This window comes from Oncorhynchus masou, unplaced genomic scaffold (assembly GCF_036934945.1).
Source record: "Oncorhynchus masou masou isolate Uvic2021 unplaced genomic scaffold, UVic_Omas_1.1 unplaced_scaffold_2354, whole genome shotgun sequence".
Taxonomy (NCBI): Eukaryota; Metazoa; Chordata; class Actinopteri; order Salmoniformes; family Salmonidae; genus Oncorhynchus; species Oncorhynchus masou.
This window is the reverse complement of record NW_027008814.1, coordinates 518-70958: the sequence shown is the minus strand read 5'-3', so window position 1 is coordinate 70958 and position 70441 is coordinate 518. Positions and strand designations below refer to the sequence as shown.

Here is a 70441-nt window from a genome sequence, read left to right as displayed (position 1 = left end):
TATATTAATGTACTCTGTGAGGTAGAGAGGTAGAGACAGCAGGGTGACTCTGAGAGGTAGAGAGGTAGAGACAGCAGGGTTACCACCACACAGTCCTGTATATATTAATGTACTCTGTGAGGTAGAGAGGTAGAGGGTTACCACCACACAGTCCTGTATATATTAAGTAGGAGGTGACTACAGGGTTACCACCACACAGTCCTGTATATATTAATGTACTCTGTGAGGTAGAGAGGTAGAGACAGCAGGGTGACTACAGGGTTACCACCACACAGTCCTGTATATATTAATGTACTCTGTGAGGTAGAGAGGTAGAGACAGCAGGGTGACTACAGGGTGACTACAGGGTTACCACCACACAGTCCTGTATATATTAATGTACTCTGTGAGGTAGAGAGGTAGAGACAGCAGGGTGACTACAGGGTTACCACCACACAGTCCTGTATATATTAATGTACTCTGTGAGGTAGAGAGGTAGAGACAGCAGGGTGACTACAGGGTTACCACCACACAGTCCTGTATATATTAATGTACTCTGTGAGGTAGAGAGGTAGAGACAGCAGGGTGACTACAGGGTTACCACCACACAGTCCTGTATATATTAATGTACTCTGTGAGGTAGAGAGGTAGAGACAGCAGGGTGACTACAGGGTTACCACCACACAGTCCTGTATATATTAATGTACTCTGTGAGGTAGAGAGGTAGAGACAGCAGGGTGACTACAGGGTTACCACCACACAGTCCTGTATATATTATGTACTCTGTGAGGTAGAGGTAGAGACACAGGGTGACTACAGGTTACCACCACACAGTTACTAATGCTAGACAGGGGAGACATACAGGTAGTGGGTTAGTGATCCTAGACAGAGGAGACATACAGGTAGTGGGTTAATGATCCTAGACAGGGAGACATACAGGTAGTGGGTTAGTGATCCTAGACAGAGGAGACATACAGGTAGTGGGTTAGTGATCCTAGACAGAGGAGACATACAGGTAGTGGGTTAGTGATCCTAGACAGGGGAGACATACAGGTAGTGGGTTAGTGATCCTAGACAGGGGAGACATACAGGTAGTGGGTTAGTGATCCTAGACAGAGGAGACATACAGGTAGTGGGTTAGTGTGGGTTAGTGATCCTAGACAGAGGAGACATACAGGTAGTGGGTTAGTGTGGGTTAGTGATCCTAGACAGAGGAGACATACAGGTAGTGGGTTAGTGATCCTAGACAGAGGAGACATACAGGTAGTGGGTTAGTGATCCTAGACAGAGGAGACATACAGGTAGTGGGTTAGTGATCCTAGACAGAGGAGACATACAGGTAGTGGGTTAGTGATCCTAGACAGAGGAGACATACAGGTAGTGGGTTAGTGATCCTAGACAGAGGAGACATACAGGTAGTGGGTTAGTGATCCTAGACAGGGGGAGACATACAGGTAGTGGGTTAGTGATCCTAGAGAGGAGACATACAGGTAGTGGGTTAGTGATCCTAGACAGAGGAGACATACAGGTAGTGGGTTAGTGATCCTAGACAGAGGAGACATACAGGTAGCGGGTTAGTGATCCTAGACAGAGGAGACATACAGGTAGTGGGTTAGTGATCCTAGACAGGGGAGACATACAGGTAGTGGGTTAATGTGGGTTAGTGATCCTAGACAGAGGAGACATACAGGTAGTGGGTTAGTGATCCTAGACAGGGGAGACATACAGGTAGTGGGTTAATGTGGGTTAGTGATCCTAGACAGAGGAGACATACAGGTAGTGGGTTAGTGATCCTAGACAGGGGAGACATACAGGTAGTGGGTTAGTGATCCTAGACAGAGGAGACATACAGGTAGTGGGTTAATGTGGGTTAGTGATCCTAGACAGAGGAGACATACAGGTAGTGGGTTAGTGATCCTAGACAGAGGAGACATACAGGTAGTTGGTTAATGTGTGTGTTTGTGGTGTGAGTGTGAGTTGACTACAGGAATAATCCTAGGTGTCTGTTGCCTGGGTCATAGATTTGTGTTTTTGACAACTCTCATTACATTTGGCATCACCATGAGTGACAAGGATTTGGCATGATTACACAAATAGACTGGGACTCAGGCTAAGGTCTGCAGCAGTGAGGAATGTGTGTGAGAATTTTTTTTTTTTAATTTTACCTTTATTTAACCAGGCAAGTCAGTTAAGAAGTTGTGTTCCTTGTTGGCAGTGGAAGCTGGAACACACATCACCACCCAGAACATTCTGCTGTTTGTAAATCAACTTCCTCTGATCTAGGTTATGTGTTCCGTGTAACAGAGGTAGTATCACGTTGACGTCACTGGAGAAGAATCTGTACTTACCTGATCTGTGGCCTCGCCTGGCTCCTCCCACAAGGAGGTGGAACAACATGGGGGATAATGGGGGAGGGGTGATACCAGCCGCTCAACAACAGACCGACAGGCAGTTCTGGGAAACAGAAGGACATTTCTGAGAAGTCACACCCCTACCTTTGTCTTGACATATCAATTATTGTTTGGTTATGTGCAAGCTGTGGCATATAAATGCAGCATTCAGTGGGGTGAATAAACTCTGAGCTTTTCTCTGCATTCTTTTGAGGTCATCTGTTTACAACCTAACACCTTGCTTCGATGTATTTACTTTAATGCCTAAATGTTTTGATTCATCTTCAGAATTAGAATGAAATGAACCTTGTTTTCACATTAAACATAAAGAAAATGTACATGTTCTAATCTTCCCGTCACATGATGACAAACACAAGCAGTATCTGTAACAGCACTGTTTCTAGACAGACAACAGAGGTTCATGATGATAAACACAAGCAGTATCTGTAACAGCACCGTTTCTAGACAGACAAACAGAGGAGGTTCATGATGATAAACAGTCTATTACAATTAGAATATAGGTTAACATAAACTATACCTCTTCAGTTAACTTTCATAAAAAATGCTCAAAATTAGTTGAAAAGATTCTTCACCTCCACAAATGAAGTATTAAAAACGTGATAAAATGTGTAAACAGATTCAAGTTGTGAAATCCACTCATTTGGGATCTGGTGTTACACTAAAAGGGCGTTATCCTCAACGGGATCGGTCTCCCCCTGTGAGACGGTTGAGCTAACGTAGGCTAATGTGATTAGCATGAGGTTGAGCTAATGTAGGCTAATGTGATTAGCATGAGGTTGAGCTAACGTAGGCTAATGTGATTAGCATGAGGTTGAGCTAACGTAGGCTAATGTGATTAGCATGAGGTTGTAAGTAACAAGAACATTTCCCAGGACATAGACATATCTGACATTGGCAGAAAGCTTCAATTCTTGTTCATCTAACTGCCCTCTCCAATTTACAGTAGCTATTACAGTGGAATAATACCATTAGGAGGTCTCAATACAACATTTTGAACAGAATGGTTCATTGAATCAGTCTTCAACTTTGCAAATACACTGCTGACATTTAATGGCCAAAGTCTAAATTGTCTCAAACCTGACATATTACATTATGGCCCAACTCTTGTATTTCAACGATGGGAAGAATTAAACATGTTTTTGTTTGCATTCATCTTTTACCAGATCTAATGTGTTATATTCTCCTACATTCATGTCACATTTCCACAAACCTCAAAACGTCATTTTAAATGGTATCAAGGAAATGCGTATCCCTACTTCAGGTCCTGAGCGACCCGCAGTTACATTTGGAAATGTCCTTACAGAGGGTATCATCTGTCTACAGACATGTCGATAAATGTAGTCTTGTCATCTTTGATTGTTTACTAATACTCTACTGTACTCACTCTGTTTACTAATACTCTACTGTACTCACTCTGTTTACTACACTACTGTACTCACTCTGTTTACCAATACTCTACTGTACTCTCTCTGTTTACTAATACTCTACTGTACTCACTCTGTTTACTAATACTCTACTGTACTCTCTCTGTTTACTAATACTCTACTGTACTCTCTCTGTTTACTAATACTCTACTGTACTCACTCTGTTTACTAATACTCTACTGTACTCACTCTGTTTAATACACTACTGTACTCACTCTGTTTACTAATACTCTACTGTACTCACTCTGTTTACTACACTACTGTACTCACTCTGTTTACTACACTACTGTACTCACTCTGTTACCTACACTACTGTACTCACTCTGTTTACTACACTACTGCCTCCTAGCTTCAAGAGTGTTAATAACTTCTTGGAACTACTCCTCCCGGATCCGGGAGAATTGTCATCAACTGACACTCATTAGCATAACGCAACGGACAATTAATATTCATGAAATCACAAGTGAAATACATTGAAACACAGCTTAGCCTTTTGTTAATCACCCTGTCATCTCAGATTTTGAAATTATGCTTTACAGCCAAAGCAAGACAAGGATTTGTGTAAGTTTATCGATAGTCCTTCCGGTTCCGGTTGGAGCGAGCGGTCGCATCTACACTTCGGTCCGCAGGTAGTATAACTTTTCATTACATTTCGTTATAGTACAACGGTTTGATTTGTCTTATCTTAGCAATTTCTTCTTAGCTAGCTACATAGCCGTCTTTGTATCAACGACAATTGCATATTATCGTATTTCGTCGTCCTAACGTAGCCGTCTTTGTATCTAAGACAATTGTGTAGCCTAGAGCGATTTTCTAGGTTAGCTGGCCAGCTATTGTCGTTCTCTTAACGTAGCTAGCCAGCTAGCCCCCGAATAGCAGCACTGTAGTAACTATTACAGTACAACGGTTTGTTTTGTTTGATCGTAGCTAGCTAGCTACATAGCCGTCTTTGTATCTAAGTCAATTGTTTAGCCTAGAGCGATTTTCTAGGTTAGCTACATCGCAGCCACTACCAGCTAGCCTACTCCAGCAGTACTGTATCATTTCAATCATTTTAGTCTATAAGATTCTTGCTACGTAAGCTTAACTTTCTGAACATTCGAGACGTGTAGTCCACTTGTCATTCCAATCTCCTTTGCATTAGCGTAGCCTCTTCTGTACCCTGTCAACTATGTGTCTATCTATCCCTGTTCTCTCCTCTCTGCACAGACCATACAAACGCTCCACACCGCGTGGCCGCGGCCACCCTAATCTGGTGGTCCCAGCGCGCACGACCCACGTGGAGTTCCTGGTCTCCGGTAGCCTCTGGAACTGCCGATCTGCGGCCAACAAGGCAGAGTTCATCTCAGCCTATGCCTCCTCCAGTCCCTCGACTTCCTGGCACTGACGGAAACATGGATCACCACAGATAACACTGCTACTCCTACTGCTCTCTTCGTCCGCCCACGTGTTCTCGCACACCCCGAGAGCTTCTGGTCAGCGGGGTGGTGGCACCGGGATCCTCATCTCTCCCAAGTGGTCATTCTCTCTCTCTCCCCTTACCCATCTATCTATCGCCTCCTTTGAATTCCATGCTGTCACAGTTACCAGCCCTTTCAAGCTTAACATCCTTATCATTTATCGCCCTCCAGGTTCCCTCGGAGAGTTCATCAATGAGCTTGATGCCTTGATAAGCTCCTTTCCTGAGGACGGCTCACCTCTCACAGTCCTGGGCGACTTTAACCTCCCCACGTCTACCTTTGACTCATTCCTCTCTGCCTCCTTCTTTCCACTCCTCTCCTCTTTTGACCTCACCCTCTCACCTTCCCCCCTACTCACAAGGCAGGCAATACGCTCGACCTCATCTTTACTAGATGCTGTTCTTCCACTAACCTCATTGCAACTCCCCTCCAAGTCTCCGACCACTACCTTGTATCCTTTTCCTCTCGCTCTCATCCAACACTTCCCACACTGCCCCTACTCGGATGGTATCGCGCCGTCCCAACCTTCGCTCTCTCTCCCCGCTACTCTCTCCTCTTCCATCCTATCATCTCTTCCCTCTGCTCATACCTTCTCCAACCTTTCTCCTGAGTCTGCCTCCTCAACCCTCCTCTCTTCCCTTTCTGCATCCTTTGACTCTCTATGTCCCCTATCCTCCAGGCCGGCTCGGTCCTCCCCTCCCGCTCCGTGGCTCGATGACTCATTGCGAGCTCACAGAACAGAGCTCCGGGCAGCCGGCGGAAATGGAGGAAAACTCGCCTCCCTGCGGACCTGGCATCCTTTCACTCCCTCCTCTCTACATTTTCCTCCTCTGTCTCTGCTGCTAAAGCCACTTTCTACCACTCTAAATTCCAAGCATCTGCCTCTAACCCTAGGAAGCTCTTTGCCACCTTCTCCTCCCTCCTGAATCCTCCTCCCCCCTCCCCCCTCCTCCCTCTCTGCAGATGACTTCGTCAACCATTTTGAAAAGAAGGTCGACGACATCCGATCCTCGTTTGCTAAGTCAAACGACACCGCTGGTTCTGCTCACACTGCCCTACCCTGTGCTCTGACCTCTTTCTCCCCTCTCTCTCCAGATGAAATCTCGCTTCTTGTGACGGCCGGCCGCCCAACAACCTGCCCGCTTGACCCTATCCCCTCCTCTCTTCTCCAGACCATTTCCGGGGACCTTCTCCCTTACCTCACCTCGCTCATCAACTCATCCCTGACCGCTGGCTACGTCCCTTCCGTCTTCAAGAGAGCGAGAGTTGCACCCCTTCTGAAAAAACCTACACTCGATCCCTCCGATGTCAACAACTACAGACCAGTATCCCTTCTTTCTTTTCTCTCCAAAACTCTTGAACGTGCCGTCCTTGGCCAGCTCTCCCACTATCTCTCTCAGAATGACCTTCTTGATCCAAATCAGTCAGGTTTCAAGACTAGTCATTCAACTGAGACTGCTCTTCTCTGTATCACGGAGGCGCTCCGCACTGCTAAAGCTAACTCTCTCTCCTCTGCTCTCATCCTTCTAGACCTATCGGCTGCCTTCGATACTGTGAACCATCAGATCCTCCTCTCCACCCTCTCCGAGTTGGGCATCTCCGGCGCGGCCCACGCTTGGATTGCGTCCTACCTGACAGGTCGCTCCTACCAGGTGGCGTGGCGAGAATCTGTCTCCCGCCACGCGCTCTCACCACTGGTGTCCCCAGGGCTCTGTTCTAGGCCCTCTCCTATTCTCGCTATACACCAAGTCACTTGGTTCTGTCATAACCTCACATGGTCTCTCTTATCATTGCTATGCAGACGACACACAATTAATCTTCTCCTTTCCCCCTTCTGATGACCAGGTGGCGATCGCATCTCTGCATGTCTGGCAGACATATCAGTGTGGATGACGGATCACCACCTCAAGCTGAACCTCGGCAAGACGGAGCTGCTCTTCCTCCCGGGGAAGGACTGCCCGTTCCATGATCTCGCCATCACGGTTGACAACTCCATTGTGTCCTCCTCCCAGAGCGCTAAGAACCTTGGCGTGATCCTGGACAACACCCTGTCGTTCTCAACCAACATCATGGCGGTGGCCCGTTCCTGTAGGTTCATGCTCTACAACATCCGCAGAGTACGACCCTGCCTCACACAGGAAGCGGCGCAGGTCCTAATCCAGGCACTTGTCATCTCCCGTCTGGATTACTGCAACTCGCTGTTGGCTGGGCTCCCTGCCTGTGCCATTAAACCCCTACAACTCATCCAGAACGCCGCAGCCCGTCTGGTGTTCAACCTTCCCAAGTTCTCTCCGTCACCCCGCTCCTCCGCTCTCTCCACTGGCTTCCAGTTGAAGCTCGCATCCGCTACAAGACCATGGTGCTTGCCTACGGAGCTGTGAGGGGAACGGCACCGCAGTACCTCCAGGCTCTGATCAGGCCCTACACCCAAGCAAGGGCACTGCGTTCATCCACCTCTGGCCTGCTCGCCTCCCTACCATTGAGGAAGTACAGTTCCCGCTCAGCCCAGTCAAAACTGTTCGCTGCTCTGGCCCCCAATGGTGGAACAAACTCCCTCACGACGCCAGGACAGCGGAGTCAATCACCACCTTCCGGAGACACCTGAAACCCCACCTCTTCAAGGAATACCTAGGATAAGATAAGTAATCCTTCTCACCACCCCCCCCCTTAATGATTTAGATGCACTATTGTAAAGTGGCTGTAACACTGGATGTCAGAAGGTGAATTCACCAATTTGTAAGTCGCTCTGGATAAGAGCGTCTGCTAAATGACTTAAATGTAAATCTAATGTAAATGCCTAGCATAGCATTATGCCCAGCTAGCAGTAGGCAGCTTGGTAACGAAAATCAGAAAAGCAATCAAATTAAATCATTTACCTTTGATGAGCTTCGGATGTTTTCACTCACGAGACTCCCAGTTAGATAGCAAATGTTCCTTTTGTGGCATAAATATTATTTTTGTAGCCGATATAGCTCCGTTATTTCTTCACGTTTGGCTGAGAAATTGACCGTAAATTGCGGTCACGACAACGCCGAAAAATATTCCAAATTAGATCCATAATAATGGCAAACTTTTTTATAATCAATCCTCAAGGTGTTTTTCAAAATATCTGTTTGATGATATATCAACCAGGTCAGTTAGTAGAAACAATGGCCACACAAATCACTCTGAGAGACACCATCTGACCACTAACACAATGTTGTCGCTCATGCTCAGTTTTCAAAATAAAAGCCTGGAACTGTCTTGTGACACTAGAAACATTAGGGAAGCTATAGAAAAAGGAATCTGGTTGATATCCCTTTCACTGCTCAATAGGAACGCAGAGGTTTCTAAATAAGAGTCACTTCCTGATTGGCTTTTTCTCAAGCTTTCTCCTGCAATATCAGTTCTGTTGTACTCACAGACAATATTTTTACAGTTTTGGAAACTTTAGAGTGTTTTCTATCAAAAGCTGTCAATTATATGCATATTCTATTATCTGGTCCTGAAAAATAGCCCATTTACTTTGGGAACGTTATTTTTCCAAAAATGAAAATAGTGCCCCTAGTTTCAAGAGGTTTTTAAGCATGTCCCAATTTAGGTTACCAAGCAGCACGAGCTCTGAAGATAGATGGGGGGCAATCAGTTCACATATGGTGTCCAGGGCACATCTGGGGGCAGAGGCTGGTTTAAATGATGTTTCTAGAGACAATATTTCTCTCATCGTCACTCAATGCCTATGTTTACCTCCACTGTATTCACATATTGAGCAGGACTGGAGGCTCTACAGTGAAATAAGACAATAAATACCAACCAGAACAGCAATAGACAAGGCATATTGAGCAGGACTATTGACATTGAGGAGAGGCATGCTTAGCCAAGTGATCATAAGGGTTCAGTGAGTTCAGTGGTTGGGGTCACGATTCAGACAGCTAGCTAGGCCGTTTGTAGCAGGCTAGCAGATGGCTAGTGAGCCGGCTACCAGGAAGAGGCTAACAAGCTAGCAGATGATGGAGGAAGTCTGTTTTTAGCCTCCTCGTGCGTTTCCGTTGGTAGACCAGTAGTGATAGATTAGTGGGGTTCCGTGTGGTAAAGGGGACCAGTCCAATTGGCAAAATAAGTATAGTGGCCCAAGATATTGTCCGATGGACCTATATCAGTCGATATGCTCTAGACAGCTAACATTAGCGGGCCGCATTTAGCAGATGGGCGTTCAGGTGACGTCGCGACAAAGGGGCCTGTCGAATAAGCCCCTCGGGCAGATAACGTGGTCCTAGCATGGGCTAGCTCCAGGCTAATTGGTGCTAGCTTCGGGACAGAGATGTTAGCCAGGAGTAGACACACGGACTGCAGCTAGCTAGCTGCAATGATCCAGGCGAAAAGGTACAGAGCTTGCGGTGGGAATCCGGGGATATGGAGAGAAGACAGGTCCGGTATGCTTTGGCTAGAATTGCGTTGTGAAGGCTGGCGAGAGATTTCAGAGCTAAAGGTTAGCTGATGACCACTAGCACTGGTTAGCTGACCTCTAGCAAATAGCTAGGACAGAGACATGCATTATATCATTATATATTTCTACAGCGCTTTTTAACCCACACAGGGTTTATAACCCACACAGGGTTTATAACCCACACAAAGGTTTTTGACCCACACAGGGTTTATGCTTAAAAGTTTTAACTTGTCCACACAGGTCTAGACCCATCCGGTCCACAAATATGTCTCACATGCACCACTAATCATGGACTGGAATGTGGCTGTTTGGTTTTTATCAGCAAGCCATCTCTTAAACAGTTGCCAGCCAAAGCTTCAAAAGTCTTGTCCCAGTTAACTCAGAAAGGAAGAGAGAGAGATTTTCCTACATTTGAATATAAACATTTATTTTATCAAACAAAACTATGCAACATTTTATCTCTGGGACCCTCAGGATGACAAATCAGAGCAGATGACTGAATGTAAGTACATTATTTACCTACAGAGGTGTCACGGCTGTCGGTGGTGGAAGGAGAGGAGGACCAAAGTGCAGCGTATTCATAATGAGTTTAATGAAGATGAATACTTGAACAAAAAAACAACAAACCGACACAACGAACAGTTCTGCAAGGTGCAACAAAACACTAAACAGAAAATAATCACTCACAACTCAAGTGGGAAAAACAGGCTGCCTAAGTATGGTCCTCAATCAGGGACAACGATTGACAGCTACCTCTGATTGAGAGCCATACCAGGCCAAACATAGAATGCCCACCCCAACTCACGCCCTGACCAACCTAAAATATGCCCTGACCAACCTAAAATAGAGACAAAAACAAGGAACCAAGGTCAGGACATGACAAGAGGTGAATGTATCAAACCAGTTGCTGCTATAACATGTTTTTCTACTCTCACCAAACAATAGTATTATTCCACTGTAATAGCTACTGTAAATTGGACAGTGCAGTTAGATTAACCTCACTAGGTTAGGGGGCACTATTTTCACCACCGGATGAAAAGCCCAAGGTAAACTGCCTGCTATTCAGCCCAGAAACTAGGATATGCATAGAGTGGGGCAAAAAAGTATTTAGTCAGCCACCAATTGTGCAAGTTCTCCCACTTAAAAATATGAGAGAGGCCTGTAATTTTCATCATAGGTACACTTCAACGCTGACACAAAATGAGGAGAAGAAATCCAGAAAATCACATCGTAGGATTTTTAATGAATTGTTAGCGTCCAACACCTCGTATAAAGGTTAACAAGAATGTTTTCTGTCCATACAAGACATGTCCTGTAAAGTTTACTGTTACTTACAACGTCATGTTGTCACATTAGCAACAACCATCCCGGTACACCGATCCTGAAGAGATCCTTAAGAGTTATTAATGTACTCTGTGAGGTAGAGAGGTAGAGACAGCAGGGTGACTACAGGGTTACCACCACACAGTCCTGTATATATTAATGTACTCTGTGAGGGAAGAGAGGTAGAGACAGCAGGGTGACTACAGGGTTACCACCACACAGTCCTGTATATATTAATGTACTCTGTGAGGTAGAGAGGTAGAGACAGCAGAGAGTCCTGTAGAGACAGCAGGGTGACTACAGGGTTACCACCACACAGTCCTGTATATATTAATGTACTCTGTGAGGTAGAGAGGTAGAGACAGCAGGGTGACTACAGGGTTACCACCACACAGTCCTGTATATATTAATGTACTCTGTGAGGTAGAGAGGTAGAGACAGCAGGGTGACTACAGGGTTACCACCACACAGTCCTGTATATATTAATGTACTCTGTGAGGTAGAGAGGTAGAGACAGCAGGGTGACTACAGGGTTACCACCACACAGTCCTGTATATATTAATGTACTCTGTGAGGTAGAGAGGTAGAGACAGCAGGGTGACTACAGGGTTACCACCACACAGTCCTGTATATATTAATGTACTCTGTGTCCTGTATATATTAATGTACTCTGTAGAGAGGTAGAGACAGCAGGGTGACTACAGGGTTACCACCACACAGTCCTGTATATATTAATGTACTCTGTGAGGTAGAGAGGTAGAGACAGCAGGGTGACTACAGGGTTACCACCACACAGTCCTGTATATATTAATGTACTCTGTGAGGTAGAGAGGTAGAGACAGCAGGGTGACTACAGGGTTACCACCACACAGTCCTGTATATATTAATGTACTCTGTGAGGTAGAGAGGTAGAGACAGCAGGGTGACTACAGGGTTACCACCACACAGTCCTGTATATATTAATGTACTCTGTGAGGTAGAGAGGTAGAGACAGAGGGTGAGAGGGTTACCACCACACAGTCCTGTATATATTAGAGAGGTAGAGACAGCAGGGTGACTACAGGGTTACCACCACACAGTCCTGTGGGTTAGTGATCCTAATGAGACAGCAGGGTGACTCAGGGGAGACAGGTTACAGGTGAGTGGGTTAGTGATCCTAGACAGTCCTGTATATATTAGTGGGTTGTATCCTAGACAGAGGAGACATACAGGTAGTGGGTTAGTGTGTTAGGTAGACAGAGGAGAGGTAGAGACTAGACAGGGAGACATACAGGTAGTGGGTTAGTGACCACCACACAGAGGAGTTACAGGTAGTGGGTTAGTGATCCTAGACAGGGGAGACATACAGGTAGTGGGTTAGTGATCCTAGACAGAGGAGACATACAGGTAGTGGGTTAATGTGGGTTAGTGATCCTAGACAGAGGAGACATACAGGTAGTGGGTGGGTTAGTGATCCTAGACAGAGGAGACATACAGGTAGTGGGTTAATGTGTGTGTTTGTGGTGTGAGTGTGAGTTGACTACAGGAATAATCCTAGGTGTCTGTTGCCTGGGTCATAGATTTGTGTTTTTGACAACTCTCATTACATTTGGCATCACCATGAGTGACAAGGATTTGGCATGATTACACAAATAGACTGGGACTCAGGCTAAGGTCTGCAGCAGTGAGGAATGTGTGTGAGAATTTTTTTTTTTTAAGTTTACCTTTATTTAACCAGGCAAGTCAGTTAAGAAGTTGTGTTCCTTGTTGGCAGTGGAAGCTGGAACACACATCACCACCCAGAACATTCTGCTGTTTGTAAATCAACTTCCTCTGATCTAGGATATGTGTTCCGTGTAACAGAGGTAGTATCACGTTGACGTCACTGGAGAAGAATCTGTACTTACCTGATCTGTGGCCTCGCCTGGCTCCTCCCACAAGGAGGTGGAACAACATGGGGGATAATGGGGGAGGGGTGATACCAGCCGCTCAACAACAGACCGACAGGCAGTTCTGGGAAACAGAAGGACATTTCTGAGAAGTCACACCCCTACCTTTGTCTTGACATATCAATTATTGTTTGGTTATGTGCAAGCTGTGGCATATAAATGCAGCATTCAGTGGGGTGAATAAACTCTGAGCTTTTCTCTGCATTCTTTTGAGGTCATCTGTTTACAACCTAACACCTTGCTTCGATGTATTTACTTTAATGCCTAAATGTTTTGATTCATCTTCAGAATTAGAATGAAATGAACCTTGTTTTCACATTAAACATAAAGAAAAGGTACATGTTCTAATCTTCCCGTCACATGATGACAAACACAAGCAGTATCTGTAACAGCACTGTTTCTAGACGGACAACAGAGGTTCATGATGATAAACACAAGCAGCATCTGTAACAGCACCGTTTCTAGACAGACAAACAGAGGAGGTTCATGATGATAAACAGTCTATTACAATTAGAATATAGGTTAACATAAACTATACCTCTTCAGTTAACTTTCATAAAAAATGCTCAAAATTAGTTGAAAAGATTCTTCACCTCCACAAATGAAGTATTAAAAACATGTGATAAAATGTGTAAACAGATTCAAGTTGTGAAATCCACTCATTTGGGATCTGGTGTTACACTAAAAGGGCGTTATCCTCAACGGGATCGGTCTCCCCCTGTGAGACGGTTGAGCTAATGTAGGCTAATGTGATTAGCATGAGGTTGAGCTAATGTAGGCTAATGTGATTAGCATGAGGTTGAGCTAACGTAGGCTAATGTGATTAGCATGAGGTTGAGCTAACGTAGGCTAATGTGATTAGCATGAGGTTGTAAGTAACAAGAACATTTCCCAGGACATAGACATATCTGACATTGGCAGAAAGCTTCAATTCTTGTTCATCTAACTGCCCTCTCCAATTTACAGTAGCTATTACAGTGGAATAATACCATTAGGAGGTCTCAATACAACATTTTGAACAGAATGGTTCATTGAATCAGTCTTCAACTTTGCAAATACACTGCTGACATTTAATGGCCAAAGTCTAAATTGTCTCAAACCTGACATATTACATTATGGCCCAACTCTTGTATTTCAACGATGGGAAGAATTAAACATGTTTTTGTTTGCATTCATCTTTTACCAGATCTAATGTGTTATATTCTCCAACATTCATGTCACATTTCCACAAACCTCAAAAGGTCATTTTAAATGGTATCAAGGAAATGCGTATCCCTACTTCAGGTCCTGAGCGACCCGCAGTTACATTTGGAAATGTCCTTAAGAGGGTATCACTGTCTACAGACATGTCGATAAATGTAGTCTTGTCATCTTTGATTGTTTACTAATACTCTACTGTACTCACTCTGTTTACTAATACTCTACTGTACTTACTCTGTTTACTAATACTCTACTGTACTCACTACTCTGTTTACTAATACTCTACTGTACTCACTCTGTTTACTAATACTCTACTGTACTCACTCTGTTTACTAATACTCTACTGTACTCACTCTGTTTACTAATACTACTGTACTCACTCTGTTTACTAATACTCTACTGTACTCTGTTTACTCTGTTTACTAATACTCTACTGTACTCACTCTGTTTACTAATACTCTACTTTACTCTCTCTGTTTACACTACTGTACTCACTCTGTTTACTAATACTCTACTGTACTCACTGTTTACTACACTACTGTACTCACTCTGTTTACTAATACTCTACTGTACTCACTCTGTTTACTACACTACTGTACTCACTCTGTTTACTAATACTCTACTGTACTCACTCTGTTTACTACACTACTGTACTCACTCTGTTTACTACACTACTGTACTCACTCTGTTTACTACACTACTGTACTCACTCTGTTTACTACACTAAGCTTCAAGAGTGTTAATAACTTCTTGGAACTACTCCTCCCGGATCCGGGAGAATTGTCATCAACTGACACTCATTAGCATAACGCAACGGACAAAAAAATCCATCTAGAAAATATTAATATTCATGAAATCACAAGTGAAATACATTGAAACACAGCTTAGCCTTTTGTTAATCACCCTGTCATCTCAGATTTTGAAATTATGCTTTACAGCCAAAGCAAGACAAGGATTTGTGTAAGTTTATCGATAGCCTAGCACAGCATTATGCCCAGCTAGCAGTAGGCAGCTTGGTAACGAAAATCAGAAAAGAAATCAAATTAAATCATTTACCTTTGATGAGCTTCGGATGTTTTCACTCACGAGACTCCCAGTTAGATAGCAAATGTTCCTTTTGTGGCATAAATATTATTTTTGTAGCCGATATAGCTCCGTTATTTCTTCACGTTTGGCTGAGAAATTGACCGTAAATTGCGGTCACGACAACGCCGAAAAATATTCCAAATTAGATCCATAATAATGGCAAACTTTTTTATAATCAATCCTCAAGGTGTTTTTCAAAATATCTGTTTGATGATATATCAACCAGGTCAGTTAGTAGAAACAATGGCCACACAAATCACTCTGAGAGACACCATCTGACCACTAACACAATGTTGTCGCTCATGCTCAGTTTTCAAAATAAAAGCCTGGAACTGTCTTGTGACACTAGAAACATTAGGGAAGCTATAGAAAAAGGAATCTGGTTGATATCCCTTTCACTGCTCAATAGGAACGCAGAGGTTTCTAAATAAGAGTCACTTCCTGATTGGCTTTTTCTCAGGCTTTCTCCTGCAATATCAGTTCTGTTGTACTCACAGACAATATTTTTACAGTTTTGGAAACTTTAGAGTGTTTTCTATCAAAAGCTGTCAATTATATGCATATTCTATTATCTGGTCCTGAAAAATAGCCCATTTACTTTGGGAACGTTATTTTTCCAAAAATGAAAATAGTGCCCCTAGTTTCAAGAGGTTTTTAAGCATGTCCCAATTTAGGTTACCAAGCAGCACGAGCTCTGAAGATAGATGGGGGCAATCAGTTCACATATGGTGTCCAGGGCACATCTGGGGGCAGAGGCTGGTTTAAATGATGTTTCTAGAGACAATATTTCTCTCATCGTCACTCAATGCCTATGTTTACCTCCACTGTATTCACATATTGAGCAGGACTGGAGGCTCTACAGTGAAATAAGACAATAAATACCAACCAGAACAGCAATAGACAAGGCATATTGAGCAGGACTATTGACATTGAGGAGAGGCATGCTTAGCCAAGTGATCATAAGGGTTCAGTGAGTTCAGTGGTTGGGGTCACGATTCAGACAGCTAGCTAGGCCGTTTGTAGCAGGCTAGCAGATGGCTAGCGAGCCGGCTACCAGGAAGAGGCTAACAAGCTAGCAGATGATGGAGGAAGTCTGTTTTTAGCCTCCTCGTGCGTTTCCGTTGGTAGACCAGTAGTGATAGATTAGTGGGGTTCCGTGTGGTAAAGGGGACCAGTCCAATTGGCAAAATAAGTATAGTGGCCCAAGATATTGTCCGATGGACCTATATCAGTCGATATGCTCTAGACAGCTAACATTAGCGGGCCGCATTTAGCAGATGGGCGTTCAGGTGACGTCGCGACAAAGGGGCCTGTCGAATAAGCCCCTCGGGCAGATAACGTGGTCCTAGCATGGGCTAGCTCCAGGCTAATTGGTGCTAGCTTCGGGACAGAGATGTTAGCCAGGAGTAGACACACGGACTGCAGCTAGCTAGCTGCAATGATCCAGGCGAAAAGGTACAGAGCTTGCGGTGGGAATCCGGGGATATGGAGAGAAGACAGGTCCGGTATGCTTTGGCTAGAATTGCGTTGTGAAGGCTGGCGAGAGATTTCAGAGCTAAAGGTTAGCTGATGACCACTAGCACTGGTTAGCTGACCTCTAGCAAATAGCTAGGACAGAGACATGCATTATATCATTATATATTTCTACAGCGCAGGGTTTTTAACCCACACAGGGTTTATAACCCACACAGGGTTTATAACCCACACAAAGGTTTTTGACCCACACAGGGTTTATGCTTAAAAGTTTTAACTTGTCCACACAGGTCTAGACCCATCCGGTCCACAAATATGTCTCACATGCACCACTAATCATGGACTGGAATGTGGCTGTTTGGTTTTTATCAGCAAGCCATCTCTTAAACAGTTGCCAGCCAAAGCTTCAAAAGTCTTGTCCCAGTTAACTCAGAAAGGAAAGAGAGAGATTTTCCTACATTTGAATATAAACATTTATTTTATCAAACAAAACTATGCTACATTTTATCTCTGGGACCCTCGGGATGACAAATCAGAGCAGATGACTGAATGTAAGTACATTATTTACCTACAGAGGTGTCACGGCTGTCGTTGGTGGAAGGAGAGGAGGACCAAAGTGCAGCGTATTCATAATGAGTTTAATGAAGATGAATACTTGAACAAAAAAACAACAAACCGACACAACGAACAGTTCTGCAAGGTGCAACAAAACACTAAACAGAAAATAATCACTCACAACTCAAGTGGGAAAAACAGGCTGCCTAAGTATGGTCCTCAATCAGGGACAACGATTGACAGCTACCTCTGATTGAGAGCCATACCAGGCCAAACATAGAATGCCCACCCCAACTCACGCCCTGACCAACCTAAAATATGCCCTGACCAACCTAAAATAGAGACAAAAACAAGGAACCAAGGTCAGGACATGACAAGAGGTGAATGTATCAAACCAGTTGCTGCTATAACATGTTTTTCTACTCTCACCAAACAATAGTATTATTCCACTGTAATAGCTACTGTAAATTGGACAGTGCAGTTAGATTAACCTCACTAGGTTAGGGGGCACTATTTTCACCACCGGATGAAAAGCCCAAGGTAAACTGCCTGCTATTCAGCCCAGAAACTAGGATATGCATAGAGTGGGGCAAAAAGTATTTAGTCAGCCACCAATTGTGCAAGTTCTCCCACTTAAAAAGATGAGAGAGGCCTGTAATTTTCATCATAGGTACACTTCAACGCTGACACAAAATGAGGAGAAGAAATCCAGAAAATCACATCGTAGGATTTTTAATGAATTGTTAGCGTCCAACACCTCGTATAAAGGTTAACAAGAATGTTTTCTGTCCATACAAGACATGTCCTGTAAAGTTTACTGTTACTTACAACGTCATGTAGTCACATTAGCAACAACCATCCCGGTACACCGATCCTGAAGAGATCCTTAAGAGGTATTAATATACTCTGTGAGGTAGAGAGGTAGAGACAGCAGGGGTGACCACACACAGGGTTACCACCACACAGTCCTGTATATATTAATGTACTCTGTGAGGTAGAGAGGTAGAGACAGCAGGGTGACTACAGGGTTACCACCACACAGTCCTGTATATATTAATGTACTCAGGGTTACCACCACACAGTCCTGTATATATTAATGAGAGGTAGAGACAGCAGGGTGACTACAGGGTTACCACCACACAGTCCTGTATATATTAATGTACTCTGTGAGGTAGAGAGGTAGAGACAGCAGGGTGACTACAGGGTTACCACCACACAGTCCTGTATATATTAATGTACTCTGTGAGGTAGAGAGGTAGAGACAGCAGGGTGACTACAGGGTTACCACCACACAGTCCTGTATATATTAATGTACTCTGTGAGGTAGAGAGGTAGAGACAGCAGGGTGACTACAGGGTTACCACCACACAGTCCTGTATATATTAATGTACTCTGTGAGGTAGAGAGGTAGAGACAGCAGGGTGACTACAGGGTTACCACCACACAGTCCTGTATATATTAATGTACTCTGTGAGGTAGAGAGGTAGAGACAGCAGGGTGACTACAGGGTTACCACCACACAGTCCTGTATATATTAATGTACTCTGTGAGGTAGAGAGGTAGAGACAGCAGGGTGACTACAGGGTTACCACCACACAGTCCTGTATATATTAATGTACTCTGTGAGGTAGAGAGGTAGAGACAGCAGGGTGACTACAGGGTTACCACCACACAGTCCTGTATATATTAATGTACTCTGTGAGGTAGAGAGGTAGAGACAGCAGGGTGACTACAGGGTTACCACCACACAGTCCTGTATATATTAATGTACTCTGTGAGGTAGAGAGGTAGAGACAGCAGGGTGACTACAGGGTTACCACCACACAGTCCTGTATATATTAATGTACTCTGTGAGGTAGAGAGGTAGAGACAGCAGGGTGACACAGGGTTACCACCACACAGTCCTGTATATATTAATGTACTCTGTGAGGTAGTGAGGTAGAGACAGCAGGGTGACTACAGGGTTACCACCACACAGTCCTGTATATATTAATGTACTCTGTGAGGTAGAGAGGTAGAGACAGCAGGGTGACTACAGGGTTACCACCACACAGTGGGTTAGTGATCCTAGACAGAGGAGACATACAGGTAGTGGGTTTCCTGTATATATTAATGTACTCTGTGAGGTAGAGAGGTAGAGACAGCAGTTACCACCACACAGTCCTGTATATATTAAGAGGTAGAGAGGTAGAGACAGCAGGGTGACTACAGGGTTACCACCACACAGTCCTGTATATATTAATGTACCTGTGAGGTAGAGAGGTAGAGACAGCAGGGTGACTACAGGGTTACCACCACACAGTCCTGTATATATTAATGATCCTAGGACAGAGGGAGACATACAGGTACCACCACACAGTGGGTTAGTGATCCTAGACAGAGGAGACATACAGGGTAGTGGGTTAGTGATCCTAGACAGAGGAGACACAGGTACAGGTGAGTGGGTTAGTGATCCTAGACAGGGAGACATACAGGTAGTGGGTTAGTGATCCTAGACAGAGGAGACATACAGGTAGTGGGTTAAGTCCTGTATGGGTTAGTGATCCTAGACAGAGGAGACATACAGGTAGTGGGTTAGTGATCCTAGACAGAGGAGACATACAGGTAGTGGGTTAATGTGTGTCCTGGTGTGAGTGACAGAGTTGACTACAGGAATAATCCTAGGTGTCTGTTGCCTGGGTCATAGAGCAGGGTGTTTTTACAACTCTCATTACATTTGGACATCACCATGGGTTAGTAGACAAGGGACATTTGGCATGATTACACAGACTGGGACATCAGGCTAGTGGGTTAGGTCTGACATACAGCAGTTAGTGATCCTAGACAGAGGAGACATACAGGAGGAATGTGATCCTAGACAGAGGAGACATACAGGGTTTTTTTTTTTAGGGGAGACATACAGGTAGTGGGTTAGTGATCCCAGAGACATAAGTGGGTCAGTGGGTTTGATCCTAGACAGGGGTTACAGGTAGTTCCTTGTTGGCAGTGATCCTAGACAGGGGAGACACAGGTAGTGGGTTATGATCCTAGACAGAACATTCTGGTAGTGGGTTGTGAAGACAAGGAGACATACAGGTAGTGGGTTATGTGTTCCTAGACAGAGGAGACATCAGGTAGTGGGTTAGTGATCCTAGACAGAGGAGACATACTAGTGGGTTACCTGGTTAGTGATCCTAGACAGAGGAGACATCCCACAGTGGGTTAGTGGGTTAGTGATCCTAGACAGAGGAGACATACAGGTAGTGGGTTAGTGATCCTAGACAGAGGAGACATACAGGTAGTGGGTTAATGTGTGTGTTTGTGGTGTGAGTGTGAGTTGACTACAGGAATAATCCTAGGTGTCTGTTGCCTGGGTCATAGATTTGTGTTTTTGACAACTCTCATTACATTTGGCATCACCATGAGTGACAAGGATTTGGCATGATTACACAAATAGACTGGGACTCAGGCTAAGGTCTGCATGAGCAATGTGTGTGAGAATTTTTTTTTTTTTTAAATTTTAGCTTTATTTAACCAGGCAAGTCAGTTAAGAACAAACTTATTTTCAATGACAGGCCTGGGAACAGTAGGTTAACTGCCTGTTCAGGGGCAGAACGACAGATTTGTACCATGTCAGCTCGGGGGTTTGAACTCCCGCAATCTTCCAGTTACTAGTCCAACACTCTAACCACTAGGCTACACTAGGCTACCCTGCCAAGTGGTTAGAGTGAAGAGCATGTTGTGGTGAGAACAGAACAGTGGAAGACACACTACAGATTATTCATAAGTATTCAGGAACTATTCAGAAACTATTCAGGAACTATTCAGAAGTTTCTGTGCTAGTTTCTGTTCTCTGGCATGTCTCCACCCAGCTGGGTCCTTTGCAGATACCAACAAACAGGACATGTCACTTACAGTGGTCACACCCAACCAGAACCGGCCGCATTCCTGAGTTAAACAAAGACAGTTTGTATCAGCAGAAAAATACTAGCTCAAAACAATAGACAATTATCTGTGTAGAAAACAGCATAGCATGTCTAATTGGTAATTTTCCACAACACTATAAGGGTTACCACCACACAGTCCTGTATATATTAATGTACTGTGTGTGATGATGGAATGAGGTGAGGACCAAAGCGCAGTGTTAATCATATATATATTTCACCGAGAACACTAAAAAAAAAAAATAGCGAAGGAGAAACAAAACGAAACAGTTCTGAAAGGTGACATACAAATAACAGAAAACAATCACCCACGAAACACAGGTGGGAAAAGGCTATCTAAGTGTGATTCTCAATCAGAGACAACTAACGACACCTGCCTCTGATTGAGAACCATACCAGGCCAAACACAAAACACAACATAGAAAAAGGAACATAGACAACCCACCCAACTCACGCCCTGACCATACTAAAACAAAGACATAACAGAGGAACTAAGGTCAGAACGTGACAGTACCCCCTCCCCCAAAGGTGCGGACTTCGGCCGCAAAACCTGAACCTATAGGGGAGGGTCTGGGTGGGTGTCTGTCCACAGTGGCGGCTCTGGCGCGGGACGTGGACCCCACTCCACCATACTCATACTCTTTGTCCCACTCGCCTCCGTGGCCTCTTTCGAGCGGCGACCCTCGCTGCCGACCTCGGACTGGGGAGCCTAGCAATGGGTGCCGAATGGACCGGAGATTCCGGCAGCTCTGACGCGAAGGGCGACTCCGACAGCGCCGGAGTGACGGGCGATTCTTGCAGCTCCTGGATGACGGGCAGCTCTGGCAGCTCCAGACTGTAGGGAGGAGATGGAGAGACAGCCTGGTGCGGGGGGCTGCCACCAGAAGGCTGGTGCGTGGAGGCGGCACCGGATAGACCGGCCAGTGGAAGCGCACTTGAGGTCTCGAGCACCGAGCCTGCACAACCCTACCTGGTTGGACACTCCGTCGGAGCCAGGCCAGTGCGGCGAGGTGGAAAAGACCACACTGGGCTGTGTTGGCGAACCGGGAATACCGTGCGCAGAGCTGGTGCCACCCCTTTGCTATGAAGCCCCTACATAAGATCTGGTGCAAACAATTACCTTCAGAAGTCACATAATGAATTAAATAAAGTCCACCTGTAGGCAATCTAAGTATCACATGATATATCACATGATCTCAGTATAAATACACCTGTTCTGAAAGACCCCAGAGTCTGCAACACCACTAAGCATGGGGCACCACTAACAAGGCGCACCACTAAGCAAGGGGCACCACTAAGCAAGGGCACCATGAAGACCAAGGAGCACCACTAAGCAAGGGCACCATGAAGACCAAGGAGCACCACTAAGCAAGGGGCACCACCAAGCAAGGGGCACCACCAAGCAAGGGCACCACTAAGCAATGGGCACCACTAAGCATGGGGCACCACTAAGCAAGGGGCACCACTAAGCATGGGGCACCACTAAGCAAGGAGCACCATGAAGACCAAGGAGCACCACTAAGCAAGGGGCACCACCAAGCAAGGGGCACCACCAAGCAAGGGCACCACTAAGCAATGGGCACCACTAAGCATGGGGCACCACTAAGCAAGGGGCACCACTAAGCATGGGGCACCACTAAGCAAGGGGCACGATGAAGACCAAGGAGCACCACTAAGCAAGGGGCACCACTAAGCAAGGGGCACCACTAAGCAAGGGGCACCATGAAGACCAAGGAGCACCACTAAGCATGGGGCACCACTAAGCAAGGGGCACCACTAAGCAAGGGGCACCATGAAGACCAAGGAGCTCTCCATACAGGTTAGGGAAGTAGTGGAGAAGTACAGACCAGGGTTGAGTTATAAAAACATATCAGAAACTTTAAACACCCCACAGAGCCCCATTAAATACATTATTCAAAAATGGAAAGAATATGGCACCACAACAAACCTGCCAAGAGAGGGCCGTCCACCAAAACTCATGGACCAGGCAAGGAGGGCATTAGTCAGAGAGGCAACAAAGAGACCAAAGATAACCCTGAAGGATCTGCAAAACTCCACAGTGAGATTGGAGTATCTGTCCATAGGACCACTTTAAGCCGAACACTCCACAGAGCTGGGCTTTACGGAAGAGTGGCCAGAAAAATGCCATTGCTTAGAAATAAAACAAGCAAACACGTTTGGTGTTCGCAAAAAGGCATGTGGGAGACTCCCCAAACATATGGAAGAATGTACTCTGGCCATCAAGGAAAACGCTATGTCTGGCACAAACCCAACACCTATAATTACCCCGAGAGCACCATCCCCACAGTGAAGCATGGTGGTGGCAGCATCATGCTTTGGGGATGCTTTTTTTTTAGGAGGGACTGGAAACTGGTCAAAATTGAAGGAATGATGGATGGTGCTAAATACAGGGAAATTCTTGAGGCAAACCTGTTTCAGTCTTCTAGAGATTTGAGACTGGGACGGAGGTTCACCTTCCAGCAGGACAATGACCCAAAGCATACTGCTAAAGCAACACTCGAGTGGCTTAAGAGGACACATTTAAATGTCTTGGAATGGCCAAGTCAAAGCCCAGACCTCAATCCAATTGTGGTATGACTTAAAGATTGCTGTACACCAGCAGGAACCCATCCAACTTGAAGGAGCTGGAGAAGTTTAGCATTGAAACGTGGGAAAGAATCCCAGTGGCTCGATGTGCCAAGCTCATAGAGACATATCCCAAGGGACTTGCAGCTGTAATTGCAGCAAAAGGTGGATCTACAAAGTATTGACGTTGGGGAGTTGAATAGTTTTGCACGCTCCAGTTTTCTTTTCTTTTTTTCTCTTATTTCTTGTTTGTTTCACAATAAAGTGGTAGACATGTAGGCATTCAAAGTGGTAGACATGTAGGCATTCAAAGTGGTAGGCATGTTGTGTAAATCAAATGTTACCAACTCTCCAAAAATCTTTTTTCATTTCAGGTTGTAAGGCAACAAAATAGGAAAAATGCCAAGGGGGGTGAATAATTTCGCAAGGCACTATAGATGGCATTACAGGGCATTCAGAAGTTATTCAGAGACCTTTGGACACCTTTGGTTACATTAGTCTTTTTCTAAAATGGATTAAATAAAATCTAATCAGGAACTATAATTTAACCTAGGAACCAAAATCTTTGTCTCCTTCTCGACGTTGCATGCATTTCTTTCTCTCTCCCTCCCTCTAACCCCTCCCTCCCTCTCTCTAACCCCTCCCTCTCTATAACCCCTCCCCCTCTAACCTCTCCCTCCCTCTCTCTAACCCCTCCCTCTCTCTAACCCCTCCCCCCTCTAACCCCTCCCTCTCTCCTTCCCTCTAAACTCACCAATCTGGCAGAACCAGAAAGTCCACACCTCCCCAAAACTAACTTCTGTGAAAACAAAACTGATCTGAGTCTCTGTGTCATCTGTCTGTGTGAGAGTGAACAACCGTCCAAATGGCTCAACAGGGAGATCTGCTGGACCAGGACCAGTTCTGTTGTTCTGTCTGTCTGGATCTACTGAAGGAGCCGGTCACTATTCCCTGTGGACACAGTTACTGTAGGAGCTGTATTGAGGGCTGCTGGGATCAGGATGTTCTGAAAGGGGTCTATAGCTGTCCTCAGTGCAGAGAGACCTTCACTCCAAGGCCTAATCTGAGGAAAAATAACATGTTGGCTGAGCTGGTGGAGAAACTGAGGAAGACAGGACTCCAGGCTGCTCCCCCTCCTGCTCTGTGCTATGCTGGACCTGGAGATGTGGCGTGTGATGTCTGCACTGGGACCAGAAAGCAGAAAGCCCTCATGTCCTGTCTGGCGTGTCTGGCCTCTTACTGTGAGACTCACCTCCAATCTCACTATGAATCTCCTGCTTTCAAGAAGCACAAGCTGGTCAAAGCCACCGCACAACTACAGGAGAAGATCTGCTCTCATCATGACAAACTGCTGGAGGTTTACTGTCGTACCGATCAGCAGTGTATCTGTTATCTGTGTACAATGGATGAACATAAAGGCCATGATACAGTGTCAGCTGCAGCAGAGAGGACTGAGAAACAGGTAAGACCAGAACAACTTGTTGGTGGCTGTCTGATAAACAAAGAATTAAAAATACAGTAGGAACTAAATCTGTTTGAATATGAGATCATTCAAATGAAATGGATCCACAGCAGAACAAATATGAACACAAACCTTGTGTATATAGATATGTTAACCCAGATTCTCAAAATGTATCACCATTTTCTAAAGTCAAACACTATTATCATTCTGAATAGCGTTTTTTGAGTCCAAAGTTCAGCCTCAACACCTTGATACATGAAATCCTGCCATAAAAACTATAATCATTCACATAGCAACATAATATAATATTGTAAAGGGACTTCCTCAGGATTGTAGACCTTCCTCTCTATGGGTCCTATGTCACATTACTATACTATTGATCTACTGGACTAATAAAGCTTGATAGCTCATTGAAGAGTGATTCTCCACAGAGGCAGCTGGGAATGAGTCAGCAGAAGGTCCAGCAGAGATTCCAGGAGAGAGAGAAGGAGCTGAAGGAGCTCCAACAGGCTGTGGAGTCTTTCAAGGTGAGTATTGTTGACCAGAGGAGACACACCATTTCACTTCTCTCCTCCAGTCAGAGAGAGAGAGGGGCCCCTATTCAATCCCACTGACCCCACTGTTGGGAACAGGCTGTCTGGACCCCTTTCAGAGAATAGACTGGTTCATGTAACCAACTGGGCTGCCTCATCACATAACCATGAGTAACCATGACGACTCATGTCCCCTATACATTAAAATGGAACTGTCTCTCTCTCAATTGAATTAAATTCATAGGGCTTTATTGGCATGGAAATATATGTTTACATTGCCAAAGCAAGTGAAATAGACAATAAACAAAAGTGAAATAAACAATCAGAAATGAACAGTAAACATTACACTTGGAAGTGATTTGGGGGATGGGGAGGGTCTATTAGAAGTTAGTAGGACTCTTTTATTTTCTCAGAAGTACTGAGTTTGGTTGGAGGATTTAGAGGTGTAAACCGTGATTGAACACACTCCAGAACAGTAGGTGGCGCCATGCACCTTTAACGTTGGTTTGAGGATCTCCATTATATCATAGAAGAAGTTGGTCTGTGAGGGTTTTAATGTTGGTTTGTGGACCACACCTCTTAAAGGATAGGGTGCAGCATTTCTACTTTTTGATAAAAAGCATGTGGGTTTTGTTGTTCAACTTCCTGCTACTCATGCCAGGACTATAGTATATGCATATGATTAGTATGTGTGGATAGAAAACACTCTGAAGTTTCTAAAACTGGTTCAATCATGTCTGTGACTATAACAGAACTTATGTAGCAGGCAAAAGCCCAAGGAAAAACTGTTCAGAAAAACAAAAATCCCTCTGGCAGTTCCCTGAATTGTCTTTGTCAAGGGAAATTAGATAGCGCCCAGTTTACAGTTCCTACAACTTCCACAGGATGTCACCAGTCTTTGGGTTGAAGTTAATCATTGGTGAAACGAAGAAGAGGCAGAGGTGACACTGTGGATTATGTTATGGAAGAGAGAAAACCGTGCATGTATTGTTGACTTGCTGTTATTGAATACAGATCGCCCCGTCAACAATTTGATCGATTATTAACGTTTAAAAATACCTAAAGTTGGATTACAAAAGTAGTTTGAAATATTTTGGCATAGTTTTAAGCAACTTTTGAAATGTTTTGTCATGACGTTGCGTTTTGGAAAGCTGTTTTTTTTCTGGATCAAAACGGGCTTTATAAATGGACATTTTGGGTAAACATGGACGGAATTAATCGAAAAAAAGGACCAATTGTGATGTTTATGGGACATATTGGAGTGCCAACAAAGAAGCTCGTCAAAGGTAATGCATGTTTTATATTTTATTTCAGCGTTTTGTGTAGCGCCGGCGACGCTAATTCATTTGTTTACATCTCGTTCAGGTGGTTCAGGGGGTGCATGCTATCAGATAATAGCTTCTCATGCTTTCGCCGAAAAGCATTTTTAAAATCTGACATAATGGCTGGATTCATAACGAGTGTAGCTTTAATTGAGTACCCTGCATGTGTGATTTAATGAAAGTTTGAGTTTTATCGCGTATTATTTGAATTTGGCGCTATGCATTTCCCCAGGCTATTGGCCACACGAGACGCCTCCATATCCCCAAAATAAGATTTGAGGACCTCCATTATAGATAATAAACAATCATGAATGAACATTAAACAACATTTATTTTCAAAAGAATAGAGACATTTCAAATGTTATAATTCAAGTGCAAACAGAGTGAGGTTTCAGACTGAGTCCTGGAGGTGAAATGGAAATGAATGAGGGATTTGGAGAAGTGTTCAGAACCAGAGAAGTTTATTTGAAGTGTATTTATTTATTTATTATTTATTGTATTATTGTTATAAGGATGTTGAAGAGAGGGAAAGATTGAAGTGTCATTGGGGTTGGACAGGGTTGGGAGAGTTTGGAAGGGATTTGGGGGATGGGGAGGGTATATTAGAAGTTAGTAGGACTCTTTTATTTTCTCAGAAGTTCTGAGTTAAGTTAGGAGTATTTGAGGTGTAAAGTGATTGAACACACTCCACCACAGTAGGTGGCGCCATGCACCTTTAACGTTGGTTTGAGGACCTCCATTATATCATAGAAGAAGAAGTTGGTCTGTGAGGGTTTTGTTGTTCCTGAGGAGGGCTACTATTATTTTTATTTTCAAGTATTTTCAGAATGTATTAAAGCCAAAGCTAAAGCTTCCCTAAACAATTCAATATATCAGTCAATATATTTTCTCTGTGATTTATTTTCTCTCCGTCAACCGTTCCATCGCATCTTAACCGTCTTACCGGGCGGGCACTAGGACCCGGGGAGGCTGCTGCTGCAGAGGCTGCTGCACCGCTCGTGACTGTCAGTCCTCCTTGTAGCTCATTGGTTAAGCTGTGGCTCGAGACTGTTAACAGTTAACGGACAGGAAACGGCTCTGACAGGACACATTCATGTCGAGGCAGTGATGTGAATGTGTGGTAAGTTAGAATAGAGAGAGAGAGTTTTCACTACTATAGACTTTGGTCATAATCAAAGCTTTGTTAACCAATAGGTTTTTATGTGAGGCTGCCTGTAAGTTACAGTGTAACAGACGTTACTAACGGTAACGGTGTCTTTTAAATTCGACATAAGTTATGTGGCGATGATATCTAGTTAACGTTGTATTTAATGTAGTGTAATGACCTGACTCGATCATAAAGGAACAATTGTCCAGACAGAGGATTGAGTTACGAATTGACGGTTTATTAGCAACTTTACACAGGCTACTGTTTGGCCTGAGCTCACGCCAAATAAATGAAAGATACCCCACAAGCCAATCGGGACCTTCTCTTGTGAAGCCCAGACGTCAGAGAGAGAACAAAGGCTGAAGCTTAACTTCCAATGCCCCGCCCCCTCCACGCCACTCCGCCAACCACCAGGATGCCCGGCATCAGAACATCCCAGGCATTCCTGTGATTGGCAGATAGCAGGTTGATTGGCATGTCGGACCCCGCGAACACTGGGAACTGGTAAGTACAACACAACCAGCTACTAGCCGAACACATAACACACAGCTGTCTGTGCGGGTCGCTACAGTAGTTTTACTATCTGTGCCAGGCTATAAATGACACAGATAATATCTAGTTAACGTTGTATTTAATGTAGTTTTACTATCTGTGCCAGGCTATAAATGACACAGATAATATCTAGTTAATGTTGTATTTAATGTAGTTTTATTATCTGTGCCAGGCTATAAATGACACAGATAATATCTAGTTAATGTTGTATTTAATGTAGTTTTACTATCTGTGCCAGGCTATAAATGACACAGATAATATCTAGTTAATGTTGTATTTAATGTAGTTTTACTATCTGTGCCAGGCTATAAATGACACATTAATATTACATTTAAGTCATTTAACGCTCTTATCCAGAGATACTTACAAATTGGTGAATTCACCTTTGATACAATATGCATCTAAACAGGATTACATTATCCTATCCTAGGTATTCCTTGAAGAGGTGGGGTTTCAGGTGTCTCCGGAAGGTGTGATTGACTCCGCTGTCCTGTCCAGGAGGGAGTTTGTTCCACCATTGGGGGGCCAGAGCAGATAGAACAGTTTTGACTGGGCTGAGCGGGAACTGTACTTCCTCAGTGGTAGGGAGGCGAGCAGGCCAGAGGTGGATGAACGCAGTGCCCTTGTTTGGGTGTAGGGCCTTAGAGCCTTTGTCAGCAGGCAAGCACCATGGTCTTGTTGTTTTTCAACTGGAAGCCAGTGGAGAGAGCATTGACATTTGTTTATCTTTGTCAGGATGACAGGGGTTTAATGGCACAGGCAGGGAGCCCAGCCAAAGATATGCGGGAGATGACAAGTGCCTGGATTAGGACCTGCGACACAGATAATATCTAGACGTTGTATTTAATGTTGTTTTACTATCTGAGCCAGGCTATAAGAGGAGGAGAGTAGTAGTAAATATATATATATATATATATACCAAGAGGTGTTCTGTACCTGTCTGTCCAGGAGGGAGGAGAGTAGAGCAGGACCAAGAGGTGTTCTGTACCTGTCTGTCCAGGAGGGAGGAGAGTAGAGCAGGACCAAGAGGTGTTCTGTACCTGTCTGTCCAGGAGGGAGGAGAGTAGAGCAGGACCAAGAGGTGTTCTGTACCTGTCTGTCCAGGAGGGAGGAGAGTAGAGCAGGACCAAGAGGTGTTCTGTACCTGTCTGTCCAGGAGGGAGGAGAGTAGAGCAGGACCAAGAGGTGTTCTGTACCTGTCTGTCCAGGAGGGAGGAGAGTAGAGCAGGACCAAGAGGTGTTCTGTACCTGTCTGTCCAGGAGGGAGGAGAGTAGAGCAGGACCAAGAGGTGTTCTGTACCTGTCTGTCCAGGAGGGAGGAGAGTAGAGCAGGACCAAGAGGTGTTCTGTACCTGTCTGTCCAGGAGGGAAGAGGTGTTCTGTACCTGTCTGTCCAGGAGGGAGGAGAGTAGAGCAGGACCAAGAGGTGTTCTGTACCTGTCTGTCCAGGAGGGAGGAGAGTAGAGCAGGACCAAGAGGTGTTCTGTACCTGTCTGTCCAGGAGGGAGGACAAGGCCTGGTGGACCTGGAGAGCAGGGTGGCAGAGTTCTGACTCTACTAAACCTATTGTCTCTCTCTGTCTCTCTCTGTCTCTCTGTCTCTCTCTCTGTCTCTCTCTCTGTCTCTCTCTGTCTCTCTCTCTGTCTCTCTGTCTGTCTCTCTCTCTGTCTCTCTCTCTGTCTCTCTCTCTGTCTCTCTCTCTGTCTCTCTCTCTGTCTCTCTCTCTGTCTCTCTCTCTCTCTCTCTCTCTGTCTCTCTCTCTGTCTCTCTCTCTGTCTCTCTCTGTCTCTCTCTCTCTGTCTGTCTGTCTCTCTCTCTGTCTCTCTGTCTGTCTCTCTCTCTCTCTGTCTCTCTCTCTCTGTCTCCAGCTCTGTCTCTCTCTCTGCTCTCCAGCGCTCTGCACAGTCAGCAGTGGAGGACAGTGATCAGATCTTTACTGAGCTGATCCGCTCCATTGAGAGAAGGAGCTCTGAGGTGAAGGAGCTGATCAGAGCCCAAGAGAAGGCTCAAGTGAGTCAAGCTGAAGGACTCCTGGAGCAACTGAAGCAGGAGATCGCTGAGCTGAGGAAGAGAAGCACTGAGCTGGAGCAGCTCTCACACACAGAGGATCACATCCATTTCCTCCAGGTAACTAAACTGTCTTGTTACATGTGATATGAAATTAACTTCATGTGAAACTATTCATCTCAATCATTATGTTGTCCTGTCTGTCTGTCTGTCTTCATGGGAAATGTCTCTCTGTCCGTCTGTCTCTCGCTCTGTCTGTCTGTCCGTCCCTCTCTGTCTGTCCGCCCCCTCTCTCTCTCTCTGTCCGCCCCCCTCTCTCTCTCTGTCCGCCCTCTCTCTGTCCTGTCCCCCTCTCTCTCTCTCTGTCCGCCCCCTCTCTCTCTCTCTCTGTCCGTCCCCCTCTCTCTCTCTCTGTCCGCCCCCTCTCTCTCTCTCTCTGTCCGCCCCTCTCTCTCTCTCTCTGTCCGCCCCCCTCTCTCTCTCTCTGTCCGCCCCCTCTCTCTCTCTCTCTGTCCGCCCCCCTCTCTCTCTCTGTCTGTCTCTCTCTGTCTCTCTCTCTGTCTGTCTGTCCCCTCTCTCTCTCTCTCTGTCCGCCCCCTCTCTCTCTCTCTCTGTCCGCCCCCTCTCTCTCTCTCTCTCTGTCCGCCCCTCTCTCTCTCTCTCTGTCCGCCCCTCTCTCTCTCTCTGTCCGTCCCCCTCTCTCTCTCTCTGTCCGTCTCCTCTCTCTCTCTCTGTCCGCCCCCCTCTCTCTCTCTCTCTGTCCGCCCCCCTCTCTCTCTCTGTCCTCTCTGTCCTCTCTCTGTCTCTCTCTCTCTCTCTGTCCGCCCCCTCTCTCTCTCTCTCTGTCCGCCCCCTCTCTCTCGCTCTCTGTCCGCCCCCTCTCTCTCTCTCTCTGTCCGCCCCCCTCTCTCTCTCTCTCTGTCCGCCCCTCTCTCTCTCTCTCTCTCTCTGTCCGTCTCCTCTCTCTGTCCGCCCCCTCTCTCTCTCTCTCTGTCCCCCTCTCTCTCTCTCTCTCTGTCCCCCCCCTCTCTCTCTCTCTCTGCCCTCTCTCTCTCTCTCTGTCCGCCCCTCTCTCTCTCTCTCTCTGTCCGCCCCTCTCTCTCTCTCTCTCTGTCCGCCCCCCCTCTCTCCTCTCTCTCTGTCTGTCCCTCTCTCTCTCTCTCTCGTCTCTCTCTCTCTGTCCGCCCCCTCTCTCGCTCTCTCTCTGTCCGCCCCCTCTCTCGCTCTCTCTCTGTCCGCCCCCTCTCTCGTCTCTCTCTGTCCCCCCTCTCTCTCTCTCTCTGTCCGTCCCCTCTCTCTCTCTCTGTCCGCCCCCCTCTCTCGCTCTCTCTCTGTCCGCCCCCCTCTCTCTCTCTCTGTCCGCCCCCCCTCTCTCTCTCTCTCTCTGTCCGTCCCCCTCTCTCTCTCTCTGTCCGCCCCCTCTCTCTCTCTGTCCGCCCCCTCTCTCTCTCTCTCTCTGTCCGTCCCCCCGCTCTCTCTCTCTCTGTCCGCCCCTCCTCTCTCTCTCTGTCTCTCTCTCTCTCTCTGTCCGCCCCCCTCTCTCTCTCTCTGTCCCCCCCTCTCTCTCTCTCTCTGTCCTCTCTCTCTCTCTCTGTCCCCCTCTCTCTCTCTCTCTGTCCGCCCCCTCTCTCTCTCTCTCTGTCCCCCCTCTCTCTCTCTCTCTCTGTCCGCCCCTCTCTCTCTCTCTCTCTGTCCCCCCTCTCTCTCTCTCTCTGTCCGCCCCCTCTCTCTCTCTGTCCGTCCGCCCCCCTCTCTCTCTCTCTCTGTCCCCCCTCTCTCTCTCTCTCTGTCCCCCCTCTCTCTCTCTCTGTCCCCCCTCTCTCTCTCTCTCTGTCCGCCCCCTCTCTCTCTCTCTCTCTGTCCGCCCCCTCTCTCTCTCTCTCTCTGTCCTCCCCCTCTCTCGCTCTCTCTCTGTCCGCCCCCCTCTCCGCTCTCTCTCTGTCCGCCCCTCTCTCTCGCTCTCTCTCTGTCCGCCCCCTCTCTCGCTCTCTCTCTGTCCGTCCCCCGCTCTCTCTCTCTCTCTCTCTCCAGAGGTATCAGTCTCTCTCTCCAGAGTTATCAGTCTCTCTCTCTCTCTCTCTCTCTCTCTCTCTCTCTCTAGAGATATCAGTCTCTCTCTCTCTCTCTCTCTCTCTCTCCAGAGTTATCAGTCTCTCTCTCTCTCTCTCTCCAGAGTTATCAGTCTCTCTCTCTCTCTCTCTCTCTCTCTCTCTCTCTCTCTAGAGTTATCAGTCTCTCTCTCTCTCTCTCTCTCTCTCCAGAGTTATCTGTCTCTCTCTCTCTCTCTCTCTCTCTCCAGAGGTATCAGTCTCTCTCCAGTATCAGTGTATCTTCAGACTTACCCAGCATCGTTGTCCGTCCTCTTCAGTCCTTTGAGATGTGAGTCAGACTGTGTCTGAACTGAGAGAGAAACTAGAAGACTTCCTTAAAGGAGAATGGACCAAGATCTCCACTACAGGTGTGTTGAAAACAATAAGAACATCAACTTTAGACCATTGAAAGTTCCCTACTAGTCATATACATGTGGAATATGGTCTGATGATAACATTCCCTCTCTCTGTCAATGTGTTTGTGTGTCTGTAGTGAATATAGTGGATGTTGTACTGCCTCCAGAGCCCAAGACCAGAGAACAGTTGTTACAATGTGAGTCTCTTTATTGTGAAGTAACTAACAGTCTCTTTTTACTGACACTCCTAACAATCCCTCTAGAAATATATAGCAATAGTAGATCTAATCAAAGACTGGGTCTCTATCTGACTCCTCATATTTCTCTGATTTGATCTCTGCTGTGCTCTAATCAAAGACAGGGGAGATACAGTATCTGACTTAACTTATTGTTCTGACTCCCCTCGTTGGTCTCTGCTCTTCTCCCAGATTCCTGTCAGCTCACACTGGACCCAAACACAGCATACACACTCCTCTCTCTGTCTGAAGGGAACAGAAAGGTGACCTGTACAGACCAAGTCCAACCATATCCTGACCATCCAGACAGATTCACCAACTGGTGTCAGGTTCTGTGTAGAGAGGGTCTGTCTGGACGCTGTTACTGGGAGGTGGAGAGGACTGGTGATGTTGTTACAGCAGTCTCATATAAAGACATCAGCAGAACAGGGAGAGATGGTGGATTTGGATACAATAACAAGTCCTGGAGTTTATTGTGCTCTAGAGGTGGTTATTGTTTCAGACACAATAATGTTGAGACTAAAGTATCAGGCCCTCAGTCCTCCAGAGTAGGAGTGTACCTGGATCACAAGGCAGGTACTCTGTCCTTCTACAGTGTCTCTGACACAATGACCCTCCTCCACAGAGTCCAGACCACATTCACTCAGCCCCTCTATCCTGGGTTTGGTCTCTATGATTATAATGGTTCTGCTGAGCTGGTTAAACTGTAAACTAATTTGTTACTAATTAAAATTCAATACAATGTTTTAATCTGGTACATTTCCATGAATCATGATGTCTGGTGTTGATGTATATTGGTTGTCATTCAGAACCATTGATATGTTTTCTCAGTTGGTTCTCTGTCTCTATGTAATTCTCCTCAGTATCATTGATCAGCTTGTTGGCTCGGTCCTAATTGATGTGTTCTCTGTCACCTGGAGCTGCATGGAAAATGGTCCAGGAACTAAAGGACAATTCAGGACTAGTCAGCCCACTACAAGCTGGTATCACTTCCTTTCTACTAAACTATATGGTCTGGTTTCCCAGACACAGATGAATCCTAGTCCTGGACTAAACAGTATGTTCAATGTAGATGTCCAGGAAACCGGCCCTAAATGTGTCATCTTTCATCCTCCCATACTGCTCAGTCCAGCAACATTAAACCTGTCCAGCAGGTGGTGCTGTTGACCAAACAATAAAACCAGCAGATATCTTGACTTGCCACTCAGTATATCAGTAATGTTCAGAATAGTACTTTAATATCATTGGAGATTGATGGTCTTTTTAATCCACTATCCAGAGTCAGGAACAGATGAAGTTAGGTCTGCTACTGTTCAGTGATTAAATATGATTTATGGTGATGGGAAATAATAAAAAACACTCAAATTCATCTAGTAATAGTTTTCCTTTATTTATTCCAAGGTGTGTCTTTAACTTGTAAATGTATTGTCTGGAGGAGAGCTAGTGGTGTGGCTGATAGAATAGAATGAGGAGGGGAGGAAGAGGGGAGGAGTGTAGGGCTGTTCAAGAAACCAGATGAGGAAGAGGAAGATGTTCAGGGGAATTACTGTCTCTGTTCCAAATGGTTCCCTATTCCCTACGTAGTGCACTAAACCTCTATGGACCTGAAAGGGACTGCAGTGTGCTCCAGTCTCCAGCAGGGGGCAGTAAAACCCTTTGGACCTGAAAGGGACTGCAGTGTGCTCCAGTCTCCAGCAGGGGGCACTAAACCTCTATGGACCTGGAAGTGAAAGTGATGAGTAAAAATCAAAGGTGAATTTACATTGATGTTTCCACGGAGACCTGAATCATATCCACGAGGCGCCAAACTGAAGAAAATGAACTGAAACACGGAGGGACTAACTGAACTAAAATAATTCTGTTGCTAAATGTTTTGCTACAGTGTTCTCTAACGAATAACACCCTGGATTCAAATACTTTTTGAAATCTTTCCAACACTTTGAGCATTTCCATTGTCCTCCAGGTGGGCGGGGTTTGTTTGTGCTTTTAGGACTTTTCTATTCGCTAAAGCTCCCTCCATCCTATAAGAATCATTGATGTGTTGGATGAGCAGGGGGCAGTATAACCCTATGGACCTGAAAGGGACTTCAGTGTGATCCAGTCTCCAGCAGGGGGCAGTAAAACCCTATGGACCTGAAAGGGACTGCAGTGTGCTCCAGTCTCCAGCAGGGGGCAGTAATCCCTATGGACCTGAAAGGGACTGCAGTGTGCTCCAGTCTCCAGCAGGGGGCAGTAAAACCCTATGGACCTGAAAGGGACTGCAGTGTGCTCCAGTCTCCAGCAGGGGGCAGTAAAACCCTATGGACCTGAAAGGGACTGCAGTGTGCTCCAGTCTCCAGCAGGGGGCAGTAAAACCCTATGGACCTGAAAGGGACTGCAGTGTGCTCCAGTCTCCAGCAGGGGTCAGTAATCCCTATTGACCTGAAAGGGGCTGCAGTGTGCTCCAGTCTCCAGCAGGGGGCAGTAAAACCCTATGGACCATTGCTCATGAACTATTCAATATTATTTTAAATAGTATTTGAACACATCTGTTACCACATGCAATAAGCCTGTAACGTCTTGTATGATCTTTGTTTGTACTTTTAGGACTTTTCTATTGGTTCCATTACAACTAACTCATTCAACCACTGCTTATTAAGTTTTCAAAATTATTTTGAAACATGTCTGTTTCCACGTGCAATAAGCCTGTAACGTCTTGTATGATCTCATCAGGTAAAGGTGTGTCAAATGGAAGGGCAAGTCTCACCACTGAGAGGAAAACATCACTGGTCCACCTCTGCATCAGGTCAGCTATGTTGATCAGTACTGTCCCAGGGATGCTGGGAGCAGAGATGAACTCCCCTGACCTGGTATCATCTATGGAGTTGTCATTTTAATATCAGTTTAAGCCCATTACTGCTATAACACATAAACCATGTTAATAGAATGAAATGGATCCAGGTTCCATTTATTCTACATCAGATTTACTGCCTGTGGAACACTTCTCCATAGTGTCTGAAATCAAGATGACTGCAGGTCTGAATCCCAAACTAATGGGGGGAAATGGATCCATCTAATAACATGGTTTTTAGAGATATGGAGAAAAACATCACAAACTGTACTATTGGGGTGAACAAATACCATTAACATACATACAAGGCATTCAGAAACATTTAGTTACGTTACAACCTCATTCTACAATGGATTAAATAAATCATGTTCCTATTCAATCCACACACCATACCCCATAATGACATCACAATACTCCATAATGACTCACAATACTCCATAATGACATCACAATACTCCATAATGACATCACAATACTTCATAATGACAAAGCGAAAAGATGTTTATTTTTTATTTTTTGCAAATTATTAACCGAAGTACCTTATAAGTATTCAGACCCTTTGAGACGTGAGATTGAGCTCCGGTGCATCCTGTTTCCATTGATCATCCTTGAGATGTTTCTACAACGGGGTTGGAGTCCACCTGTGGTAAATTCCATTGATAGGACATGATTTGGAAAAGCACACACCTGTCTGTATAAGGTCCCACAGTTGACAGGTCATGTCAGAGCAAAATACCTCCAGGACCAAGGCCCTTCTCCCCCCATTGCTCAGTTTGGCCAGACGCCCAGCTCTTGGAAGGCCCTTCTCCCCCCATTCAGAAACATGAAGGAAATGGATCCATCTAATAAGATGGTGTTTAGAGGTATGAACCTTTCTATTGGGGTGAATCATCCCCTTAACATACAGTACTAGTCAAAAGTTTGGACACACCTACTCATTCAAGGGTTTTTCTTTATTTTTACTATTTTCTACATTGTAGAATAATAGTGAAGACATCAAAACTATGAAATAACACACATGGAATCATGTAGTAACCAACAACGTGTTCAACAAATCAAGTGGAGGCCCGGTCATCTGATGCAGCCCTGCATCACTCTTCTTGGTCAAATAGCCCTTGCACAGCCTGGAGGTGTGTTGGGTCATTGTCCTGCTGAAAAACAAATGATAGTCCCACTAAGCACAAACCAGATGGGATGGCGTATCACTGCAGAATGCTGTGGTAGCCATGCTGGTTTAGACTATCATGGTGGTGCCCCGGCCAAGCACCATCACACCTCCTCCTCCATGCTTCACGGTGGAAAATAAACATGCAGAGATCATCTGTTCACCTACTCTGCTTCTCACAAAGACACAGCGGTTAGAACCAGAAGTCTTAAATCTGGACTCTAAGGACATTTCCACCGGTCTAATGGCCATTAGTCGTGTTTCTCTGCCCAAGCAAGTCAGGGGGCAGTGATCCCTATGGACCTGAAAGGGGCTGCAGTGTGCTCCAGTCTCCAGCAGGGGGCAGTAAACCCCTATGGACCTGAAAGGGACTGCAGTGTGCTCCAGTCTCCAGCAGGGGGCAGTAAAACCCTATGGACCTGAAAGGGACTGCAGTGTGCTCCAGTCTCCAGCAGGGGGCAGTAAAACCCTATGGACCTGGAAGGGGAAGTGAGGCGTTAAGTGTGATGCTATTGAACATTGCGTCACTTAACCAGCATTCTGCAGCGATACGCCATCCCATCTGGTTTGGGTTTAGTGGGACTATCATTTGTTCTCACCTGATTGTCTATGAGGTGTACCAGGTGTGTCCCAACTTTTGACTGGTCCTGTAGTTTCTGTAGTGCAGAAAGTATGATGCTGTCCTAGTTCTGCTCTGTGTTCTGCTCCAAGGAAAGACTCATCTCTGGACACTCTCACATACCCTGTTACCTGCTGCACTGCTCCCCGCCTGCTCTGGTCTGTCTCTTCCAGTCTGGTACAGGTGTCCTCTCCTGCTCTGGTCTGTCCCTCCCAGTCTGGTACAGGTGTCCTCTCCTGCTCTGGTCTGTCTCTCCCAGTCTGGTACAGGTGTCCTCTCCTGCTCTGGTCTGTCCCTCCCAGTCTGGTACAGGTGTCCTCTCCTGCTCTGGTCTGTCTCTCCCAGTCTGGTACAGGTGTCCTCTCCTGCTCTGGTCTGTCTCTCCCAGTCTGGTACAGGTGTCCTCTCCTGCTCTGGTCTGTCTCTCCCAGTCTGGTACAGGTGTCCTCTCCTGCTCTGGTCTGTCTCTCCCAGTCTGGTACAGGTGTCCTCTCCTGCTCTGGTCTGTCTCTTCCAGTCTGGTACAGGTGTCCTCTCCTGCTCTGGTCTGTCTCTCCCAGTCTGGTACAGGTGCCCTCGCCACTCTCTCTCTCCCCGTAGCTTTGCTCTCCTACATCACACATTTATGACTTGTTGACCAATCTGCTGTTGGACTATTTGATTAGTGATTGTTACTATGTTTGTATTATTATTTAGGATTGTTTTTAGCTCATTTAATGAGGGTTCAACGTTGTGTTGGCTACATGTCTTAGATTGCTTAGTGCTGTGTTTCTCTCAGATCAAAGATGAGGTAATAAATGATCATGTTGCTGTTGTTCAAAGGAGAAACTACACGCCTGCTCTGTGATTGAGGAAATATATTGATGTTTCTCCCTTGAGTTTTGGGAGAAACTACACGCTTGCTCTGTGAATGAGGAAATATATTAATGTTTCTCCCTCGAGTTTTGGGAGAAACCACACGCTTGCTCCATAAATGCACGTGAGATCGATGCACATTTCTCCCAAACAACATGGGAGAAATGGGACTGTTGCTCTGACATGTCAGGACTGTTTTCTTGGTACTGAACCGTGTCCCTGGACTTTCCTCATCTCCTGAATGTTGTGGCGTTAAAGATTCTGGTGACGATGGATTGCCCTTCAAGTGCTGCCTATAAATCCACATGTTGGAACCCTCCATCTAGACCGGCCATTATCTAGCTGCTTCTACTGTCTGGAAATGTGCAGTCTGACCCAGGTCCTGACATCCTGTCCAATGAAGTAGTCAGAGCGGCCTGAAGTTTCTGCATGTGAATGTAATAAGTCTGCTGATGTAGTATGATTATGTGGATATATGGATAAAACCTGCCCACCCTGATGTATTTATGCTTTCTGAAACCTGGCTACAAAAATATATTAAAGACAAAAATATTGGCATAAATGGTTATAATGTTTTAGGTGCAGATGGTCAATCTAAGGGTGGTGGTGTTGCTGTTTACGCAAAACACAAGATCTCAGCGGTCTGACTTCTACTCAACCTCAGCAAGTTGAATATCTGGGGTTGAACCTTAACCTTGGTTCCTGTTTAAATATGGTTGTATCTTGTTGTTATAGACCATCTGCTCCTGTTTAAATATGGTTGTATCTTGTTGTTACAGACCATCTGCTCCTGTTTAAATATGGTTGTATCTTGTTGTTACAGACCATCTGCTCCTGTTTAAATATGGTTGTATCTTGTTGTTACAGACCATCTGCTCCTGTTTAAATATGGTTGTACCTTGTTGTTACAGACCATCTGCTCCTGTTTAAATATGGTTGTATCTTGTTGTTACAGACCATCTGCTCCTGTTGGCTCTCTGGATTTTATTTTCATATTATCACAGCATGTAAACTCTGAGTTTGATCTGATAGGTGATCTGAATCAGGACTGGTTAACATCTAGCTCTGATCAACTCTCAATTCTATCCAATACCCAGAATCTCACTCAGATTGTCAACAGTGTAACGAGGTTGAATATAAAGTTTCCTCTGAAATCCTCTTTGATTGATTTGATCTGAACCAAAACTGCTCATCGTTTTAATGCTTCTGGTATTTGATCACTGTGCTATTGCCTGTGTGAGAGATGGTCAAATTCCTAAACATCCTCCACATGTCATTACGAAAAGAAACCAGAAGCTGTTTGATACTCCAGGTTTTTTACATGATGTATCCAGAATTAAATGGAATAGAATGGAATTAATCCCTGATGTTGAATTAGCCTTTTCTTACTTCCACAATGCTTTCCAGGATGTACGCAATAAGCCCCTTTAAATAAATTCAGGATGAAGGGCAGAGAGAATCCCTGGTTTACTGAGGAACGTACTAAAATCACAAGGGAACTAAATGCTATGTGGGATAAAGCAAGAGGGTCTGGTTCAGCAGATGATTGGACGTCTGAAATATGGGTGTGGCTTTGATCTGAAAAGTGAAAGCAGACCACTACCTGAAATCTACTTCAGATCATTTAAATAATCCCTCCACATTCTGACAAGTAGTGAAAGGTTTGGAGTGAAAAGAAGATTCACAGCTTCCCAAACTATTGTTGGTCGACACTCAGGAAGTAACTGAGAGAACCTCCATTATGAAGGCCTTGAATCAGCATTTTATAGATGCAGGCAGTTCATTTAAAAAGGTCAAAAGGTCTAAAATGAATGTACCTTCTCTCCCTGACACCCCTGTGCTCTCCTTCACCAGGTTCTCCTTCACCAGGTCCTCCTTCTCTCCCTGACACCCCTGTGCTCTCCTTCACCAGGTTCTCCTTCTCTCCCTGACACCCCTGTGCTCTCCTTCACCAGGCTCTCCTTCACCAGGTTCTCCTTCTCTCCCTGACACCCCTGTGCTCTCCTTCACCAGGTTCTCCTTCACCAGGTTCTCCTTCTCATCCCTGACACCCCTGTGCTCTCTTTCACCAGGTTCTCCTTCACCAGGTTCTCCTTCTCATCCCTGACACCCCTGTGCTCTCCTTCACCAGGTTCTCCTTCACCAGGTTCTCCTTCTCATCCCTGACACCCCTGTGCTCTCCTTCACCAGGTTCTCCTTCACCAGGTTCTCCTTCTCATCCCTGACACCCCTGTGCTCTCCTTCACCAGGTTCTCCTTCACCAGGTTCTCCTTCTCTCCCTGACACCCCTGTGCTCTCCTTCACCAGGTTCTCCTTCTCATCCCTGACACCCCTGTGCTCTCCTTCACCAGGCTCTCCTTCACCAGGCTCTCCTTCACCAGGTTCTCCTTCTCATCCCTGACACCCCTGTGCTCTCCTTCACCAGGTTCTCCTTCACCAGGTTCTCCTTCTCATCCCTGACACCCCTGTGCTCTCTTTCACCAGGTTCTCCTTCACCAGGTTCTCCTTCTCATCCCTGACACCCCTGTGCTCTCCTTCACCAGGTTCTCCTTCACCAGGTTCTCCTTCTCATCCCTGACACCCCTGTGCTCTCCTTCACCAGGTTCTCCTTCACCAGGTTCTCCTTCTCATCCCTGACACCCCTGTGCTCTCCTTCACCAGGTTCTCCTTCTCATCCCTGACACCCCTGTGCTCTCCTTCACCAGGTTCTCCTTCACCAGGTTCTCCTTCTCATCCCCTCCACCCCTGTGCTCTCCTTCACCAGGTTCTCCTTCACCAGGTTCTCCTTCCCATCCTTCTCTGTTTCAGAAGTGTGTAAAGCCCTGAAATAAATTGATAGAACAGAATCCCCTGTCCCTGATGAACTAGACCCCTGCTTCCTACACCTGCTGCTGACATCATTGCTCCCCCATATATTTCTAACCTCACGCTTGACGTTCAGGAAATCCCCAATTTATGGAAATCTGCTTTTGTACTGCCTCTCCTGAAAGGTGGAGATCCTTCGCTACTTGACAACTATCGACCCATATCAACGCTGTCTGTACTGTCAAAGATCCTGGAGTCCTTAGTTAGAAGGTCCTGGAGTCCTTAGTAGGTCCTGGAGTCCTGAGTTAGAAGGTCCTGGAGTCCTTAGTTAGAAGGTCCTGGAGTCCTTAGTTAGAAGGTCCTGGAGTCCTTAGTTAGAAGGTCCTGGAGTCCTTAGTTAGAAGGTCCTGGAGTCCTTAGTTAGTAGGTCCTGGAGTCCTTAGTTAGTAGGTCCTGGAGTCCTTAGTTAGAAGGTCCTGGAGTCCTTAGTTAGAAGGTCCTGGAGTCCTTAGTTAGAAGGTCCTGGAGTCCTTAGTTAGTAGGTCCTGGAGTCCTTAGTTAGAAGGTCCTGGAGTCCTTAGTTAGTAGGTCCTGGAGTCCTTAGTTAGTAGGTCCTGGAGTCCTTAGTTAGTAGGTCCTGGAGTCCTTAGTTAGTAGGTCCTGGAGTCCTGGAGTCCTTAGTTAGTAGGACCTGGAGTCCTTAGTTAGTAGGTCCTGGAGTCCTGGAGTCCTCAGTTAGTAGGTCCTGGAGTCCTTAGTTAGTAGGTCCTGGAGTCCTTAGTTAGTAGGTCCTGGAGTCCTTAGTTCGTAGGTCCTGGAGTCCTTAGTTAGTAGGTCCTGGAGTCCTTAGAAGGTCCTGGAGTCCTTAGTTAGTAGGTCCTGGAGTCCTTAGTTAGTAGGTCCTGGAGTCCTTAGTTAGTAGGTCCTGGAGTCCTTAGTTAGTAGGTCCTGGAGTCCTTAGTTAGTAGGTCCTGGAGTCCTTAGTTAGTAGGTCCTGGAGTCCTGGAGTCCTTAGTTAGTAGGTCCTGGAGTCCTTAGTTAGTAGGTCCTGGAGTCCTGGAGTCCTTAGTTAGTAGGTCCTGGAGTCCTGGAATCCTTAGTTAGTAGGTCCTGGAGTCCTGGAGTCCTTAGTTAGTAGGTCATGGAGTCCTTAGTTAGTAGGTCCTGGAGTCCTTAGTTAGTAGGTCCTGGAGTCCTCAGTTAGTAGGTCCTGGAGTCCTTAGTTAGTAGGTCCTGGAGTCCTTAGTTAGTAGGTCCTGGAGTCCTGGAGTCCTTAGTTAGTAGGTCCTGGAGTCCTTAGTTAGTAGGTCCTGGAGTCCTGGAGTCCTTAGTTAGTAGGTCCTGGAGTCCTGGAGTCCTTAGTTAGTAGGTCCTGGAGTCCTGGAGTCCTTAGTTAGTAGGTCCTGGAGTCCTTAGTTGGTAGGTTCTGGAGTCCTGGAGTCCTTAGTTAGTAGGTCCTGGAGTCCTTAGTTAGTAGGTCCTGGAGTCCTTAGTTAGTAGGTCCTGGAGTCCTTAGTTAGTAGGTCCTGGATTCCTTAGTTAGTAGGTCCTGGAGTCCTGAGGTCCTTAGTTAGTAAGTCCTGGAGTCCTTAGTTAGTAGGTCCTGGAGTCCTGAGGTCCTTAGTTAGTAGGTCCTGGAGTCCTTAGTTAGTAGGTCCTGGAGTCCTTAGTTAGTAGGCAGCTAAACTTATTTAATGCAGTCAGGCTTTAGGTCTGGACACAGCACTGTTTCAGCAACATGGACGGCAGGTATGATGTACAGTACTGGCATCAGGCTTGTTTTTCTCTGGAGGCCAGGAAGGAGCTGGTATGATGTACATTACTGGCATCAGGCTTGTTGTTCTCTGGAGGCCAGGAAGGAGCTGGTATGATGTACAGTACTGGCATCAGGCCTGTTGTTCTCTGGAGGCCAGGAAGGAGCTGGTATGATGTACAGTACTGGCATCAGGCTTGTTTTTCTCTGGAGGCCAGGAAGGAGCTGGTATGATGTACAGTACTGGCATCAGGCTTGTTGTTCTCTGGAGGCCAGGAAGGAGCTGGTAGGATGTACAGTACTGGCATCAGGCCTGTTGTTCTCTGGAGGCCAGGAAGGAGCTGGTATGATGTACAGTACTGGCATCAGGCTTGTTGTTCTCTGGAGGCCAGGAAGGAGCAGGTATGATGTACAGTACTGGCATCAGGCCTGTTGTTCTCTGGAGGCCAGGAAGGAGCTGGTATGATGTACAGTACTGGCATCAGGCTTGTTGTTCTCTGGAGGCCAGGAAGGATCTGGTAGGATGTACATTACCGGCATCAGGCTTGTTGTTCTCTGGAGGCCAGGAAGGAGCAGGTATGATGTACAGTACTGGCATCAGGCCTGTTGTTCTCTGGAGGCCAGGAAGGAGCTGGTATGATGTACAGTACTGGCATCAGGCTTGTTGTTCTCTGGAGGCCAGGAAGGAGCTGGTAGGATGTACAGTACTGGCATCAGGCTTGTTTTTCTCTGGAGGCCAGGAAGGAGCTGGTATGATGTACAGTACTGGCATCAGGCTTGTTGTTCTCTGGAGGCCAGGAAGGAGCTGGTATGATGTACAGTACTGGCATCAGGCTTGTTGTTCTCTGGAGGCCAGGAAGGAGCTGGTAGGATGTACAGTACTGGCATCAGGCTTGTTTTTCTCTGGAGGCCAGGAAGGAGCTGGTATGATGTACATTACTGGCATCAGGCTTGTTGTTCTCTGGAGGCCAGGAAGGAGCTGGTAGGATGTACAGTACTGGCATCAGGCTTGTTGTTCTCTGGAGGCCAGGAAGGAGCTGGTAGGATGTACAGTACTGGCATCAGGCTTGTTGTTCTCTGGAGGCCAGGAAGGAGCTGGTAGGATGTACAGTACTGGCATCAGGCTTGTTGTTCTCTGGAGGCCAGGAAGGAGCTGGTAGGATGTACAGTACTGGCATCAGGCTTGTTGTTCTCTGGAGGCCAGGAAGGAGCTGGTAGGATGTACAGTACTGGCATCAGGCTTGTTGTTCTCTGGAGGCCAGGAAGGAGCTGGTAGGATGTACAGTACTGGCATCAGGCTTGTTGTTCTCTGGAGGCCAGGAAGGAGCTGGTATGATGTACAGTACTGGCATCAGGCTTGTTGTTCTCTGGAGGCCAGGAAGGAGCTGGTAGGATGTACAGTACTGGCATCAGGCTTGTTGTTCTCTGGAGGCCAGGAAGGAGCTGGTAGGATGTACAGTACTGGCATCAGGCTTGTTGTTCTCTGGAGGCCAGGAAGGAGCTGGTATGATGTACAGTACCGGCATCAGGCTTGTTGTTCTCTGGAGGCCAGGAAGGAGCTGGTAGGATGTACAGTACTGGCATCAGGCTTGTTGTTCTCTGGAGGCCAGGAAGGAGCTGGTAGGATGTACAGTACTGGCATCAGGCCTGTTGTTCTCTTGTTTTTCAGGCTTGTTTTTCTTTTCTCTCCAAAACTCTTGAACGTGCCGTCCTTGGCCAGCTCTCCCGCTATCTCTCTCAGAATGACCTTCTTGATCCAAATCAGTCAGGTTTCAAGACTAGTCATTCAACTGAGACTGCTCTTCTCTGTATCACGGAGGCGCTCCGCACTGCTAAAGCTAACTCTCTCTCCTCTGCTCTCATCCTTCTAGACCTATCGGCTGCCTTCGATCCTGTGAACCATCAGATCCTCCTCTCCACCCTCTCCGAGTTGGGCATCTCTCGGCGCGGCCCACGCTTGGATTGCTTGTTGTTCCTGGACCTGACAGGTCGCTCCTACCAGGTGGCGTGGCGCCAGAATCTGTCTCCTCGCCACGCGCTCTCACCACTGGTGTCCCCCAGGGCTCTGTTCTAGGCCCTCTCCTATTCTCGCTGTTATACACCAAGTCACTTGGCTCTGTCATAACCTCACATGGTCTCTCCTATCATTGCTATGCAGACGACACACAATTAATCTTCATCCTTTCCCCCTTCTGATGACCAGGTGGCTGGTAGGATCGCATCTCTGCATGTCTGGCAGACATATCAGTGTGGATGACGGATCACCACCTCAAGCTGAACCTCGGCAAGACGGAGCTGCTCTTCCTCCCCGGGAAGGACTGGTATGATGCAGTACTGGCTCCATGATCTCGCCATCACGGTATGATGACAACTCCATTGTGTCCTCCTCCCAGAGCGGTAAGAACCTTGGCGTGATCCTGGACAACACCCTGTCGTTCTCAACCAACATCATGGCGGTGGCCCGTTCCTGCATAGGTTCATGCTCTGGAGGCCAGGAACATCCGCAGAGTACGTACCCTGCCTCACACAGGAAGCGGCGCAGGTCCTAATCCAGGCACTTGTCATCTCCCTGGAGGCCTGGATTACTGCAACTCGCTGTTGGCTGGGCTCCCTGCCTGTGCCATTAAACCCCTACAACTCATCCAGAACGCCGCAGCCCGTCTGGTGTTCAACCTTCCCAAGTTCTCTCACGTCACCCTCTCCTCCGCTCTCTCCACTGGCTTCCAGTTGAAGCTCGTATGATCTGCTACAAGACCATGGTGCTTGCCAGGACGGAGCTGTGAGGGGAACGGCACCGCAGTACCTCCAGGCTCTGATCAGGCCCTACACCCAAGCAAGGGCACTGCGTTCATCCACCTGGCCAGGCTGTTGTTCTCGAGGCTCCCTACCACTGAGGAAGTACAGTTCCCGCTCAGCCCAGTCAAAACTGTTCGCTGCTCTGGCCCCCAATGGTGGAACAAACTCCCTCACAACGCCAGGACAGCGGAGTCAATCACCACCTTCCGGAGACACCTGAAACCCCACCTCTTCAAGGAATACCTAGGATAGGATAAGTAATCCTTCTCACCCCCCCCTTAATGATTTAGATGCACTATTGCAAGTGGCTGTTCCACTGGATGTCAGAATTCACCAATTTGTAAGTCGCATCTGGATAAGAGAGGAAGGAGCTGGTAGGATGTACATTACTGGCATCAGGCTTGTTGTTCTCTGGAGGCCAGGAAGGAGCTGGTATGATGTACAGTACTGGCATCAGGCTTGTTGTTCTCTGGAGGCCAGGAAGGAGCTGGTATGATGTACAGTACTGGCATCAGGCTTGTTGTTCTCTGGAGGCCAGGAAGGAGCAGGTATGATGTACAGTACTGGCATCAGGCTTGTTCTCTGGAGGCCAGGAAGGAGCTGGTATGATGTACAGTACTGGCATCAGGCTTGTTCTCTGGAGGCCAGGAAGGAGCTGGTATGATGTACAGTACTGGCATCAGGCTTGTTGTTCTCTGGAGGCCAGGAAGGAGCTGGTATGATGTACAGTACTGGCATCAGGCTTGTTCTCTGGAGGCCAGGAAGGAGCTGGTATGATGTACATTACTGGCATCAGGCTTGTTTCTCTGGAGGCCAGGAAGGAGCTGGTATGATGTACAGTACTGGCATCAGGCTTGTTGTTCTCTGGAGGCCAGGAAGGAGCTGGTAGGATGTACATTACTGGCATCAGGCCTGTTTTTCTCTGGAGGCCAGGAAGGAGCTGGTATGATGTACAGTACTGGCATCAGGCCTGTTGTTCTCTGGAGGCCAGGAAGGAGCTGGTAGGATGTACAGTACTGGCATCAGGCTTGTTGTTCTCTGGAGGCCAGGAAGGAGCTGGTAGGATGTACATTACTGGCGGTTTTAGATTGTAGTGATGTTATATATATGCAGGCCTCAACCAGGACCCTGAGAGAACTTGATTCAGTGTATCATGCAGCCCTCAGGTTCATTACCAATCAGAAACGTCTAACACATCATTGTGATCTCTACACCGCTGTTGGCTGGTGGTCATCTACCTTGTAGGTTTAAACACTGGTATACACTGATTTATAAGGCCATATTGTAGGTTTAAACACTGGTATACACTGATTTATAAGGTCATATTGTAGGTTTAAACACTGGTATACACTGATTTATAAGGTCATATTGTAGGTTTAAACACTGATTTATAAGGCATATTGTAGGTTTAAACACTGGTATACACTGATTTATAAGGCCATATTGTAGGTTTAAACACTGGTATACACTGATTTATAAGGACATATTGTAGGTTTAAACACTGATTTATAAGGTCATATTGTAGGTTTAAACACTGGTATACACTGATTTATAAGGACATATTGTAGGTTTAAACACTGATTTATAAGGTCATATTGTAGGTTTAAACACTGATTTATAAGGTCATATTGTAGGTTTAAACACTGGTATACACTGATTTATAAGGTCATATTGTAGGTTTAAACACTGATTTATAAGGTCATATTGTAGGTTTAAACACTGATTTATAAGGCCATATTGTAGGTTTAAACACTGATTTATAAGGTCATATTGTAGGTTTAAACACTGGTATACACTGATTTATAAGGTCATATTGTAGGTTTAAACACTGATTTATAAGGTCATATTGTAGGCTTAAACACTGGTATACACTGATTTATAAGGCCATATTGTAGGTTTAAACACTGGTATACACTGATTTATAAGGCCATATTGTAGGTTTAAACACTGATTTATAAGGCCATATTGTAGGTTTAAACACTGGTATACACTGATTTATAAGGCCATATTGTAGGTTTAAACACTGATTTATAAGGCCATATTGTAGGTTTAAACACTGATTTATAAGGCCATATTGTAGGTTTAAACACTGGTATACACTGATTTATAAGGCCATATTGTAGGTTTAAACACTGGTATACACTGATTTATAAGGCCATATTGTAGGTTTAAACACTGATTTATAAGGCCATATTGTAGGTTTAAACACTGGTATACACTGATTTATAAGGCCATATTGTAGGTTTAAACACTGGTATACACTGATTTATAAGGCCATATTGTAGGTTTAAACACTGATTTATAAGGCCATATTGTAGGTTTAAAGGCCTCAACCAGACCCTGAGAGAACTTGATTCAGTGTATCAACAAACAAACCATGGCGGTGGCCCACCTGGAGGACTCAAGGAAATGCTCAAAGTATTTTGTTATTCGTTAGAGAAAACTGTAGCAAAACATTTAGCAACAGAATGGAGTTAATTCATCTTTGATTTTTACTGGAGCACACTGCAGCCCTTTCAGGTCCATAGGGTTTTACTGCCCCCTGCTGGAGACAGGAGCACACTGCAGCTTCAGGTCCATAGGGTTTTACTGCCCCCTGCTGGAGACTGGAGCACACTGCAGTCCCTTTCAGGTCCATAGGGTTTTACTGCCCCCTGCTGGAGACTGGAGCACACTGCAGCCCTTTCAGGTCCATAGGGTTTTACTGCCAGATGATGAGGCCCTCATCAATACAGGTACTGTATGTAGAACCATAGTAAAGACCAGTATGGACTATCAATACAGGTACTGTATGTAGAACCATAGTTAAGACCAGTATGGACTATCAATACATCTTATATATTTTTGTGCCAAACACTAAAGCATGATATTGTAATAAATCTACACCCTATTCCCTACGTAGAACACTACTTTAGACCTGGTCAGAAGCACCGTAGTGCACTACGTAGGGAATAGGGAACCATTTAGAACAGAGACAGTAATTCCCCTGAACATCTTCCTCTTCCTCATCTGGTTTCTTGAACAGCCCTTCACTCCTCCCCTCTTCCTCCCCTCCTCCCTCTTCATTCTATTCTATCAGCCACACCACTAGCTCACCTCCACACAATACATTTACAAGTTAAAGACACACCTTGGAATAAATAACAAAGGAAAACTATTACTAGATGAAGTTGAGTGTTTTTTATTATTTCCCATCACCATAAATCATATTTAATCACTGAACAGTAGCAGACCTAACTTCATCTGTTCCTGACTCTGGATAGTGGATTAAAAAGACCATCAATCTCCAATGATATTAAAGTACTATTCTGAACATTACTGATATACTGAGTGGCAAGTCAAGATATCTGCTGGTTTTATTGTTTGGTCAACAGCACCACCTACTGGACAGGTTTAATGTTGCTGGACTGAGCAGTATGGGAGGATGAAAGATGACACATTTAGGGCCGGTTTCCTGGACATCTACATTGAACATACTGTTTAGTCCAGGACTAGGATTCATCTGTGTCTGGGAAACCAGACCATATAGTTTAGTAGAAAGGAAGTGATACCAGCTTGTAGTGGACTGACTAGTCCTGAATTGTCCTTTAGTTCCTGGACCATTTTCCATGCAGCTCCAGGTGACAGAGAACACATCAATTAGGACCGAGCCAACAAGCTGATCAATGATACTGAGGAGAATTACATAGAGACAGAGAACCAACTGAGAAAACATATCAATGGTTCTGAATGACAACCAATATACATCAACACCAGACATCATGATTCATGGAAATGTACAATATTAAAACATTGTATTGAATTTTAATTAGTAACAAATAAGTTTACAGTTTAACCAGCTCAGCAGTATCATTATAATCATAGAGACTAAAACCCAGGATAGAGGGGCTGAGTGAATGTGGTCTGGACTCTGTGGAGGAGGGTCATTGTGTCAGAGACACTGTAGAAGGACAGAGTACCTGCCTTGTGATCCAGGTACACTCCTACTCTGGAGGACTGAGGGCCTGATACTTTAGTCACAACATTATTGTGTATGAAACAATAACCACCTCTAGAGCACCATCACTATAGCACAATAAACTCCAGGACTTGTTATTTTCTCCAAATCCACCATTATCCTCTGTTCTGCTGATGTCTTTATATGAGACTGCTGTATCAACATCACCAGTCCTCTCCACCTCCCAGTAACAGCGTCCAGACAGACCCTCTCTACACAGAACCTGCCACCAGTAGGTGAATCTGTCTGGATGGTCAGGATATGGTTGGACTTGGCCTGTACAGGTCACCTTTCTGTTCCCTTCAGACAGAGAGAGGTCTGTATATATATATATATATATATATATATATATATATATACACCAGGCTGCTGATGTCATGAAATATATATATATATACACCAGGCTGATGATGTCATTAAATATATATATACACCAGGTTGATGATGTCATGAAATATATATATATATATACACCAGGCTGCTGATGTCATGAAATATATATATATATACACCAGGCTGATGATGTCATTAAATATATATATATATATATACACCAGGCTGCTGATGTCATGAAATATATATACATATATATACACCAGGCTGCTGATGTCATGAAATATATATATATATACACCAGGCTGATGATGTCATGAAATATATATATATATATACACCAGGCAGCTGATGTCATGAAATATATATATATATACACCAGGCTGATGATGTCATTAAATATATATATATATATACACACCAGGCTGATGATGTCATTAAATATATATATATATATATATCTGATGATGTCATTAAATATATATATATATATATACACCAGGCTGATGATGTCATTAAATATATATATACACCAGGTTGATGATGTCATGAAATATATATATACACCAGGCTGATGATGTCATGAAATATATATATATATATACACCAGGCTGATGATGTCATGAAATATATATATATATACACCAGGCTGATGATGTCATTAAATATATATATATATATATACACCAGGCTGATGATGTCATTAAATATATATATACACCAGGTTGATCAACACCACCAGTCCTCATGATGTCATGAAATATATATATACACCAGGCTGATGATGTCATGAAATATATATATATATACACCAGGCTGATGATGTCATTAAATATATATATATATATATATACACCAGGCTGATGATGTCATTAAATATATATATATATACACCAGGCTGATGATGTCATTGAAATATATATATACACCAGGCTGATGATGTCATTAAATATATATATATATACACCAGGCTGATGATGTCATTAAATATATATATATATACACCAGGCTGATGATGTCATTAAAATATATATATATATATATATACACCAGGCTGATGATGTCATTAAATATATATATACACCAGGCTGATGATGTCATTAAATATATATATATATATATATACACCAGGCTGATGATGTCATTAAATATATATATACACCAGGCTGATGATGTCATGAAATATATATATACACCAGGCTGATGATGTCATGAAATATATACACCAGGCTGATGATGCCATGCTGTCTGTCGGTTTGTATTGATACCTTTTCATAACGACAGCTACAAGATTGATGTTAGACTACAAGTTCATGTTCATGATGTCACTGCGACAACTGTCTACAGACATGTCAATAGATTTAAACCAGTCTTTAGTCTTGAAATCTTTGGTTGTTTTACACTACCGTACTCACTCTGTTTAGTACACTACCGTACTCACTCTGTTTAGCACATGGCCTCACATGGGAATCCTTAAAGAGGTGGGTGGGGTCGATACTGAATGGGGGTAGACAAAGAAGAGCTCTCCAGTAGGTGTAACAAAACATTCAAGGCCCATTACCTCAAAAGTGGGGTTACAAGTTTATCAACTTTCAAAGCAGAATTACTTTCCCATTGTTCCTCAACTGTAGTGTCTGATAAACCATTTTCTATCTCTGAGTCTTACTTATCCAATGTAAAAAACACATTTTAAAATATTGATACATAAGATGGAATAGAGCTGGAAGGTCACAGTTGTCATCTCATTGTTACTTAGGGAGCTCGGTCTATTATATAGACAGTGGGTAGTTGCAAAAAACTTCCAACATTCTTTGAAAACCCGGTTGGAAGATTCACGGAATCAGGAGGGAATAAGAACTTTTGGCGCCAACCTGTTACTCATTGAGACTTTTTTGATATTTTTAAACAGGGAAATAAAACAAAAAATGAAGTTTGAAATGAGTGGGCTAATCCCCCTTTAGCCACCTCGTGGCGCCAGATCTAGTGTGATTGAGGCAAAAATAGCAGCTTTAGCCAACTTTTTTGGCTAGCTCTGGCTCTAACAGTACACCAACTGCGGAAAGCCAGCCAAGTTCATTTACTTCTGTTGAAATCAAAGGCTACAAAACATTTCCATACACACAACGGCTGTTAGATCGCAATATGATGCTACTATTGTCACAGCACTATTTACATCATCAGCAGACACTCTTATCCAGAGCTCGGGTTAAGTGTCTTGTTCAAGGGCACATTGGCAGACTTTTCACATCATTTGTTTGGGGATTAGATCCAGAGACCTTTCGTTTACTGTCCCAACGCTCTAGGCTACCTGCTGCCCCATCTGACAGATAGCTAGAGGCTAAGGCTGGATGCTAGACCTGAACTGGCTGTGGTAGCTACTAGCTAGCTAGTTTATTCACCTCAGTCGAGAAGGGTTGAAACGTTACAAAACTAACGTTACATGTCAGTTTGAGATGGTAGACGTTTTACAGGCACCCAGCCTATTGCTTATTTGCGTTGTTTGCAACAGTCGAGATGAAACTTTAGCTAACGTTAAATGTCAGTTTCACTACTAGCTCAATAGTGGGAATAAACACTAGTGTCGTTTTTTTCTGTTGAGTCAATCAATTACCTTGCCAGCTACATCAGTCATCTAAAGAGTAGCTGGTTTCTGCTCTGCTTGCTTTTACAAAAGGGTCGGACTCCGGCCGCAAGACCTGAACCTATAGTGGAGGGTCTGGGTGGGCATATATCCGCGGTGGCAGCTCTGGTGCGGGTCTTAGACCTCGCTCCACCTCTGACTCGGCCCCCTTTGGTGTCGCCTCTGGAGCTGGGGACCGTGTCTGGAGGCTCCGGACTGGGGACCGTCTCTGGAGGCTCCGGACTGGGGACCGTCTCTCTGGAGGCTCCGGACTGGGGACCGTCTCTGAGGCTCCGGACTGGGGACCGTCTCTGGAGGCTCCGGACTGGGGACCGTCTCTGGAGGCTCCAGACTGGGGACCGTCTCTGGAGGCTCCGGACTGGGGACCGTCTCTGGAGGCCTCCGGACTGGGGAACGTGGGGACCTCTGGGCTGGGGCGCCGGACTGGGGACCGTCTCTGGACGCTGGAGGCGGACTGGAGGCTTCGTCTCTAGACGCTGCGGACTGGAGGCCGTGCTATGGATCATCACTGGAGGCTTCGTGCCATGGATCATCACTGGAGATTCACCCAGGAGGACTGGTCCATGGATCAGGCACAGGACTCAACAGGCTGGGGAGAGACACAGGAGGACTGGTCCGTGGAGCAGGTACTGGAAGACCAGGCTGTGGTGGAGCACTGGAGATCTGGTGCGTATCCCTGGCACCACTCTTCCCGGCTGAATGCCCACTTTAGGCCGGCACCTCCAGAGCGCAGGCAGAGGACGAACCGGGCTGTGGGGGAGCACTGGAGATCTGCTGCTTTCCACTTGCACCTCTCCTCTTGGCTGAATGCCCACTTTTGCCTGGCACGGGCGGAGCGCAGGCATAGGACGAACCGGGCTGTCACAGCGCACTGGAGACACAGTGGGCAGAGCCGGCGCAGGATTGCCTGTGCCGAAACGGCGCACCGGAGACCAAGCACGCTGAGCTGCCACAATCTGCCCTGGCTGGATGCCCACTCTAGCGTCGCACTTGCAGAGAGCTGGCATATAGCGCACCGGGCTATGAGAGCGAACGGGAGACACCGTGCGCTTTACCGCATAATGCGGTGCCCGACCAGTACCACGCTCCTTATGGTAAGCACGGGAGTTGGCTCAGGTCTGTACCCTGACTCAGCCACTCTCCCTGTGTGCCACCACCTCCAAAAAATGTTTTTGGGCTGCCTCTTGTGCTTAGTCCGCTGTGCCAACTCCTCGTAGCGTCGCCGCTCTGCTTTAGACGCCTCCAGTTCCTCCTTCGGACGGCGATGTTCTCCAGCCCAGGGTCCCTTACCTTCCAATATCTCCTCCCATGTCCATTCCTCCAGAAAGCACTGCTGCTTCTCACCACGCTGCCTGGTCCGTTTATGGTGGGAAGTTCTGTCACGGCCGTCGTTAAAGGAAGACAAAGGTGCAGCGTGGTGAGCATACATTTTCCTTTTTTTGAGTAAATGTCACCAACAAACGAAAAACCAACCGTGAAGCTTACAGGGCAAAGTGACACTAACAAAAATCACACCCTGACCAAACCAAAATGAGACATAAAAAGGCGTGACAACCTGGGCCTTAAAACATTCTGCACTTGAAATTGGGGCAAATGCTTAATAAATTAGAAAAAATGTATACTTAATTAAAATGGGGGAAATTACATTATTACTTAAGTTATTACATTATGAGATTACAGTAATTTTTGGTTATTACATTATAATTTGCAGTATGCCTGTCGGGCCTTCACTCCTAGGGCCACTGACAAGGGGCCATCCAAATCTCCTTTAGTTGATCTTGAGCAAATCCTGGGCATCAAAGGACACCGCTGTGGAGCCCTGGTTGGTGGTGATCACGGGTCAATGCTGTTTCATATTGACGTTGCCACAGGATCCAGGATGGTGCTTCCTGAATGAGAAGAATCAGAGGGGTTGGTTAGGTTGGAAATGTCATTGCATGTTAACAGCTGTAACATTGTCTGAATAGTGATGAATACCAAGTGCTGTACAGGACTTACAACACATTGAGATGGTACTGAAGCTACGTGATGTGAAGATATGGCTGTTACTGCAGTGGCCTGGTGGACTGACAGAGTTGGTGGGATGAGATGGAGGAGTCTGGAGGTCAAAACATGAACAAACAAACCAAGAAAAACATCAGAAATACTGATTTATTACCAACTGTTAAACTCTAAAATACACAGTTTGTTATGATAAAAACATAATTTACAACAGTTTAAACTGGGTTCTCTGGATTAGACTGAATAAAAGTATGGTTGACACCAATGTAATGTGTAATAGCAGTTGTGGGTTAAGAAGTTGTGTTCCTTGTTGGCAGTGGAAGCTGGAACACACATCACCACCCAGAACATTCTGCTGTTTGTAAATCAACTTCCTCTGATCTAGGTTATGTGTTCCGTGTAACAGAGGTAGTATCACGTTGACGTCACTGGAGAAGAATCTGTACTTACCTGATCTGTGGCCTCGCCTGGCTCCTCCCACAAGGAGGTGGAACAACATGGGGGATAATGGGGGAGGGGTGATACCAGCCGCTCAACAACAGACCGACAGGCAGTTCTGGGAAACAGAAGGACATTTCTGAGAAGTCACACCCCTACCTTTGTCTTGACATATCAATTATTGTTTGTTATGTGCAAGCTGTGGCATATAAATGCAGCATTCAGTGGGGTGAATAAACTCTGAGCTTTTCTCTGCATTCTTTTGAGGTCATCTGTTTACAACCTAACACCTTGCTTCGATGTATTTACTTTAATGCCTAAATGTTTTGATTCATCTTCAGAATTAGAATGAAATGAACCTTGTTTTCACATTAAACATAAAGAAAAGGTACATGTTCTAATCTTCCCGTCACATGATGACAAACACAAGCAGTATCTGTAACAGCACTGTTTCTAGACGGACAACAGAGGTTCATGATGATAAACACAAGCAGCATCTGTAACAGCACCGTTTCTAGAGGTTCATGATGATAAACACAACAAACAGCACCGTTTCTAGACAGAGGTTCATGATGATAAACAGTCTATTACAATTAGAATATAGGTTAACATAAACTATACCTCTTCAGTTAACTTTCATAAAAAATGCTCAAAATTAGTTGAAAAGATTCTTCACCTCCACAAATGAAGTATTAAAAACATGTGATAAAATGTGTAAACAGATTCAAGTTGTGAAATCCACTCATTTGGGATCTGGTGTTACACTAAAAAGGGCGTTATCCTCAACGGGATCGGTCTCCCCTGTGAGACGGTTGAGCTAATGTAGGCTAATGTGATTAGCATGAGGTTGAGCTAATGTAGGCTAATGTGATTAGCATGAGGTTGAGCTAACGTAGGCTAATGTGATTAGCATGAGGTTGAGCTAACGTAGGCTAATGTGATTAGCATGAGGTTGTAAGTAACAAGAACATTTCCCAGGACATAGACATATCTGACATTGGCAGAAAGCTTCAATTCTTGTTCATCTAACTGCCTCTCCAATTTACAGTAGCTATTACAGTGGAATAATACCATTAGGAGGTCTCAATACAACATTTTGAACAGAATGGTTCATTGAATCAGTCTTCAACTTTGCAAATACACTGCTGACATTTAATGGCCAAAGTCTAAATTGTCTCAAACCTGACATATTACATTATGGCCCAACTCTTGTATTTCAACGATGGGAAGAATTAAACATGTTTTTGTTTGCATTCATCTTTTACCAGATCTAATGTGTTATATTCTCCAACATTCATGTCACATTTCCACAAACCTCAAAAGGTCATTTTAAATGGTATCAAGGAAATGCGTATCCCTACTTCAGGTCCTGAGCGACCCTAATGCAGTTACATTTGGAAATGTCCTTAAGAGGGTATCACTGTCTACAGACATGTCGATAAATGTAGTCTTGTCATCTTTGATTGTTTACTAATACTCTACTGTACTCACTCTGTTTACTAATACTCTACTGTACTCACTCTTTACTAATACTCTACTGTACTCTCTCTGTTTACTAATACTCTACTGTACTCACTCTGTTTACTAATACTCTACTGTACTCACTCTGTTTACTAATACTCTACTGTACTCACTCTGTTTACTACACTACTGTACTCACTCTGTTTACTAATACTCTACTGTACTCTCTCTGTTTACTAATACTCTACTGTACTCTCTCTGTTTACTAATACTCTACTGTACTCTCTCTGTTTACTAATACTCTACTGTACTCACTCTGTTTACTAATACTCTACTGTACTCACTCTGTTTACTACACTACTGTACTCACTCTGTTTACTAATACTCTACTGTACTCACTCTGTTTACTACACTACTGTACTCACTCTGTTTACTACACTACTGTACTCACTCTGTTTACTACACTACTGTACTCACTCTGTTTACTACACTACTGCCTCCTAGCTTCAAGAGTGTTAATAACTTCTTGGAACTACTCCTCCCGGATCCGGGAGAATTGTCATCAACTGACACTCATTAGCATAACGCAACGGACAAAAAAATCCATCTAGAAAATATTAATATTCATGAAATCACAAGTGAAATACATTGAAACACAGCTTAGCCTTTTGTTAATCACCCTGTCATCTCAGATTTTGAAATTATGCTTTACAGCCAAAGCAAGACAAGGATTTGTGTAAGTTTATCGATAGCCTAGCATAGCATTATGCCCAGCTAGCAGTAGGCAGCGCTTGGTAACGAAAATCAGAAAAGCAATCAAATTAAATCATTTACCTTTGATGAGCTTCGGATGTTTTCACTCACGAGACTCCCAGTTAGATAGCAAATGTTCCTTTTGTGGCATAAATATTATTTTTGTAGCCGATATAGCTCCGTTATTTCTTCACGTTTGGCTGAGAAATTGACCGTAAATTGCGGTCACGACAACGCCGAAAAATATTCCAAATTAGATCCATAATAATGGCAAACTTTTTTATAATCAATCCTCAAGGTGTTTTTCAAAATATCTGTTTGATGATATATCAACCAGGTCAGTTAGTAGAAACAATGGCCACACAAATCACTCTGAGAGACACCATCTGACCACTAACACAATGTTGTCGCTCATGCTCAGTTTTCAAAATAAAAGCCTGGAACTGTCTTGTGACACTAGAAACATTAGGGAAGCTATAGAAAAAGGAATCTGGTTGATATCCCTTTCACTGCTCAATAGGAACGCAGAGGTTTCTAAATAAAAGTCACTTCCTGATTGGCTTTTTCTCAAGCTTTCGCCTGCAATATCAGTTCTGTTGTACTCACAGACAATATTTTTACAGTTTTGGAAACTTTAGAGTGTTTTCTATCAAAAGCTGTCAATTATATGCATATTCTATTATCTGGTCCTGAAAAATAGCCCATTTACTTTGGGAACGTTATTTTTCCAAAAATGAAAATAGTGCCCCTAGTTTCAAGAGGTTTTTAAGCATGTCCCAATTTAGGTTACCAAGCAGCACGAGCTCTGAAGATAGATGGGGGCAATCAGTTCACATATGGTGTCCAGGGCACATCTGGGGGCAGAGGCTGGTTTAAATGATGTTTCTAGAGACAATATTTCTCTCATCGTCACTCAATGCCTATGTTTACCTCCACTGTATTCACATATTGAGCAGGACTGGAGGCTCTACAGTGAAATAAGACAATAAATACCAACCAGAACAGCAATAGACAAGGCATATTGAGCAGGACTATTGACATTGAGGAGAGGCATGCTTAGCCAAGTGATCATAAGGGTTCAGTGAGTTCAGTGGTTGGGGTCACGATTCAGACAGCTAGCTAGGCCGTTTGTAGCAGGCTAGCAGATGGCTAGTGAGCCGGCTACCAGGAAGAGGCTAACAAGCTAGCAGATGATGGAGGAAGTCTGTTTTTTAGCCTCCTCGTGCGTTTCCGTTGGTAGACCAGTAGTGATAGATTAGTGGGGTTCCGTGTGGTAAAGGGGACCAGTCCAATTGGCAAAATAAGTATAGTGGCCCAAGATATTGTCCGATGGACCTATATCAGTCGATATGCTCTAGACAGCTAACATTAGCGGGCCGCATTTAGCAGATGGGCGTTCAGGTGACGTCGCGACAAAGGGGCCTGTCGAATAAGCCCCTCGGGCAGATAACGTGGTCCTAGCATGGGCTAGCTCCAGGCTAATTGGTGCTAGCTTCGGGACAGAGATGTTAGCCAGGAGTAGACACACGGACTGCAGCTAGCTAGCTGCAATGATCCAGGCGAAAAGGTACAGAGCTTGCGGTGGGAATCCGGGGATATGGAGAGAAGACAGGTCCGGTATGCTTTGGCTAGAATTGCGTTGTGAAGGCTGGCGAGAGATTTCAGAGCAAAAGATTAGCTGATGACCACTAGCACTGGTTAGCTGACCTCTAGCAAATAGCTAGGACAGAGACATGCATTATATCATTATATATTTCTACAGCGCTTTTTTTTTAACCCACACAGGGTTTATAACCCACACAGGGTTTATAACCCACACAAAGGTTTTTGACCCACACAGGGTTTATGCTAAAAGTTTTAACTTGTCCACACAGGTCTAGACCCATCCGGTCCACAAATATGTCTCACATGCACCACTAATCATGGACTGGAATGTGGCTGTTTGGTTTTTATCAGCAAGCCATCTCTTAAACAGTTGCCAGCCAAAGCTTCAAAAGTCTTGTCCCAGTTAACTCAGAAAGGAAGAGAGAGAGATTTTCCTACATTTGAATATAAACATTTATTTTATCAAACAAAACTATGCTACATTTTATCTCTGGGACCCTCGGGATGACAAATCAGAGCAGATGACTGAATGTAAGTACATTATTTACCTACAGAGGTGTCACGGCTGTCGTTGGTGGAAGGAGAGGAGGACCAAAGTGCAGCGTATTCATAATGAGTTTAATGAAGATGAATACTTGAACAAAAAAACAACAAACCGACACAACGAACAGTTCTGCAAGGTGCAACAAAACACTAAACAGAAAATAATCACTCACAACTCAAGTGGGAAAAACAGGCTGCCTAAGTATGGTCCTCAATCAGGGACAACGATTGACAGCTACCTCTGATTGAGAGCCATACCAGGCCAAACATAGAATGCCCACCCCAACTCACGCCCTGACCAACCTAAAATACGCCCTGACCAACCTAAAATAGAGACAAAAACAAGGAACCAAGGTCAGGACATGACAAGAGGTGAATGTATCAAACCAGTTGCTGCTATAACATGTTTTTCTACTCTCACCAAACAATAGTATTATTCCACTGTAATAGCTACTGTAAATTGGACAGTGCAGTTAGATTAACCTCACTAGGTTAGGGGGCACTATTTTCACCACCGGATGAAAAGCCCAAGGTAAACTGCCTGCTATTCAGGCCCAGAAACTAGGATATGCATAGAGTGGGGCAAAAAAGTATTTAGTCAGCCACCAATTTGCAAGTTCTCCCACTTAAAAAGATGAGAGAGGCCTGTAATTTTCATCATAGGTACACTTCAACGCTGACACAAAATGAGGAGAAGAAATCCAGAAAATCACATCGTAGGATTTTTAATGAATTGTTAGCGTCCAACACCTCGTATAAAGGTTAACAAGAATGTTTTCTGTCCATACAAGACATGTCCTGTAAAGTTTACTGTTACTTACAACGTCATGTTGTCACATTAGCAACAACCATCCCGGTACACCAATCCTGAAGAGATCCTTAAGAGTTATTAATATACTCTGTGAGGAAGAGAGGTAGAGACAGCAGGGTGACTACAGGGTTACCACCACACAGTCCTGTATATATTAATGTACTCTGTGAGGTAGAGAGGTAGAGACAGCAGGGTGACTACAGGGTTACCACCACACAGTCCTGTATATATTAATGTACTCTGTGAGGTAGAGAGGTAGAGACAGCAGGGTGACTACAGGGTTACCACCACACAGTCCTGTATATATTAATGTACTCTGTGAGGTAGAGAGGTAGAGACAGCAGGGTGACTACAGGGTTACCACCACACAGTCCTGTATATATTAATGTACTCTGTGAGGTAGAGAGGTAGAGACAGCAGGGTGACTACAGGGTTACCACCACACAGTCCTGTATATATTAATGTACTCTGTGAGGTAGAGAGGTAGAGACAGCAGGGTGACTACAGGGTTACCACCACACAGTCCTGTATATATTAATGTACTCTGTGAGGTAGAGAGGTAGAGACAGCAGGGTGACTACAGGGTTACCACCACACAGTCCTGTATATATTAATGTACTCTGTGAGGTAGAGAGGTAGAGACAGCAGGGTGACTACAGGGTTACCACCACACAGTCCTGTATATATTAATGTACTCTGTGAGGTAGAGAGGTAGAGACAGCAGGGTGACTACAGGGTTACCACCACACAGTCCTGTATATATTAATGTACTCTGTGAGGTAGAGAGGTAGAGACAGCAGGGTGACTACAGGGTTACCACCACACAGTCCTGTATATATTAATGTACTCTGTGAGGTAGAGAGGTAGAGACAGCAGGGTGACTACAGGGTTACCACCACACAGTCCTGTATATATTAATGTACTGTGAGGTAGAGAGTTACCACCACACAGTAGAGACAGCAGGGTGACTACAGGGTTACCACCACACAGTCCTGTATATATTATTGTACTCTGTGAGGTAGAGAGGTAGACAGCAGGGGGAGACATACAGGTAGACAGACAGAGGAGACATACAGGTAGTGGGTTAGTGATCCTAGACAGAGGAGACATACAGGTAGTGGGTTAGTGATCCTAGACAGGGGAGACATACAGGTAGTGGGTTAGTGATCCTAGACAGAGGAGACATACAGGTAGTGGGTTAGTGATCCTAGACAGAGGAGACATACAGGTAGTGGGTTAATGTGGGTTAGTGATCCTAGACAGGGGAGACATACAGGTAGTGGGTTAGTGATCCTAGACAGGGGAGACATACAGGTAGTGGGTTAGTGATCCTAGACAGAGGAGACATACAGGTAGTGGGTTAGTGATCCTAGACAGGGGAGACATACAGGTAGTGGGTTAGTGATCCTAGACAGAGGAGACATACAGGTAGTGGGTTAATGTGGGTTAGTGATCCTAGACAGGGGAGACATACAGGTAGTGGGTTAGTGATCCTAGACAGAGGAGACATACAGGTAGTGGGTTAGTGATCCTAGACAGAGGAGACATACAGGTAGTGGGTTAGTGATCCTAGACAGGGGAGACATACAGGTAGTGGGTTAGTGATCCTAGACAAAGGAGACATACAGGTAGTGGGTTAATGTGGGTTAGTGCCTAGACAGAGGAGACATACAGGTAGTGGGTTAGTGATAGGTTTTGACAGAGGAGACATTACATTTGGCATCACCATGAGTGTCTTTGGGTTGAGTCATTCTTAATGTCTGTAGAGGTAGGACACAAATAGACTGGGACTCAGGCTAAGGTCTGCAGCAGTGAGGAATGTGTGTGAGAATTTTTTTTTAAGTTTACCTTTATTTAACCAGGCAAGTCAGTTAAGAAGTTGTGTTCCTTGTTGGCAGTAGAGGAAGCTGGACACACATCACCACCCCAGAACATTCTGCTGTTTGTAAATCAACTTCCTCTGATCTAGGTTATGTGTTCCGTGTAACAGAGGTAGTATCACGTATATATTAATGACTCTGTCACTGGAGAAGAATCTGTACTTACCTGATCTGTGGCTCGCCTGACAGGGGAGCTCCTCCCACAAGGAGGTGGAACAACATGGGGGATAATGGGGAGGGGTGATACCAGCCGCTCAACAACAGACCGACAGGCAGTTCTGGGAAACAGAAGGACATTTCTGAGAAGTCACACCCCTACCTTTGTCTTGACATATCAATTATTGTTTGGTTATGTGCAAGCTGTGGCATATAAATGCAGCATTCAGTGGGGTGAATAAACTCTGAGCCTGTTCAGGGGCAGAACGACAGATTTGTACCATGTCAGCTCGGGGGTTTGAACTCGCAATCTTCCAGTTACTAGTCCAACACTCTAACACTAGGCTACACTAGGCTACCCTGCCAAGTGGTTAGAGTGAAGAGCATGTTGTGGTGAGAACAGAACAGTGGAAGACACACTACAGATTATTCATAAGTATTCAGGAACTATTCAGAAACTATTCAGGAACTATTCAGAAGTTTCTGTGCTAGTTTCTGTTCTCTGGCATGTCTCCACCCAGCTGGGTCCTTTGCAGATACCAACAAACAGGACATGTCACTTACAGTGGTCACACCCAACCAGAACCGGCCGCATTCCTGAGTTAAACAAAAGACAGTTTGTATCAGCAGAAAAATACTAGCTCAAAACAATAGACAATTATCTGTGTAGAAAACAGCATAGCATGTCTAATTGGTAATTTTCCACAACACTATAAGGGTTACCACCACACAGTCCTGTATATATTAATGTACTGTGTGTGATGATGGAATGAGGTGAGGACCAAAGCGCAGTGTTAATCATATATATATTTCACCGAGAACACTAAAAAAAATAGCGAAGGAGAAACAAAACGAAACAGTTCTGAAAGGTGACATACAAATAACAGAAAACAATCACCCACGAAACACAGGTGGGAAAAGGCTATCTAAGTGTGATTCTCAATCAGAGACAACTAACGACACCTGCCTCTGATTGAGAACCATACCAGGCCAAACACAAAACACAACATAGAAAAAGGAACATAGACAACCCACCCAACTCACGCCCTGACCATACTAAAACAAAGACATAACAGAGGAACTAAGGTCAGAACGTGACAGTACCCCTCCCCCAAAGGTGCGGACTTCGGCCGCAAAACCTGAACCCATAGGGGAGGGTCTGGGTGGGTGTCTGTCCACAGTGGCGGCTCTGGCGCGGGACGTGGACCCCACTCCACCATACTCATACTCTTTGTCCCACTCGCCTCCGTGGCCTCTTTCGAGCGGCGACCCTCGCTGCCCGACCTCGGACTGGGGAGCCTAGCAATGGGTGCCGAATGGACCGGAGATTCCGGCAGCTCTGACGCGAAGGGCGACTCCGACAGCGCCGGAGTGACGGGCGATTCTTGCAGCTCCTGGATGACGGGCAGCTCTGGCAGCTCCAGACTGTAGGGAGGAGATGGAGAGACAGCCTGGTGCGGGGCTGCCACCAGAAGGCTGGTGCGTGGAGGCGGCACCGGATAGACCGGCCAGTGGAAGCGCACTTGAGGTCTCGAGCACCGAGCCTGCACAACCCTACCTGGTTGGACACTCCGTCGGAGCCAGGCCAGTGCGGCGAGGTGGAAAAGACCACACTGGGCTGTGTTGGCGAACCGGGAATACCGTGCGCAGAGCTGGTGCCACCCCCTTTGCTATGAAGCCCCTACATAAGATCTGGTGCAAACAATTACCTTCAGAAGTCACATAATGAATTAAATAAAGTCCACCTGTAGGCAATCTAAGTATCACATGATATATCACATGATCTCAGTATAAATACACCTGTTCTGAAAGACCCCAGAGTCTGCAACACCACTAAGTGGGGCACCACTAAGCAAGGCGCACCACTAAGCAAGGGGCACCACTAAGCAAGGGCACCATGAAGACCAAGGAGCACCACTAAGCAAGGGCACCATGAAGACCAAGGAGCACCACTAAGCAAGGGGCACCACCAAGCAAGGGCACCACCAAGCAAGGGCACCACTAAGCAATGGGCACCACTAAGCATGGGGCACCACTAAGCAAGGGGCACCACTAAGCATGGGGCACCACTAAGCAAGGAGCACCACTGAAGACCAAGGAGCACCACTAAGCAAGGGGCACCACCAAGCAAGGGGGCACCACTAAGCAATGGGCACCACTAAGCATGGGGCACCACTAAGCAAGGGGCACCACTAAGCATGGGGCACCACTAAGCAAGGGGCACGATGAAGACCAAGGAGCACCACTAAGCAAGGGGCACCACTAAGCAAGGGGCACCACTAAGCAAGGGGCACCACTAAGCAAGGGCACCATGAAGACCAAGGAGCACCACTAAGCATGGGGCACCACTAAGCAAGGGGCACCACTAAGCAAGGGGCACCATGAAGACCAAGGAGCTCTCCATACAGGTTATGGAAGTAGTGGAGAAGTACAGACCAGGGTTGAGTTATAAAAACATATCAGAAACTTTAAACACCCCACAGAGCCCCATTAAATACATTATTCAAAAATGGAAAGAATATGGCACCACAACAAACCTGCCAAGAGAGGGCCGTCCACCAAAACTCATGGACCAGGCAAGGAGGGCATTAGTCAGAGAGGCAACAAAGAGACCAAAGATAACCCTGAAGGATCTGCAAAACTCCACAGTGAGATTGGAGTATCTGTCATGGGACCACTTTAAGCCGAACACTCCACAGAGCTGGGCTTTACGGAAGAGTGGCCAGAAAAATGCCATTGCTTAGAAATAAAACAAGCAAACACGTTTGGTGTTCGCAAAAAGGCATGTGGGAGACTCCCCAAACATATGGAAGAATGTACTCTGGCCATCAAGGAAAACGCTATGTCTGGCACAAACCCAACACCTATAATTACCCCGAGAGCACCATCCCCACAGTGAAGCATGGTGGTGGCAGCATCATGCTTTGGGGATGCTTTTTTTAGGAGGGACTGGAAACTGGTCAAAATTGAAGGAATGATGGATGGTGCTAAATACAGGGAAATTCTTGAGGCAAACCTGTTTCAGTCTTCTAGAGATTTGAGACTGGGACGGAGGTTCACCTTCCAGCAGGACAATGACCCAAAGCATACTGCTAAAGCAACACTCGAGTGGCTTAAGAGGACACATTTAAATGTCTTGGAATGGCCAAGTCAAAGCCCAGACCTCAATCCAATTGTGGTATGACTTAAAGATTGCTGTACACCAGCAGGAACCCATCCAACTTGAAGGAGCTGGAGAAGTTTAGCATTGAAACGTGGGAAAGAATCCCAGTGGCTCGATGTGCCAAGCTCATAGAGACATATCCCAAGGGACTTGCAGCTGTAATTGCAGCAAAGGTGGATCTACAAAGTATTGACGTTGGGGAGTTGAATAGTTTTGCACGCTCCAGTTTTCTTTTCTTTTTTTCTCTTATTTCTTGTTTGTTTCACAATAAAGTGGTAGACATGTAGGCATTCAAAGTGGTAGACATGTAGGCATTCAAAGTGACATGTAGGCATGTGGTAGTGTAAATCAAATGTTACCAACTCTCCAAAATCTTTTTTAATTTCAGGTTGTAAGGCAACAAAATAGGAAAAATGCCAAGGGGGGTGAATAATTTCGCAAGGCACTATAGATGGCATTACAGGGCATTCAGAAGTTATTCAGAGACCTTTGGACACCTTTGGTTACATTAGTCTTTTTCTAAAATGGATTAAATAAAATCTAATCAGGAACTATAATTTAACCTAGGAACCAAAATCTTTGTCTCCTTCTCGACGTTGCATGCATTTCTTTCTCTCTCCTCCCTCTAACCCCTCCATCCCTCTCTCTAACCCCTCCCTCTCTATAACCCCTCCCCCCTCTAACCTCTCCCCCTCCCTCTCTCTAACCCCTCCCTCTCTCTAACCCTCCCCCCTCTAACCCCTCCCTCTCTCCTTCCCTCTAAACTCACCAATCTGGCAGAACCAGAAAGTCCACACCTCCCCAAAACTAACTTCTGTGAAAACAAAACTGATCTGAGTCTCTCTGTCATCTGTCTGTGTGAGAGTGAACAACCGTCCCAAATGGCTCAACAGGGAGATCTGCTGGACCAGGACCAGTTCTGTTGTTCTGTCTGTCTGGATCTACTGAAGGAACCGGTCACCATCCCATGTGGACACAATTACTGTAGAAAATGTATTGAGGGCTGCTGGGATCAGGATGTTCTGAAAGGGGTCTATAGCTGTCCTCAGTGCAGAGAGACATTCACTCCAAGGCCTAATCTGAGGAAAAATAACATGTTGGCTGAGCTGGTGGAGAAACTGAGGAAGACAGGACTCCAGGCTGCTCCCCCTCCTGCTCTGTGCTATGCTGGACCTGGAGATGTGGCGTGTGATTTCTGCACAGGGACCAGAAAGCAGAAAGCCCTCATGTCCTGTCTGGTGTGTCTGGCCTCTTACTGTGAGACTCACCTCCAACCTCACTATGAATTTCCTGCTTTGAAGAAGCACAAGCTGGTCAAAGCCACCGCACAACTACAGGAGAAGATCTGCTCTCATCATGACAAACTGCTGGAGGTTTACTGTCGTACCGATCAGCAGTGTATCTGTATGCTGTGTACAATGGATGAACATAAAGGCCATGATACAGTGTCAGCTGCAGCAGAGAGGACTGAGAAACAGGTAAGACCAGAACAACTTGTTGGTGGCTGTCTGATAAACAAAGAATTAAAGCTACAGTAGGAACTAAATCTGTTTGAATATGAGATCATTATATTATATACAATATGAAATGGATCCACAAATATGAACACAAACCTTGAGTATATAGATATGTCAACCCAGATTCTCCAAATGAATCACCATTTTCTAAAGTCAAACACTATTATCATTCTGAATGGCATTTTATGAGTCCAAAGTTCAGTCTCAACCCCTTGATACATGTAGGCCTACCATAAAAACTACAATCATTCACATAGCAACATAATATCATATTGTAAAGGGACTTCCTCAGGATTGTAGACCTACCTCTCTATGGGTCCTATGTCACATTACTATACTATTGATCTACTGGACTAATAAAGCTTGATAGCTCATTGAAGAGTGATTCTCCACAGAGGCAGCTGGGGATGAGTCAGCAGAAGGTCCAGCAGAGATTCCAGGAGAGAGAGAAGGAGCTGAAGAAGCTCCAACAGGCTGTGAAGTCTTTCAAGGTGAGTATTGTTGATCAGAGGAGACACACCATTTCACTTCTCTCCTCCAGTCAGAGAGAGAGAGAGGGGCCCCTATCCAATCCCACTGACCCCACTGTTGGGAACAGGCTGTCTGGACCCCTTTCAGAGAATAGACTGGTTCATGTAACCAACTGGGCTGCCTCATCACATAACCATGAGTAACCATGACTGACTCATGCCCCCTATACATTAAAATGGAACTGTCTCTCTCAATTCAATTTAAAGGTATTTATTGGCATGGAAATATATGTTTATATTGCCAAAGCAAGTGAAATAGACAATAAACAAAAGTGAAATATACAATCAGAAATTAACAGTAAACATTACACTTGGAAGTGATTTGGGGGATGGGGAGGGTCTATTAGAAGTTAGTAGGACTCTTTTATTTTCTCAGAAGTACTGAGTTTGGTAGGAGGATTTAGAGGTGTAAACCGTGATTGAACACACTCCAGAACAGTAGGTGGCGCCATGCACCTTTAACGTTGGTTTGTGGACCACACCTTTAAAGGATAGGGTGCAGCATTTTTACTTTTTGATAAAAAGCATGTGGGTTTTGTTGTTCAACTTCCTGCTACTCATGCCAGGACTATAGATTATGCATATGATTAGTATGTGTGGATGAAAAATCTGAAGATTCTAAAACTGGTTCAATCATGTCTGTGACTATAACAGAACTTATGTAGCAGGCAAAAGCCCAAGGAAAAACTGTTCAGAAAAACAAAAATCCCTCTGGCATGAATTGTCTTTGTCAAGGGAAATTAGATAGCGCCCAGTTTACAGTTCCTACAACTTCCACAGGATGTCACCAGTCTTTGGGTTGAAGTTAATCATTGGTGAAACGAAGAAGAGGCAGAGGTTACACTGTGGATTATGTTATGGAAGAGAGAAAACCGTGCATGTATTGTTGACTTGCTGTTATTGAATACAGATCGCCCGTCAACAATTTGATCGATTATTAACGTTTAAAAATACCTAAAGTTGGATTACAAAAGTAGTTTGAAATATTTTGGCATAGTTTTAAGCAACTTTTGAAATGTTTTGTCATGACGTTGCGTTTTGCAAAGCTGTTTTTTTTCTGGATCAAAACGGGCTTTATAAATGGACATTTTGGGTAAACATGGACGGAATTAATCGAAAAAAAGGACCAATTGTGATGTTTATGGGACATATTGGAGTGCCAACAAAGAAGCTCGTCAAAGGTAATGCATGTTTTATATTTCATTTCAGCGTTTTGTGTAGCGCCGGCGACGCTAATTCATTTGTTTACATCTCGTTCAGGTGGTTCAGGGGGGTGCATGCTATCAGATAATAGCTTCTCATGCTTTCGCCGAAAAGCATTTTTAAAATCTGACATGTTGGCTGGATTCATAACGAGTGTAGCTTTAATTGAGTACCCTGCATATGTGATTTAATGAAAGTTTGAGTTTTATCGCGTATTATTTGAATTTGGCGCTATGCATTTCCCCAGGCTATTGGCCACACGAGACGCCTCCATATCCCCAAAATAAGATTTGAGGACCTCCATTATATCATAGAAGAAGAAGTTGGTCTGTGAGGGTTTTGTTGTTCCTGAGGAGGGCTGCTATTATTTTTATTTTTATTTTCAAGTATTTTCAGAATGTATTAAAGCCAAAGCTAAAGCTTCCCTAAACAATTCAATATATCAGTCAATATTTTTCTCTGTGATTTATTTTCTCTCCGTCAACCGTTCCATCGCATCTTAACCGTCTTACAGGGCGGGCACTAGGACCAGGGGGAGGCTGCTGCTGCAGAGGCTGCTGCACCGCTCGTGACTGTCAGTCCTCCTTGTAGCTCATTGGTTAAGCTGTGGCTCGAGACTGTTAACGGTTAACGGACAGGAAACGGCTCTGACAGGACACATTCATGTCGAGGCAGTGATGTGAATGTGTGGTAAGTTAGAATAGAGAGAGAGAGTTTTTACTACTATAGACTTTGGTCATAATCAAAGCTTTGTTAACCAATAGGTTTTTATGTGAGGCTGCCTGTAAGTTACAGTGTAACAGACGTTACTAACGTAACGGTGTCTTTTAAATTCGACATAAGTTACGTGGCGATGATATCTAGTTAGCGTTGTATTTAATGTAGTGTAATGACCTGACTCGATCATAAAGGAACAATTGTCCAGACAGAGGATCGAGTTACGAATTGACGGTTTATTAGCAACTTTACACAGGCTACTGTTTGGCCTGAGCTCACGCCAAATAAATGAAAGATACCCCACAAGCCAATCGGGACCTTCTCTTGTGAAGCCCAGACGTCAGAGAGAGAACAAAGGCTGAAGCTTAACTTCCAATGCCCCGCCCCCTC

At 45.2% G+C, this 70441-nt stretch overlaps 2 long non-coding RNA genes and 2 pseudogenes across 2 annotated transcripts; 2 read left to right on the top strand and 2 right to left on the bottom strand.

Annotated features, from left to right (window-relative positions):
• Positions 1–10262: 10262 nt before the first annotated feature.
• On the bottom strand, positions 10263–18181 carry LOC135533391 (uncharacterized). Its single transcript, XR_010454488.1, has 3 exons — positions 18094–18181; positions 12910–13015; positions 10263–11113 (listed from the first exon to the last, which is right to left on the bottom strand). It is a non-coding gene; the product is annotated as an uncharacterized LOC135533391 (long non-coding RNA).
• A 6378-nt stretch (positions 18182–24559) lies between these two features.
• LOC135533390 (tripartite motif-containing protein 16-like) lies at positions 24560–34370 on the top strand (annotated as a pseudogene).
• A 20645-nt stretch (positions 34371–55015) lies between these two features.
• On the bottom strand, positions 55016–55890 carry LOC135533393 (uncharacterized). The gene is made up of 3 exons (XR_010454489.1): positions 55725–55890; positions 55272–55371; positions 55016–55162 (listed from the first exon to the last, which is right to left on the bottom strand). It is a non-coding gene; the product is annotated as an uncharacterized LOC135533393 (long non-coding RNA).
• An 11050-nt stretch (positions 55891–66940) lies between these two features.
• On the top strand, positions 66941–68596 carry LOC135533392 (E3 ubiquitin-protein ligase TRIM47-like; annotated as a pseudogene).
• Positions 68597–70441: the final 1845 nt, after the last annotated feature.